The following is a 72,089-nucleotide window of genomic DNA, read 5'->3' on the forward strand; positions in this document are numbered from 1 at the left end:
CCTTTCCAGACCTCCCGGACATTGTTGGACTGGAGGTTGCGACTCAGCTTGTCAGAGTAGACTCTCCTTGCCACCTTCAACTCTCTTTTCAAGGTGTTTCTGGCCTCCCTGAAACTCTCCGGTGTTCCAGATTTATGGGCTTCCTCTTTTTCTCTCCGGAGCCTGCGTAGCCTTCCGTTGAACCAGGGCTTGTTGTTCGGGAAGACCTTGACGGTTGTCGCTGGGATGCATGTCTCCTCGCAGAATCTAATGTAGGAGGTGACATTCTCTGACCATTCCTCCAGGCAGGGAGCTTCCAGGACTGACCAATCGGTGCTGTCGAAGCAGGCCTGAAGTTGCCCCTTCGCCTCCTCTGTCCACTTCTGATAGATAGAAAAACAGTGACTGTCCAGCTGATCAAATTTGGTCTGTTCACAATGAAGCAATGACCTTATTATCTTCTTGTATGTAGGTAGGCATAGGTAGGTGTCGCAGTAGTTAGCTAGGCATAGGTAGGAGTCCCAGTATAGGTAGGTAGGCATATGTAGGAGTCCCAGTATAGGTAAGTAGGCATAGGTAGGTGTCCCAGTAGTTAGCTAGGCATAGGTAGGAGACCCAGTATAGGTAGGTAGGCATAGGTAGGTGTCCCAGTAGTTAACTAGGCATAGGTAGGAGACCCAGTATAGGTAGGTAGGCATAGGTAGGTGTCCCAGTAGTTAGCTAGGCATAGGTAGGTGTCCCAGTAGTTAGCTAGGCATAGGTAGGAGTCCCAGTATAGGTAGGTAGGCATAGGTAGGTGCCTCAGTAGTTAGCTAGACATAGGTAGGAGACCCAGTAGTTAGCTAGGCATAGGTAGGAGACCCAGTAGTTAGCTAGGCATAGGTAGGTCCCCTAGTATAGGTAGGTAGGTAGGTGTCCCCGTATAGGTAAGTAGGTGCCACAGTAGTTAGGTAGGCATAGGTAGGTGTCCCAGTATAGATAGTTAGGCAGGGCCTGGCTGGCACAGTAATAACAATTACCAAGGTCCAGCTGCAACATATAGGGCTGTATAATTCAGTGAGCAACACACACAGTATAAAACACATCAGGAAAACATTAGAGCTCTCAAAAGAATCAGCCAGGAGCAAGCCAAGAGCCTAACTAATCTTTCCCTAGAAGAACAAGTCTGCAGCAGCTGTCCCTAGTCTATCTCTAGCAGGCACACGAGTGGGTGTAATGGCCGGCAAACCTGCCTTATACAAGGGGGGGGGGGGGCTCCAGGGCTTTGTGTAGCCTGAATGGCTACAATGTGCCTGCTGACTGTGATGCAGAGGGTCAAAGTTGACCCTCATAGTGCATTATGGGGCGAATCGAACTTCCGCAAAAGTTCGCTTGGTCCAGGCGAACGCGAATCCCCGAAGTTCGCCTGGAACCGTTCGCCGGCGAACCGTTCGCTACATCTCTATTGGCTATCAATTTTTACCGCATGGAGATTGTGAGTTACCGGCTGGTCAGAGCTGGAGGTAAATACCGAACACTTTCGCTTGATTTACTGAATGCATTAATCTTTGTGAATTGCAATTTCTTGACATTTCTTGAGGGATTAACGACACAAGTCGGTAATTTACCTCATTACTCTGTAATTTTACTTTTGGGTGCGGTAATAGGTTTAGTGAAAAGGAATTTGTGAAAGTGAGCTGTTTTCTGCATTACTGAATGCGGTAATGCTTAGTCAATTAAGGCCTCTGTCAACTATAGTGGAACGATATCTAAAATATCATCTCTGCTCTAAAGGTAGCCATACACTAGTCGATTTGCCATCAGATTTGACCAACAGATAGATCCCTCTCCGATCAAATCAGATCAGAGAGGGATCATATGGCTGCCTTTACTGCAAACAGATTGTGAATCGATTTCAGCATGAAATCGATTCACCATCTGTGAAGCTGCCGCTTACGTTGCCCCCCCCCCCCCCCCCTCCCACATACATTACCTGCTTCGGCCAGCACGTGTCCCTCGGTCTCCGCTATCTTCTCCTCCATGCTCGGCTCCAGCTTCACTGAACTTCCTGCCGGGGAACTTTAAACAGTAGAGGGCGCTCTACAGTTTAAACTTCCTGCCGGGACAGGAATTTCAGTGAAGCTGGAGGAGCCGAGCACGGAGAAGTGACCGCGGCGAGAGCGGGGACTCGCGCCGGCGGAGCAGGTAATGTATTGCAGCTAGCGTTGGTCATTTGGCATTTGAACGCCGCTATCGACGCACTCCCGACCCACCGGCGATCGAGCGAAATCTTCCGCACAGACCCATCGACGGGAATGATTGATTTCGGACGGATATAGATTGTTCTTTAAGCGTTTGCACAACGATTTCACAGCAGATTCGATCACAGTGATCGAATCTGCTTTATATCGGCGGGAAAATCTTTAGGTGTATGGGCCCCTTAAGGGGATCTTATGAACGTCTATGAAAAAAAAAACAACGATTTGCTAGTTACAGCTTAAAACTAGATACACACTATGCATTTTCCCACCCGATTAATGGGAATCGGATGATCATTTCCGACATGTTCGATCTGCTCCCGTTCTTTATCATGGGAGAATCGATCTCTTAATCAATCGGAAACAGTTCGGACATGTACACGCAAAACAACTTCCTGTCAGATTACCTGTTGATTGGGCGGGAAATTGAATTGTGTGTACCCGGCATAATAGACTGTGTTTCACTTTGCCCAGAAGCTTATCAGTCACATTTGACCCTGATTGCTTTTTGATCACTAATTTTTATTTTTTGTTTTTTATTTTTTTTATTTATTTTTTCAGGATTGAGGGCGGGTTTACATGGCCGGCTGCAAGTGGCTCATTTAGCCAATGTCAAATGCTTTTCTGCTTCAATGCAGACAAGTGTTTGGCATAATTTCCCATCAGTTCACCCCGTTATGAACCCCTGGGGGATACGGAAAATCGATCGCAGAAGCTACATGCAGCATCCTGGAAAATTCGATCCACTGTGGCGCACGCCCTAGTAACAGCAATCGACTGTAAACTCATTGAGATAAATGATCCTGGTGGTAAAAGACATGCATGGAATTTCCCTCACTGTAAGATTTTTCTGAATGACTCCGATATTATACATCTCCTGCAGTAGTAGTTTTGAGCCCTGTTGTATTCTACAGTAGGAGGGAATTGTGGTGTTTACACTGATGACATTACTTTTGGAAAAAAACAAGTAGAATAACTGTATGAGCATTAAAGAAATCATCAGCCAAATTATAAAAAGCTGATTTACTTAACTGGGGCTTTCTCCAGCCCCTTGCAGCCAGCTGTCCCAGGTTGACAGCTCCGCTCTCCACCGCCAGCCCGGAGTCTCCGCACAGTGCAGAGGTTGTCCTCACTGCGTAGTTCTGCGCCTGCGCAGTAATCCGTGGACAACGTGGCCTTGATTGACATCGGCGCTCCAGCAGGTGCAGTAGAGGACGCCTGGCAAGACACCATGTGGGGACCCCAGGACAGCAGCGGAAAACGGAGCTGTGGCGTGGGACAGTAGGCTGCAAGGGGCTGGAGAAAGCCCCAGGTAAGTAAATCGGCTTTTTTATAATTTGGCTGATGATTCCTTTAAGGAGTAGGGAAACACGTTTCTATTTAATGTTATGACTGTAATGCTGCTTTAAAAACAATTTATTTAACATACTGTAATTTATACAAGGATCTTAGGCAGCTCTGTTACCTGAGTGCCTACACTGGCATATATTTGAAAAAACCACACGCTAATTTAGGCACGGTCTTAACGGAAAAAAACGGTTAAATAGCATTTTATTGCAGTTGTAGTAAATATCTGTAAATTTACCCATATTCTACAACCTGATTAATATCGTGAAATATCGGCAACATTTGCCAATATTTCACTATGACATAACCTCTCCCTACTCTCACACAAAACCCTCCCCCCAGGCAAATAATAATCCCCCCCCTCAGGCAACTAACAACCTTCCCCTAGGCAACTAATAAACCCCCCCCCCTCGGGCAACTAATAACCTCCCCCCTCTCGGGCAACTAATAACCCCTCCTCTCGAGCAACTAATAACCTCCCCCCAGGCAACTAATAATCCTCCCACCCCTCGGGCAACTAATAACTTTCCCCCAGGCAACTAATAATCCTCCCCCCCCCCCCCCTCGGGTAACTAATAATCTCCCCCTCGGGCAACTAATAACCTCCCCCAGGCAACTAATAATCCTCCCCCCCTCGGGCAACTAATAACCTCCCCCCAGGCAACTTATAACCCTACCCCGGGCAACTAATAACCTCCCCCCAGGCAACTTATAACCCTACCCCGGGCAACTAATAACCTCCACCCCAGGCAACTAATAACCTCCCACTGGAGAACTAATAACCTCCCCCCAGGCAACTTATAACCCTACCCTGGGCAACTAATAACCTCCCCCCAGGCAACTTATAATCCCACCCCGCTCGGACAACTAATAACCTCCCCCTGGGGAACTAATAACCTCCCCCCAGGCAACTAATAACCTCCCTGTGGGGAACTAATAACCTCCCCCCAGGCAACTTATACCCCTACCCCGGGCAACTAATAACCTCCTTCCCAGGCAACTAATCACCCCTTTCTGGGGAACTAATAACCTCCCCCTAGGCAACTTATAACCCTACCCCAGGCAACTAATAACCTCCCCCGAGGCAACTTCTGACCCTCCCCCGGGCAACTAATAACCTCCCCCCAGGCAACTAATAACCTCCCCCCAGGCAACTAATAATCCTCCCCCCTCAGGCAACTAATAATCCCCCCCCCCTCAGGCAACTAATAACCTTCCCCTGGAGAACTAATAACCTCCCCCAGGCAACTTATAACCCTACCCCAGGCAACTAATAATCCCCACCCTCGGGCAACTAATAACCTCCCCCCAGGCAACTTCTGACCCTCTCCCCGGGCAACTAATAACCTCTCCCTGGGGAACTAATAACCTCCCCCCAGGCAACTAATAACCTCCCCCGGGGAACTAATAACCTCCCCCGGGGAACTAATAACCTCCCCCCAGGCAACTAATAACCTCTCCCTGGGGAACAAATAACCTCCCCCAGGCAACTAATAACCTCCCCCGGGGAACTAATAACCGCCCCCCAGGCAACTAATAACCTCCCCCTGGGGAACTCATAACCTTCCCCCAGGCAACTTATAACCCTACCCCAGGCAACAAATAACCTCCCCCCGGCCAACTAATAACTCCACCCCCCGAAAAACGTTAACCCCCCCCCAGGCAATGAATAACTCTCCCCTCCACAACTAATAACCCGCACCATCCCCAACAATTTATAACCCCCCGTAGAACAAAATGGGAGCCCATAAATTGCTTCGCTACACTGGACTAGGATATGTTTTGTGCCTGCAGTCCGGCTAAATTCGTCAAAATAGGCATCATCTTACAGTAGGAAGAAGCCTTGGAAAGAGTTTTTCCTTCCCCCTAGTTTTTGTTTACGGACTGAAAGATCAAGATGGGTTGAGCAGAGAGCAGCTGATAATAAAAGACTATCACACAAATATTAATAATGTTTACTGACTGGAAATTGCTATAAAGCTTGGAGTGAAACATATTCGCGCTGGCTGCCGCAGTGAGCACCTCCTATCACTCACTGTGACACGCAGCAGAAAGGGACTGCGAATTACACTAATAAAACTTTATTAATACCATAAACAAGGTGTTTGCTGATACATTTGGACATTCTTTATGGCAAGCAAATGCGCAATCTTAATACGGGGACTGCTGCTTTCATTAGCTAGTCAATGGCGTAAGATGTGGAAAGATATACAGTTCAGGTTTAATGATTGTCAGGTGGAGGGTAATACAGCTGCTCAGAGCAAGAAATTAAGCTTGCATGTAGAGGGAGGGTAAATAAAATGCAGGTATAGAGTTTGCCATAACGACTTCCTGTGGCAATGCATTCCACATCTTAATCACTCTTACTGTAAAGAACCCTTTCATAAATAAATGGCTAAAACGTTTTTCCTCCATGCGCAGATAATGTCCTCTAGTCCTTTGAGAAGGCCTAGGGACAAAAAGCTCATCTGCCAAGGTATTATATTGCCCTCTGATGTATTTATACACGTTAACTAGATCCCCTCTAAGGCCTCTTTTCTCTAGACTAAATAAACCCAGTTTATCTAACCTTTTTGGTAAGCGAGACCTTCCATCCCACGTATCACTTTCAAAAACTTCCTAAGGGCTCTTTCACACCAGACAACGCGTGCAGGAGCCGTTCTCCTGCACATGTAGAATAGCCTGCGGCGTATCGTCGGGATGCTGCGGTGCGACGCAATCAGTGGCGGTAGCTATTAATTGAACCCGATGGGAAAACGCTGGCTCCTGAAGATTAAAAGCTCCCGGGTGCGTCGGAACCGCAACGCATCGAAAGGCAGCATCGGGTGTGAAATGTAAAATCGAAGTCTATGGCCTTTCATTTCGCCTTGGTTGACGCAAACATTCGACTTTGCGTTGAAACGCAGCAAATGGGCTCTGGTGTGAAAGAGCCCTCAGCATTATAATTGAAGAGGTACTGGCAAAGAGCATAGCGCAACTCCAAATGTCACAGTCATTGCAGCTGCTTATAATCATAATATGGGGAAGACCTTTGTCATTTTAACAATCTGGGCCATTGGAACTTGTTGAGCCATTGTGACTGTTGGGTCAATTGAGTAAAAATGCACTACATTAGTTCCAAACAGTGGCGTAACTGCAATTCTACCCAGATCCCCCCCCCTCCCCCCGAACCTTATGGATGGCTCTCTTTTTTTTTTTAAACTAACTATGTAACTCTAAACCTGAACTAGGGATTTATTTATTTAACCTCCTTGCCGGTTATCCCGAACTCAGTTCGGGGTAACCTGCGCAGGAGGATTTCTCAGGCCCCGCTGGGCCGATTTGCATAATATTTTTTTCCTACACGCAGCTAGCACTTTGCTAGCTGCGTGTAGTACACGATCGCCGCCGCTCGTCGCCGATTCGCCGCTGCGCCACCCCCCCCGTCCCAGACCCCTGCGCAGCCTGGCCAATTAGTGCCAGGCAGCGCTGAGGGGCGGGACGGGATTCCCTCTGACGTCACGATGTCCATGACGTCGGTGACGTCATCCCACCCGGTCGCCATGGCGACCGGGGAAGCCCTGCAGGAAATCCCGTTCTGAACGGGATTTCCTGCTTACTCTGATCGCCGAAGGCGATCGGAGTGGGCGGGGGGATGCCGCCGCTCAGCGGCTATCATGTAGCAAGCCTTGGGCTCGCTACATGATTTAAAAAAAAAAAATAAGTGCTGCACTGCCTCCTTGCCGGCGAGAATTAGACCGGCAAGGAGGTTAATGGATACATACGAGTAAAACTTACCAATGGGTAAAAATAAAACTTACCGATGACTCTTTATAGCTGACTTTGGTATCAGAAGCTCATTCCTGATGTTTTCATACTGTCAGTCAGTCCTCATCTTGCTGCTCTCGCCTCTAGGCAAAGAAGAAGCTGTAAATCTGAAAATTGTTTTTAAATATGACTTTCCCATGTGTCAGAGCGGGATGGCGTTCCTAGAAAACTAATCACTGATCATTGTTCCGGTTACATTGTCAGGTGATAAATATGTCAGGGACGCCGCTGTCTGTACACATCATCTGCACTGTGAGTGGAAATGAACGGGCCGGGGGAGGGGGGAGACCGTGTTTACTGAAACTTTTTCAGAAGCCTGTCATGGAACATATGGGAGAGCGAAGCATAAAATCCTGCGGAAAAAAACTTCAGTCTAGCTCAGTGCTGAAAACGGATGGAGTCATGTTGTCTTCTGATGGAACTCTTAAAGCAGCAGCGTCAGCCATACTATCCCAGGAAAAAATACACAGACAGTATATAAGTAGATAAAAAAAAATTGTTCTACTTAGATAACATACGGTGGGTTGCAAAAGTATTCGGCCCCCTTGAAGTTTTCCACATTTTGTCATATTACTGCCACAAACATGAATCAATCTTATTGGAATTCCACATGAAAGACCGATACAAAGTGGTGTACACGTGAGAAGTGGAACGAAAATCATACATGATTCCAAACATTTTTTACAAATAAATAACTGCAAAGTGGTGTGTGCGTAATAATTCGGCCCCCTTTGATCTGAGTGCAGTCAGTTGCCTATAGACATTGCCTGATGAGTGCTAATGACTAAATAGAGTGCACCTGTGTGTGTAATCTAATGTCAGTACAAATACAGCTGCTCTGTGAGGGCCTTAGAGGTTGTCTAAGAGAATATTGGGAGCAACAACACTGTGAAGTCCAAAGAACACACAAGACAGGTCAGGGATCAAGTTATTGAGACATTTATAGCAGGCATAGGCTACAAAAAGATTTCCAAAGCCTTGAACATCCCACAGAGCACTGTTCAAGCGATCATTCAGAAATGGAAGGAGTATGGCACAACTGTAAACCTACCAAGACAAGGCCATCCACCTAAATTCACAGGCCAAACAAGGAGAGCGCTGATCAGAAATGCAGTCAAGAGGCCCATGGTGACTCTGGACGAGCTGCAGAGATCTACAGCTCAGGTGGGAGACTCTGTCCATAGGACAACTATTAGTCATGCACTGTACAAAGTTGGCATTTATGGAAGAGTGGCAAGAAGAAAGGCATTGTTAACAGAAAGCATAAGAAGTCCCGTTTGCAGTTTGCCACAAGCCATGTGGGAAACACAGCCACCATGTGGAAGAAGGTGCTCTGGTCAGATGAGACCAAAATGAAACTTTTTGGCCAAAATGCAAAACGCTATGTGTGGCAGAAAACTAACACTACACATCACTCTGAACACACCATCCTCACTGTCAAATATGGTGGTGGCAGCATCATGCTCTGGGGGTGCTTCTCTTCAGCAGGGACAGGGAAGCTGGTCAGAGTTGATGGGAAGATGGATGGAGCGAAATACAGGGCCATCTTGGAAGAAAACCTCTTGGAGTCTGCAAAAGACTTGAGACTGGGGCGGAAGTTCACCTTCCAGCAGGACAACGACCCTAAACATAAAGCCAGGGCAACAATGGAATGGTTTAAAACAAAACATATCTATGTGTTAGAATGGCCTTGTCAAAGTCCAGATCTAAATCCAATCTAGAATCTGTGGCAAGATCTGAAAACTGCTGTTCACAAACGCTGTCCATCTAATCTGACTGAGCTGGAGCTGTTTTGCAAAGAAGAATGGGCAAGGATTTCAGTCTCTAGATGTGCAAAGCTGGTAGAGACATACCCTAAAAGACTGGCAGCTGTAATTGCAGCAAAAGGTGGTTCTACAAAGTATTGACTCAGGGGGCCGAATAATTACGCACACCCCACTTTGCAGTTATTTATTTGTAAAAAATGTTTGGAATCCTGTACGGTTTTCGTTCCACTTCTCACGTGTACACCACTTTGTATTGGTCTTTCACGTGGAATTCCAATAAAATTGATGCATGTTTGTGGCAGTAATGTGACAAAATGTGGAAAACTTCAAGGGGGCTGAATACTTTTGCAGCCCACTGTATGTATTGTACTGTCCGTGTTTTGATTTCCAAGAATGTTATACAGTAAATAAACAGAAAAACTGTACCAGGCATTTTCCATCTTTACTCCCTCTGACTGAAGCTAATTCTGATGTCATTTCCTCCCTTACACTTTGTTTCTCTTAGAAACTGCACTGTCACATCTAGCTTGCCTTGTAAACACATGTGAGCACAGCATGTATCGTATTTCAGAAGCTTCTGCAGAGGGGTGGGGTGTATTTCCCTTCTCAGCCTTCTTCAACACTGAACTGTCGTCAGCCAATCACTGAGGAACAGGAATGTGGGAGGGAAGATAACAAGCTTCCCTCTCCTTGGCAATGTACCAGAATAGAGCCAGGCTGACTAAGATAAGATTCATAACAGCAGACACATTTATGATTAAATTGGAATGCTTGCCATGTAGACTGCATGTAGACTACATAATAAACACAGAGCAGTGGGTAAATGGAATTTGATTTTATTTCTGACAATGCCACTTTAAACAAAGGGAAGGGTGCCCCCCCCCCCCCCCCAAAGCTCTGGACCCTCCCTGTGATCGCCGGGGCTGCTCCCCTTTATTTACGCCCCTGGCTAGCTCTCTTGCTGTCATGCTGATCCTGTGATGTCACATTCGAATTGAGTCCATAACATGGAATAAGCATGATGGTTGGATTTTCTTAGTTCATTAGCCTCATTCGTGTTTGGAGACTGATGCACAGTCGCTTCTTCCACATGGAAGGTTACCAGCTCAGACTCCCATTTCCCGGCCACTGAGTGTCTTCTGGCTGAATTGCAGCATGTGTAACCCTAAGTGTGTCTGAAGGAAACCACCTTGTGTTGCATATGATTGCAGCCGTGCTCAGATGTTCCTCTATGAGACGGTCACCTTCCAACCGCTTGTACTGAGAGATTTCCAGCCACGCCAGTACGCCGGACAGTTGACAGTTGGTGGCTTCACTGCCTGCAGCTATTTGTGTGAAATGGGCCGGCCACCAAGTGTCTATTGGCTCAACTGGCTCAATTGCAGCGTTTGTAACCCTAAGTGTGTCAGAAGAAAACCACCTCGTGTTGCATACTCAGATGTGGCTCTATGACATGGTCACCTCCCAACCGCTTGTACTGAGAGCTTTCCAGCCACCAGGGGGTAAGCCGGAGCAGCTAACAGTTGGTGCCTTCACCGCCTGCAGCTATGTGTGTGAAATGGGCCTATGAAGAGTTAAAATACTTCAGTTAGCTATGCAAAATGGCTGCATTGGGGACCAGGAGAGGTTAATAACTTCACTGCATACAGTATTGCAGCCATTATCTTCTTCTGTCCCATAAGTGCAGCCAGTAACTCCTCCAGGCCCCTAAGTGCAGCAATTATTCACTCGCCTTCCTGCAGCCCAGTATTTCCCCTCTGCCCCTTTCCTTGTTAATTGTTGTGGCCAGGACTTTCAGACCTGCGTTTTCTTGGCATTTCCTTTATCAAGAAAGTCTGATATGGGTGGAGCCAATGTGTGATTTGTACACATGGTAGAGGACAAGAGAGTCCACAGCATGTAGTGTGTGGCTTCTGCTCCGTAAGCTGCAGCCAGTGGTGTGCGGCCTCCTCCTTCATGATTACCGTTATTTAGATGTAGCAGTCTGCTGGAGACAAAGCATCGGCCTGTCAGGCATGTGCTGTGATGTGGAAGCAGATAATGATTTTTTTTTTGTCTATAACAAGAAACACGTTTTGAACATCCCAATCCAGGTTTATTAGCATTCTTGTGCACTCCAGCCTTCCTGTGTCCCGAATTTAGTAAATCAACCTCACTCTGGCAATTAAAGTTGATTGGGGTAATATCTTTAATGACTCACTGTACATAACCATTAAAGCTATTACCCAAATCAACTTTTGTTGGTTTGATGTCAGCAGATCTCCCCCATGACTAATTCCGGAATATACCTCACTGGCTTTAGCAAGTAACAAACTCGGTCTCAGTAACATTCAACATGCAGATGAGGCACAAATCTGTCTATCAGCTTCAGATCTTAAGACTGGCCATACACTTGTCGATTTTCCCTGACGATATCCGGCAGATTCAGTCACTGTGATCGAATCTGCTAATAACCAATGCCACAAATGATACCAGATCCTTTTTTCTGCCAAAATTGATCAAATCGGTTGATTGCACTAGATGGAAAATGTCGATAGGCAGCAGGACGGGAGTGTGGCTGGAGCGGTGTTCGATTTGGGGACACGGACACAGAGTGTTGGCAGCAGAGCTGACACTCATTTGTCTGCCGGGAGGTCTCCTCCCATGTCCGGTGTATTTTCTCTGTGCTGCGGTGCTCCTCCCTGTGTCTTCCCTCCATGCTACAGGGCTTTTACATGGCTTCTCTCCCAGGGTGCAGGCGTCATGTGACAAGTGCTAGAGGCCAAACACTAGAGGCCTGGTGGCATATACAACGGACCTCTAGTGTTCGGCCTCTAGCATTTGTTACATGACATCGGCACCTCAGGAGAGAAGACACAGGGCCAGATTTATCAAGAGTGTCTGAGACAAAATATTGGTAGGTTTTTAGAAATCCGTGCAAAACTGTCTCAGGCATCTTAAGAAATCATTAGGTAGTTCAGATTCCTTCAAAAACTGCTGTAAAATAGGAGGAGCTAGGAAGGTCTCTCAGACAGTGCAGTATGTGAAGGGAATTGCTGTTGCTAAGGTAACCAACACATCTGCTGTATTGATAGCAGCAGGCTCTAAGGAGGAATTCAGCAGGGGGGAGGAGCACATCACAAATCATGTATAGCCTGCACTCTGCAATCATGTCTAGCCTGCAGTTCTACATCTGTAGAACTGCTATCAAGCACTTCTTAATCTGCGCCAGTTTAGGGATGGATTTGCACTTTTCTTAACTGTAGTGCAGCTTTAGAAATTCATGCTAAATTTCCACTATTCCGTAGGATTTAAGAAGGTTCTTATTATCATGCAGAACTGTTCTCCCTGCTGGTTAGAACAGATTAAGAAGAAAAAACTGGTGGTAATACATTGATAAATCTCCCCCACAGAGAGGAGCACCGCAGCACAGAGAGAAGACACCGGACTTGGGAGGAGGCGTGCCAGTGGACAGGTGAGTGTTACCTCCACTGATAACATCTCGAGGGAGCTGCTACCAGGAAACCTGGGGGCCTGGCAGGTGAGGGCTTCACAGATATTTAAATCTATTGAACATATGTGTACAGAGTGTGGGCAGCTAATAGACCCCTCTGCAGTGGTGGGCCGTAATTTCTCATATACAAAATTTTGCATTGAAATTCGCAATTACGCATCGTAAACGTATTGCGAAATTTCAGAGAAAATCTTAATTAATTTCGTATGTAATTGTAATATTTAATAACTTTGTGTACATTTTCACAAAATGTCGCATAATTTTGTGCCAACTTTAGCGTTTAACCACTTGAGGACCACAGTGGTAAACCCACCTAAAGACCAGGCTGTATTCTTCATAATTGGCCACTGCAGCTTTAAGGCCAAGCTGCAGGGCCGCACAACACAGCACACAAGTGATTTCCCCCCCCCCTTTTCTCCCCACCAACAGAGCTCTCTGTTGGTGGGGTCTGATCACACACCTTGTTCTTTTTCGAAATTCCCTCCCTCCCCCCAGCCGGCCAATCACGCGATCGGCTGTAATAGGCTTCTGCCTATGAGAGCCGATCACTCTCTTGTCCCCTAGGGGGACAGCCGTGTCACACGACGGTCCCCAGTGCAGCGCTGCTGCTGATCACAGCGCTGCACTATGTAAATAGACGGCGATCACGCCGTCTAACAGTCACCCGAGTGGCAATAGCCGCTCGGAGAGTGAAGAGGGGGCGGAGCACACCCTGCGCGCGGTCTCCTTCAGTAGCCGGCTCCAGGACCTGACGCCAATTGACGTTAGGCAGTCCTGGGGCTGCCGCCACGGCCACGCCCATCGGCATGGAGCGGTCAGGTAGTTAATAGCAAAGCCCCCATACATGCTATTGCTACTGAAATTGCTACATACATTAAAGGAATACTGTAGGGGGGTTGGGGGAAAATGAGTTGAACTTACCCGGGGCTTCTAATGGTCCCCCGCAGGCATCCTGTGCCCGCGCAGCCACTCACCGATGCTCCGGCCCCGCCTCCGGTTCACTTCTGGAATTTCAGACTTTAAAGTCAGAAAACCCCTGCGCCTGCGTTGCCGTGTCCTCGTTCCCGCTGATGTCACCAGGAGTGTATAGCACAAGCCCAGTATGGTTTGTGCCTGCGCAGTACGCTCCTGGTGACATCAGGGGAAGCGAGGACACGGCAACGCAGGCGCAGGGGTTTTCTGACTTTAAAGTCAGAAATTACAGAAGTGAACCGGAGGCGGGGCTGGAGCATCGGTGAGCGGCTGCGCGGGCACAGGATGCCTGCGGGGGACCATTAGAAGCCCCGGGTAAGTTCAACTCATTTTCCCCCGACCCCCCTACAGTATCCCTTTAAGCAGAAAACTGGGTACGTCAAAAAAAATAATTTTTCAAAAAGACTGTAGTTGTTGAGAAACTCGATTTTAAAATGCAAAGAAAATGGTTTTTAAACTCATTTTTCTGAGTTTAAAAAACATTTTTTCTTTGCATTTTTAAATCGTTTTTCTCAAAAACTACAAGGTCTTTTTTTTTTGGAGAATTCTTTTTCTGACTTTTTCCCCGTATTCTCCTCAACATCTGTAGCAATTTTGGTGTAAATAGCATGTATGGGGGATTTGCCATTCACTGCCAAATTCGGCACGAAGTTACGTGAAAATTTGATGCAAAATTACGAATGACTATAAGAAATCAATTGAATTTACAAATCGTAAATATGTATAACTCTAATTGTGAAAATGTATGTGAAATTAAGCTTAATCATAAGTAGCTGATTACGATCATCCCTGCCCCTCTGTGATCATAAATCATAGAGGGATCTATCAGATGGTCGATCTATTAGGTCAGTGTTTCTCAAACCTATCCTCGTCACTCCCCAACGGGGCATGTTTTGCAGGCAACCTCCTCTATGCACAGGTGGGGTAATTAGTGTCTCAGGCAGGTGGATTCCATGTAGCTGAGTCACTAATGACCCCACCTGTGCATAGAGGAGGTTACCTGCTAAACATGCACTGTTGGGGAGTCACAAGGACAGGTTTGAGAAACACTGTATTAGTGTATGGCCCCTTTACCAACCTGCAATCCCAAGTCCCCAAATGTTTGTCTTCCATATCTTCCTTTACGAATCATCACGCCCTAAAACGTAACACAAGTAAACACCAGACTGATTACTTTCCCATCGTCTCAATCACTTCTCTGCCTGTAATATCAATACATGGCAATCTCAGTAACCTCTGCTCATATAGCCTGCTGCTTGGGGTAATATATTAATCTGCTCTCTGATTTATTCCACACATTCAAGGAACGCTATCACAAAAAATTTTAACGACATGTAATCACATACATATTAGAAGTATGTTTCTGAGAAAAATGAGCCATAAATTACTTTTTTCTTATGTTGCTGTCACTTACAGTAGGTAGTAGAAATCTGACAGAAACAACAGATTTTGGACTAGCCTATCTCATTAACACCTCCATAACTTCAGTTCCCAAAGCACGGTGCTTGTAGTAATATTGGAGTCTTCTCTCTCTTTTATTCCTCACATTCACTCCCTAACCAGCTCCTGTCATCTCCAACTCAAAAACATATCTGGCATCCGACCTTTTCTCACTCAGGATACAACTAAAATGTTAATACAAGCTCTTATAATATGTCTCCTGGACTATTGTAACACACTATTTTGTGTAATACCATCAAACTGGCACCGCTCCAATCTGTACTGAACTCGGCTGCTCGTCTCATTCATCTCTCTTCTCGCTCTTCCTCTGCTGCCCCTCTCTGTCAAGCTCTTCACTGGCTACCAATTAACCAGAGAATCCAGTTCAAACTCCTTACCCAATCCTGCAAAGCTCTCCACAATATCTCTCCCCTGTACATCTCCTCACTAGTTTCCAGATAGTTTCCCAACCGTAATCTCAGATCTGCACATGACCTTCTATTTTCCTCCTCTAGTTACCCCCTCGCATATAGGTATAAAAGATTCTGCATGCACTTCACGCCTCCTCTGGAATGCCCTTCCACAACACATCTGTCACTCTCCAACCTTTGATATCTTTAAACACTCCCTCAAAATGTATTTCTTCCAACAAGCATACGCTCTACCTTAGGCCATTCACCATTTGACCTCTGGCCAAGTTGTACTCGAACTAGAGAACCTAAAAACACTCTGCCTCCAGGTATGCATATTATATATTACCCCACTTCTTCAATCGTGGCAGAGTAGAAGCTTGTCAGAAGCTTCTGGGCCATACCAAACTTCTACAGTTGGCGGAGGAAGAATAGCCTCTGTTGGGCTTTTCTCTGGGTAGAGGCGGTGTTGGCCTTCCAATTCAGGTGAATGGAGATGGTTGTGCCCAGGAGGCGGACACAGGGAACCCTTTCAACTTCTGTGTTGTCAATGTTTATTGGCGTTAGGGTGCTAAAGTCAATGGCCATCTCGACTGTTTTTGCATTTAGTATATTGATGTATTCCGTTGTCTATTATTATGAACCCCATGTTTGTTTCTTACTTTGTACAGCGACACAGAATTTGTTGGCACTTTATAAATCAATAATAAGGAAAACTTTGACCCTCCTGGGGACACTCCCACCACACACACAGTGATCTATTTAAAGAGACTCTGTAACAAAATGTTCAGCCTTATTTCTTCTATCCTATCAGTTCCTATACCTGTTCTAATGTGCTCTGGCTTACTGCAGCCTTTCCTAGTTGCACAGTGGCTGTGTTATCTCTGTTATATAATCTAATCTTCTTTCCTCTGTCGGCTTTGTCAGGCTCAGGCACTCAGGCTGGAATGTGCAGGTCTGCTTGTGATAGGATAGAAGCTATACACACCCTCTCCAGGCCCCCTCCAAGCTCTGTACGACTCACACACTGAGCTACTCTCAGCCTATCACATGCTGTTAGCAGCAATGTCTTTTGTTTGTAAACACTGCCTAAAACTGGCAATTACAAGCCAGGATTGCAGCAGGGAGTGGCAGAAACAGCACAGAGGGGCCCAGGAGAACATAATGAATAGAATGGTATGCTTTTTATTGTAAGAATTTTAGAGTACAGATTCTCTTTGAAAGGAAATAAATATGGCAGTCTCTATAACCATTTTTCCTCAGGTTCCCTTTAATAACATAATAGCGATGATTTATAGCTTATATACAAGCGAAACCAAGGGACGTGAGCAAGAGGGATGAGAGGGCCGGAGTAGCGGCCAAAGATGACATTTTGAAACAGATTCCCTGCACAATGTACAAATTATAACACAAATATGCTGAATCCTAGATACATAACTTTGATCTATAGTGCCTAAATCATGCTGGAGATTATTCCTCCATGAAAGCATCTCATTAGTGCAGCAGCTTTGCAATGTTTACATTTAATTAACTCCTCATCACTGGCACCGCGACCAGTGTGCTTATTCCGTTGACACGGCAGCATCTGGATGCCAAAGTAATTTTCCCGGGCCTGTGTATGCGGTGACAGGAACCATCCTCTGAGTGAGCAGCTGCAGACTTTATATCACGCGTGGCACCTGCAAAGCACACGGCACCAGCGCTAAGGAGACGTCAGCCGCCTTGGCGACAGATGTAACAGTCATGACGGGGCGCAGGATGGGGCCGCGGTGACAGTTCCCACAGCTAGACAGTCCGTAAATAAGAAGTGGTCACATGTGCTGGAGATGTGTTAATGGGATGAGAAGTGGAGGAGGAAGCTTTGCTGTGATATCTCTGTGTAGCATGGCTGTCTGTTCTTTTTATGTCATCTGCAGGACTTTTTACGAGATGCATGATAGCTGTACTAGTGTAGTAATTCAAACATAAAATTAGAAACTTCTTGCCTTCCTACACCTAACACTAACCACCCCCCATCTCTATTCCTAAAGGCGCGTACACATGCCATATTTCCGCAAACAACGGGTCTGCCCTTCCCGCTGGGCGGACGTTCTGCCGGCAGTAGCACGCGTGTTTATGCGCTGTTGGAAGACTGATAAGGCTGTTTCTGAACGATTCGCTCAGCGGATCGTTCAGAAACAGCCTTATCAGTCTGCCGACAGCGAATAACTCACGTGTGCTACTGTCGGCAAAACGTCCGCCCAGCGGGAAGGTCCGGCGGACCCATCGTTTCCAGAAATATGGCGTGTACACGCCTTAACACTAACCTCCACCCACCTAATCCTAACACTATCACACACACACACATCTACACCCAACCTCCCCACTACCTACACTTAACACTAACCTCCCTCCTACCTACACCTAACACTAGCCTCCCTCTACCAATACCTAACACTAACCTCCCTCCTTCCTACACCTAACACTAACCTCCCTCCTACCTACACCTAACACTAGCCTCCCTCTACCAACACCTAACACTAACCTCCCTCCCTCCTACACCTAACACTAACCTCTCCCCTACTTACACCTAACACTAATCTCTCCCCTACCTACACCTAACACTAACCTCCCTCCTACCTACACCTAACACTAACCTCTCCGCTACTTACACCTAACACTAACCTCTCCCCTACCTACAGCGAACACTAACCCCCCTCCTACCAACACCTAACACTTATCTCCCCACTACCTACACCTAACACTAACTTTCCCCTACCTACACCAAACACTAACCTCCCTCCTAGCTACATGTAACACTAACCTGCCTCCTACTTACACCTAACACTAACCTCCCTCCTACCGACACCTAACACTAACCTCCCCCCATCTACACCTAACACTAACCTCTCCAGTACCTACACATAACACTAACCTCCCCTGTACCTACATCTAACAGTTACCTCCCCCTCATTACACCTAACACTAACCTACCCCACCTACACCTAATACTAACCTCCATCCTACCTAACACTAACCTCCTTCCTACCTGCACCTAACACTAACCTCCCTCCTACCTACACCTAACATTAACCTCCCGAGTTCCGCATACTTAAACCCAACAATAAACTCCCGCCTACCTACACCTAACACTATCCTACCCCACCTACACCTAATACTAACCTCCCTCCTACCTACACCTAACACTAAACTCCCCCTACCTACACCTAACATTAACCTACCCCAACTACACCTAATACTAACCTCCCTCCTACCTACACTTAACACTAACCCCCCCCCCCCCTACCTGCACCGAACACTAACCTACGCCCTACCTACACCTAACTCTAACCTCCAACGTACTTACTCCTAACACTAACCTACCCCCTATTTACACCTAACACTAATGTCTACCCCGACCTACACCTAACACTTCTCCCCCTCATTACACCTAACACTAACCTACCCCACCTACACCTAATACTAACCTCCATCCTACCTAACACTAACCTCCTTCCTACCTACACCTAACACTAACCTACCCCCACCTACTCCAAACACTAACCTCCCCTCTATCTACACCTAACAATAACTCTCCCCCCCCCTTCCCTCATCTACACCTAACACTAATCTCCCCTTTAACTACCAATGTTCTATTTGTTATCCATACAACACATACAATTCATTGGGCTTGATTCACTAAGACAAATAGCATGCCTTATCAGAGTTAAGGCACCTTATCATAGTTAACATGCCTTATCAGAGTAGCATAGCGAGTGCTACAAACTTATGCCTGCTAATTGGCAATGAAGAAAGCTCCGCTCGTCCTACCCTGAGCCACTGCGGGTCCAATGACTTTAAAGGACATTATCCCCGCACTTTGATTGGGCCAGTAGGCTGCCTGTCAAGTTTCCTGTCAAGTGACAGGCAGCCTATTGGGCCAATCAAAGTGTGGGGATAATGTCCTTTAAAGCGAATGGACCCGCAGGAGCTCAGGGCAGGACTAGTGGAGCTCTTATCACTGCCAATCAGCAGGCATACGTTTGTAGCACTCGCTATGCAACTCTGATAAGGTGTGTTAACACCGATAAGGCATGTTAGCTCTGATAAGCTGTGTTAACTCTGATAAGGCATGCTATTTGTCTTAGTGAATCAAGCCTATTTTCTCATAAGTTTATTTTGCTTCAGATTTGCTTTAAAACCTAATATTGACTTCTCTCTAGTCTAAACCTTATGCTAGTCCTCCTATTCTGCACACCTTGCCCTAACTTATAACTTTAATCGATACTCACCTTCTGCTGTCCCTAGAGTGCAATGTTTGCACTATACAATAGACAAAATGCCGTGCCTATATTTAGCACCTGGCTCTGGTAACTTGGCGCTTTTGACTAGACATAGCTGAAACACTGTGCCAAATCTCTGCAGTTAATTATGCTCAGCTATTGCAGCCTGTCTTTATTGTAGAGCATAATGAAAGTACCTGCTTTGCACCCGGCTTTCATTTATACATTAGATTTAGCGGCCCTTGTCTGCCTGTTTGCCGAACTCTTTCCCTTGAGACTTGAGCCGCAGGCCGCGGAACGGGGAACATATTAAACTTAGCGAGTCACTTGTAGACTTAGATTACATTACAAGATGCCATTTACAGTGTGATGTACATGATGTAAAACAGTCAAACCCTCCCTGTTTCCATTTGGTTTGTGTTTTTCGCCTGTCAGAATTGGTGCTGAATAAAGAAGAAAATTCTGATTCCAGTCGGCTGGGAGTGACGTGACTCCTCAGAGTAATGGCAGATGGTAATTTATCATCAGTGGATTGTACTGTGTCAATGGGGTAACTACGCACAATTAAAGTCGGTCGTTATTGGTGTTTGTTTGACATGTGTGGTAAGAGCTGCTGTCACAGAAGTTCACTTCCTGAAAGGACAACTAAGGTGAGAGGGATATGGAGGCTGCCTTATATATTTACTTTTAAGCAATACCCGTTGCCTGGCAGTCCTGCTGATCCACTGCCTCTTATCAAGCCGTTTGTCTGCTTAATTGATGATGACATAATTACGGACTTGCCCACATCCAGGGCCGCCAGCAGAAATGTTTGGGCCCCATCCTACTAATATAATAAATGGGAAAGTTCGGATGTTTGTTACTCGATCACGCAAAAATGGCTGAACGGATTTGAATGAAATTCGGCACACACACAGTACATTACCTGGAATAAAGTATAGGATACTTTGTATTCCCATAACTAAAAAGGGGGCGGAGACAAATACAAATTTCACTGGAAACTGTAAACTGCAGACATTCTTACACTGTTAATGGTAGGGTTCTCAAACTTTGCACAAAAACCGCCAATCAGACTTGTTTAATCTCAATGCAAATTATTGAGGCCAAAGACCAAAAAGCTCACAAACTTGGTCACATGTGTGTTAGGGTTAGAAAAAGTAGGCGGAGCCAACACCAGCCAAATACATACCCGAGCAATGCCGGGACATCAGTGGGTGGAAAAAATACAAGTTTCACTGAGAAAATGTAAACTGCAGCCATTCTTACACTGTTAATGGTAGGGTTCTCAAACTTTGCACAGTTGGTCACTGGGTGACTGGGATTAATATTCAAAAAAGTGGGTGGAGCCTACAAAAGCCAATCACAATCCACCTATTGATTTTTAAGGGGAATATTTAATTGATGCCATTCTTGCACTGTTAATGGCACAAGCCTCTTGCACTGTTAGTCATCTGTACCTGGTACAGTTGGCCTTTGGGAGATTGGGGTTCAAATTCAGAAAAGGGGTGGAGCCACATCCAATCAGATTTATTTTATTTCAATGCAAATTATTGATGCCAAAGACCGCAAAGCTCACAAACTTGGTCATTAAGTAATTGTGTGTTAGGGTTAGGAAAAGTGGGCGGAGCCATTCTCTGCCAAATACATACCCGGGCAACGCCGGGCCACCAGCTAGTAATGAATAAACCTAGTGGGCCCCCTTCACTCCCCTCTGTCCTTACATGGTAAATCACAGTCTTTGATGGCCTGAACACACTAACATTCGTAGGTCTGCTTTTCACATGCTCGCTTGGCTGGGAGCACTCTGCGTATGCTCAGTTCGATAAGACTGTAACTCACTTGCTCCCAGTGCATGCGCAGTGCCCCACAACCCAGCTGGATTGTGTGGACTTTACAGGAGCACAACGGATTGGACCAGAAGGGTAGTGAGGGACCTGACAGACTGCAGGGAGCTAGAAGAAGCCCCAGGTAAGTAAAGATCCTTTTCTCCCATTCGTCTCAATCAATCCTTTGCTCCCATTTTGTCTCAGGTTGACTTAAACCACTCAGGTCTATCTGGACAGATATATCCGTCCAGATAGCGTGCGCTCCCAACGCCTTCCGCTGCCGCTGAGTTCAATGAATGGGAATACAGATCCCATATATATACACACTCAATTACATTTAAAATTACCTGTTTACCTCCCCACTCCGAAAAAAAAAACCTAATAAAACTTGTAATAAAAAAAAAAAAAAAATTACAATAAAAAAAAAACAACAACATAAATAGTTACCTAAGGATCTGAACTTTTTTTAATATGCATGTGAAGAGAGTATATTACTATAATTTTTTTTAATTATAAGCTTGTAAATAGTGATGGACGCAAACTGAAAAAATGCGCCTTTATTTCCAAATAAAATATTGGCGCAATACATTGTGATAGGGACATAATTTAAATGGGACAAATGGGCAAATAATATATGTAGGTTTTAATTATGATAGCATGTATTATCTTAAAGCTATAATGGCTGAAAACGGAGAAATAATGATTTTTTTCAATTTTTTCTTAATATTCCCATTAAAATGCATTTAGAAAAAAATAATTCTTAGTAAAATGTACCACCCAAAAAAAAAGCCTAATTGGTGGCAGAAAAACAAGATATAGATTAATTAATTGTGATAAGTAGTGATAAAGTTATTGGCGAATGAATGGGAGGTGAAAGTTGCTTGGATGCATAAAGTGAAACAACACTGTAGGCTGAAGTGGTTAATCACTAACTGACTAAGGTAACTCTAGGGTGATCCACCTGGCACATCTCCCCACATTAATGTGCAGCCAGAAGGACAGACATGGACAGACACAGACTACAGCTTTGGCCCATGTGTGGCACTGTTGCTGGGCCCTAGATTCACTTGGGCCCCATACAACAGCCCCCCCCCCCCTTCCGTGATGCCTCGCACAAAAAAGCTCTCAGAAGACCTACTACGATTAAGAATTGTTGACTTGCATAAAGCTGGAAAGTGTTATAAAACTATCTCCAAAAGCCTTGCTGTTCATCAGTCCACAGTAAGACAAATTGTCTATAAATGGAGAAAGTTCAGCACTGCTGCTACTCTCCCTAGGAGTGGCTATCCTGTAAAGATGACTGCAAAAGCACAGCGCAGAATGCTCATTGAGGTTAAAAAGAATCATAGAGTGTCAGCTAAACACTTACAAAAGTCTCTGGCATATGCTAATATCCCTGTTAGTGAATCTATGATATGTAAAACACTAAACAAGAATGGAGTTCATGAGAGGATACCACAGAGGAACCAACAGCTGTCCAAAAAAAAAAAAAAACTATTCCTGCACGTTTAAAGTTTGCAAAAGAGCACCTGGATGTTCCACAGCAGTACTGGCAAAATATTCAGTGGACAGATGATGATGAGAGATCAACCAATGTTGAGTTGTTTGGAAGAAACACACAACACAATGGCCTCAATTCACTAAGCTTATCTCCTGTCTTTAATAATCTTTCTAGCAGGGGCGTAACTAGGAGTCCCCGGGCCCCCCTGCAGAGATTCTGACGTCTCCCCCCCCCCCCCTCAGGGCCCGCTCAGGGCCGTTTTAGGGGGCTGGAGGGGACGCAGCATGAGGGGAAAGTCATGGGCACACTCAGCGGGGAGGGGGGGGGCGGTCACTCATGCTGTGTCCCCTCCAGCCCCCCAAAACGGCCCAGGCCCCCCAACAGGAGCAGGGGCTGCAGGCCCCATTGTTACGCCCATGCTTTCTAGAGTCATCATCATGGTGATGAGGCATGTAGTATTCAGGAAACATTTTACCTCAGGCAAACCTAAAGTTAGCTCTTCTGTCTTTAAGTCAACTCTTCTATCCTTAAAATAACTCCAGAATTCTAAAGTTAAAGACAGGCTGTTAATTAACTGCGTGTGAAAATAACTACAGAGGAGGTAACTTAACTACAGAGGAGGTAACTTAACTACAGAGGAGGAAACTTAAGGAATGGAGAGATAAGATAACTTTCTCACTGTGTGGAGGTAAGTTTTCTCTTGCCTTATTATCTCCAGCATGATTTTAGTGAATTGAGGCCTATGTGTGGAGAAAACGAGGTACAGCACACCATCATCAAAATCCCATCCCAACTGTTAAGTATGGTGGTGGAGGCATCATGGTTTGGGGCTGCTTTGCTGCGTCAGGGCCTAGACGGATTGCTATCATTGAAGGAGAAATTAATTCCCAGGTTTATCAAGACATTTTGCAGGAGAACTTAGGCCATCTGTCCACCACCTGAAGTTCAGCAGAAAACAGGTGTTGCAACAGAACAATGACCCAAAGCATAGACGTAAATCAACAACAGAATGGCTTAAACAGAAGAAAATACGCATTCTGGAGTGGCCCAGTCAGAGTCCTGACCTCAACCCGATTGAGATGCAATGACGTGACCTCAAAAAAGCGATTTACACTAGACATCCCAAGAATAATGCTGAACTGAAACTCCTGACCGTCGTGCATGTCTGATTTGCAACTACAGGAAACGTTTGGTATGTTGTTGCTGCAAAAGGAGGTCCAACCAGTTATTAAATCTAAGGGCTCACATACTTTTTCCACCTGCACTGTGAATGTTTACAGAGTGTGTTCAATAAAAACATGGAAATATTTAATTATTTGTGTGTATTAGTTTAAGCAGACTGTGATTGTCTATTGCTATTAGGCTCGGATTTACATCACAGGAGTCTATAGGCACAGATGTCCTGGCACCCTAGACTCCGCCCTCCATGAACCTACAAACATCCTGCCGAACTGCACTGCAAGTGTACTGGCTGGCTCAGATGTCACCGCTCCCTGACTTTCCTTGCCCGTCATAGCCTAGGTAGCTACAGGTGGCCCTTAGTATTAGGTGGCCAGAGCTATCCTCAGTGTTGAGTAGCTAGAGGTACCCTCGAGTATTAGCTAGAAGTGCCCCTGAATGGAGGGAAATCTGGTCACTGGAATGCCGGAGCAGGGTGATTAACCTCTCAGTTACACTCAACTCGGGGTTCTGCACAGGGAAGGAGGGAGGCACTAGGGTGGAGAGTGAGCCGCCTTTCCATCATCCGGTGCCTGCAGGCATGTGCCTATAGTGCCTTATGGTAAATCTGGCCCCCTGATTGCTATGACTTAGATGAAGATCAGATCATATTTTATGACCTATTTGTGCAGAAATCCGTATAATTCCAAAGGGTTCACATACTTTTTATTGCTAGTGTATATATTCCCTCTCTCTCTCTCTCTCTCTCTCTCTCTCTCTCTCTCTCTCTCTATATATATATATATATATATAGTATATATCATCTATAATAAAAGCCGTGTACCTGCGTCCTCTCCAGTCCCTGTGTCCGTGCGTTTGCGCTACTGCGCTAAGGTGCATGTGTGGCACACGGGCGGTTGTTGGAGAGCAGGAGGGCGGGTGCAGGGGGAGCGCGGCTTGCATGCCAGGCAAGGTGATGGTGAGGGGGGTCACAGCTGAGCCCTAGCGTCCATTTTAAACGGGTGGGCTTAAGGTTATATATATATATATATATATATATATATATATATATATATATTCCTGAAACATAGAAAGTTAGAATTGAGAGTGGGTGTACCTTCTTTCCCTCATGACTGTATCTCAATCACTCTCACAGGTGTATAATATATGGGTTTTGCAGGATAATGCTCCAATTTTGCAGTACTAGGTATCTAACCTTTAAGTCTATAGTTTTTTCTTCCTACGATATGTGCCCTGCTACATCCTTTGGATTGCTTTATTGCCACTGGTGGTTTTTGTACACCGTGTTATCGATCTGCTCTTATAGTTATTACTGTTGTAACTTTTGTAGCATTTAAGGCTGCTTGGAGTATCCTGTGATTACGGTATACCTTTTACCTGTTGAAGTTGATTTGAAAATGAAGGCGGTATTTAAAGAACTCACGAGACAACAGGACCCTAATTCACAAAACCTGAAAAAGCTTTTTAGAATGCGTGAGCCGGTAATCTTCGAACACTTAAGGATAGACTGGAAAGGCCACACGTTACAATTATATTGTGTTAAAGGTGTAATTCCCAGAGGAACATGAAAAGGCATAATCCCTGCAGGGCGCCTTTCAAATATATATATTTTTTGTACTCAAATAGAAGACAGAATGCTCTGAGCAGACTTCCAAATACAGAGGATGACAACAGAAAAAGAGGTCATTCAGCTGAGTAAGTGTTATAGGGGAAGGTAGCATATTAAAGGGGCACTTTTGAGAACAAATGTTTTTTTTTTTTTTTGGTTTATTGAAGGATGCCTGTAACCTAAATGTGGATTCTACACTGACTGCAGAAGTATGTGCCTGAAGGGTGACATGTCTGTCTGCAGGGTCAGTGTTTTTTTGCAGCCACCGCTGGTCCCTGTATATGACACAAAAAGAGGCAGAGCTCTGTTGCCATCCATCTCCGCCCTTTGAGCCGAAATAGGTGTAAATTATACCGTTTTTTAACAGGCGCGAAATGAAACCGGAAAAATTGGTAAATGTTACTGATATTTTACTACAACTAAACCTAACCCTTCTTCCTGATGCCAAACCCAAAGCCCCCTCTACACCATTCAATTCCAGGTACGATCGATCGAATTTGATTGGATTAAATTCGATTAAATGTATTAAATCCGACATTGCTGATCACGGTTTGATCGGAATTCAATCGATCCTGTGATTGATTTGCATTGAAAACTAGCCAAAATCGGACATGTCGGATTTAATCCATCTATTCAAATTCAATCCAATCGAATTCGATCGATCACGCCTGGAAATAAATGGTGTAGAGGGGGCATAAGGACTGAAGTGATAAGATACCTCTCTGACTGTGAAAACGTATCGCTACACCTTAATTAGGCAAGTTTCTTCAGTGAAATAACACTGAACATACCGATCGATGTATGGTGATAAGTTTTCTGTTTCCTTATTATCACCAGCATGATCTTAGTGAATTGAGGTCAATGTTAGATACTTACGTCATGTTTACAACACATACCGTAATCATGTCATATTATAGAAAGACGGTAGATTGCTGTTCATACATGGCTTAAAGAGTAACTGTCAGGCTGCAGAAGCTAATTTAAACCTCTAGTCTCCTGTGTTAAACAGTTTAGAAGGAAGCCAAAAAGACATTACTGAAGATAAAGATCTCTCTTACCTTTGATGTGTGCTTATCAGAAAAGCTTAGAGCTAAGCAGGACGCAAGCCGCATAACATACTGCAAAGCATTCTGGGGCCCTCCCCTCGGCTGCTAAGGAGAAGACGGGATCAAGTTTCAGCAGCTTCTAAAACTCAGTCCAGCCACAGCACAGATAAATCTCGGGGCAGCGTACACTGCAGGAGTCCGCTATTGTTCCTAGCCACATGGCTCATTAATATTCACTGCAAACTAGTGTTATTCAGTATGAGCTGTTCTGTGATCAGAAGCAGGCAGGACATGACGACACATTTGGCTTCACAAACATGGAACCTGCCATGAGCTGTCAGGAGCATCATTCTCTGCATATACTATATACAAATTCTGTGAAATCCAAACGTGGACAGTGAAATGTATATGTAATGTAAGTACAGCCAATCTTTAGCTACTGATATATGTGTTTATTTTCTCTGAGACCCTATAGCTAACAGCTCCTCTTTAAAAACTGCAGCTCACAGTCTGACCCTGGTGATCAACTTCCATTAAATTCCATAATTTTCATCAAACCAGTCTGAAACGAATTCACTTCTGTGTAATCATCTGAGTGACAATGTTAACTCAGCCTCAAGCATCCTGTTGATTGAAAGAGTGTTTGGAAGTGGCAATATATCTAGGACAATCAGGTAGCAGCAGGTAGAATGACAAGTGCATAGTTTTTGTAGCAAGGAATAAGGATGACTTGTTCTGCACTGATCCCCTTTGTCACCTCTTCTATTAGGAAGTATCTATTGTGTCTTTGACTTTTGGTACCTCAAATGCTCATGTATGACTACCTTTAAAGGGGACCAAAAGTGAAAGGGATATGGAGGCTGAAATACATTTAATTTAAAAAATACCAGTTGCCTTCCAGTCCTGCAGATCCTCTGACTTTAATACTTTTTAGCCATAGACCCTGAACAAGCATTCACGCCGGCCACCTCGCTTCATCACGGCGGCCGGTGTGACAGTACTGCGCATGTGCGGTTTAATCGTGTGACGTCAGCAGTGACATATATACGGAAAAAGGAGCCTGACACTCGGCCCAGTGTAGCGGAGGAGCCGCCGGCCAGCCATATATGGACAGGCCTTGGGAGAGGAGCCAGGAGGCCGCCGTGGGACGTCCCGACCTACGCTGGGCTGCAGAAAGCCTCTGGTGAGTAGTAATTTCTTATTTATTTTGAGTTCGGTGTCCCTTTAAGGTGATCTGAAAGTCTGCACTTCTGCTTTGCTCTAAAACATTCCTTACAGCTTTAAAGCTACTATCTCAGAAAAAAATTGTAGCAGAACATCACTGAAATGGTCAAAGACAGAACTTTATCCTGCCATGGAAAGGCTATTCAGCTTCAAATCCACATCCAGACTGGAGATAACAATCTTTGTTTACATTTCATTGTTGATACATTTGTGTGCAACAAGTAAAAAACACTCTCTGAGAAGCTGTCTCTGCTTCAGGCACACACACAGTTCAGAACAGCTCATTAGAAGATTTTAATATACAGGATCTTCTCAAAAAATTAGCATATTGTGATAAAGTTCATTATTTTCTGTAATGTACTGATAAACATTAGACTTTCATATATTTTAGATTCAAATACACACAACTGAAGTAGTTCAAGCCTTTTATTGTTTTTCTTATTGATGATTTTGGCATACAGCTCATGAAAACCTAAATTTCCTATCTCAAAAAATTAGCATATTTAATCCGACCAATAAAAGAAAAGTGTTTTTAAAACAAAAAAGTCAACCTTCAAATAATTATGTTCAGTTATGCACTCAATACTTGGTCGGGAATCCTTTTGCAGAAATGACTGCTTCAATGCGGCGTGGCATGGAGGCAATCAGCCTGTGGCACTGCTTAGGTGTTATGGAGGCCCAGGATGCTTCGATAGTGGCCTTAAGCTCATCCAGAGTGTTGGGTCTTGCGTCTCTCAACTTTCTCTTCACAATATCCCACAGATTCTCTATGGGGTTCAGGTCAGGAGATTTGGCAGGCCAATTGAGCACAGTAATACAATGGTCAGTAAACCATTTACCAGTGGTTTTGGCACTGTGAGCAGGCGCCAGGTCATGCTGAAAATGTTTCAGCAGATGGAAGCATGAACCCACTTTTGAACCAGAAACAGCGGCAGAAGCGCCTGACCTGGGCTACAGAGAAGCAGCACTGGACTGTTGCTCAGTGGTCCAAGGTACTTTTTTCGGATGAAAGCAACTTTTGCATGTCATTTGGAAATCAAGGTGCCAGAGTCTGGAGGGACACTAGAGAGAGGGAAATGCCAAAATGCCTGAAGTGCATTGTCAAGTACACACCGTCAGTGATGGTCTGGGGTGCCATGTCAGCTGCTGGTGTTGGTCCACTGTGTTTTATCAAGGGCAGGGTCAATGCAGCTAGCTATCAGGAGATTTTGGAGCACTTCATGCTTCCATCTGCTGAAAAGCTTTATGAAGATGAAGATTTCATTTTTCAGCACGACCTGGCACCTGCTCACAGTGCCAAAACCACTTGTAAATGGTTTACTGACCATGGTATTACTGTGCTCAATTGGCCTGCCAAATCTCCTGACCTGAATCCCATAGAGAATGTGTGGGATATTGTAAAGAGAAAGTTGAGAGACGCAAGACCCAACACTCTGGATGAGCTTAAGGCCACTATCGAAGCATCCTGGGCCTCCATAACACCCGAGCAGTGCCACAGGCTGATTGCCTCCATGCCACGCCGCATTGAAGCAGTCATTTCTGCAAAAGGATTCCCGACCAAGTATTGAGTGCATAACTGAACATAATTATTTGAAGGTTGACTTTTTTTTGTTTTAAAAACACTTTTCTTTTATTGGTCGGATGAAATATGCTAATTTTTTGAGATAGGAAATTTGGGTTTTCATGAGCTGTATGCCAAAATCATCAATAATAAAAACAATAAAAGGCTTGAACTACTTCAGTTGTGTGTATTTGAATCCAAAATATATGAAAGTCTAATGTTTATCAGTACATTACAGAAAATAATGAACTTTATCACAATATGCTACTTTTTTGAGAACATCCTGCATAATAAAAAGCAGTTGGAATAAAATGCAATGGCAGCTTGCAGGGTAAGATAAACTACACTTTGGAAACTCGTAATTTGTAGACAGACAATATTACTTGTGCACAAAAGCAAATATCATAACTGTATGAGTAATAAAAAGTAGGAAAACACATTTTATTGAATGTTATGACCGAGTTTCAGACCCCTTTAAGACCTATCTCCAGACACAGTGCTTAGTAATCAGAGTTCTTAAACATTATCTTTTTGTGTTTTTGTGCACCTAAAAATCTTGTCTTGAAAACGTGATCACATGACTTGATCACATTCCCCAGAGGAGAAGGTACAGTGTGAATCTGTTCCAGAAGATTGCCACCTATAGCACAGACAGGCAGAGAACAAAAAAGTCAGGCACTAACTGGTGTATTATGTAATTATGTTTAATGGGTAGAAGATAGAGTATGATGGGTACTGACCGTTTTCTGGTTACAAATTTCAGCTTACCAGTTTGTGTGTTTTGAAGGTAAAGAATTTTTCAGGCTGAACCCCCAGCCTTTAGTATAGGTTAGCTGGGTATATGTGCCTTTAGTACAGTATAGGTTAGCTGGGTATATGTGCCTTTAGTATAGGTTAGCTGTATATGTGCCTCAGTAGAGGTAAGCTGTGCCTTTAGTATCGGGCGGGCACGCTTACCTCCCTCCAGCGGTGGCGTCCTGGCTTCACTCCCTCAGCCGCGGCTGCTTGGAGGGCAGATATGCAGTTTGGCGGCTAAGGGAGGCTCCGGCGGGCAGCGTGAGTGGAGGCAGAAGTTTTGCTTCAGGCGCCGCCCCCAACCATGACACTGCGTCATGGCAGAGCCGCTCCTGGCCTTTCAGCCGCGCCTCTCTCCTTCCCTAATTGGCCACGCTATCAGCGACCAGCAGCAGAATCTGATAGGACGCGGCCAATCAGCCGCGTTCTACAGCTGCTGGCCGCCAAATTCAATAGGATGCGGCCATGGGGCCGCGATCTACCAATCAGGTGGTCGCGATCTACCGTTAGATCGAGATCGACCTATTGGGCAACCCTGGTGTAGATACTATTTGACTCAAATTAGAGGAGGTGCTTGTGTGTCAAATGATACCGCTTAGACTTCTTCAATAATCACCCTGCATCTACATATAGTAGTTATCGTAAATTACCAAGCTGGACATACATTGTATTAAAAACAATATCAAGGTTGACACGTCAGGATTGATGTTTCTGCCACTGATTCTAGCTTTAAGATTGCTCAAGTGGGTCGCCTGGCTGATAGCCTATGCAAAACTCACTGGCACTTTAGCATCACGGGATCACTAGTGGGCCCCGCCACCATAGTCGCACACCCAGGCCTCATTCACACCTCTTGTCTTAGAGTGGCAACTCTCTTGTTGTAATTAGGTTGCGTAGTTATTAATTTGCTGCTATAGGATCCCTTCTAGCTAATTTGCAAAAGGTATAAGATTGAGGTGCTATAGTACTCCACTTGTACAACTACCTCCTTCAATGATATATTCCTTAGGGGGTTCACTTATTAATTCCTGCAAGCATGCGGTTATTTTTAACCGCGTTACTTTTAATTACACTAGTGCTTTTCAAAGCGAAAGCAATCTCCGGCGATTCAACCATTGGCGGTAAATGTCCGCAAGATGCCCCAGTGTGAATGGGCCCATAATGCTTACAGTGAAACAGACAAAACTTTTAATGAATGTCTGTTTTCTGCCCACTACTCACCAGTTCGATTTTCTTATTAGGAAAAAATCGTTTTAATTAATGTCCTGAGTTACTTCACATGACATCCTTAAAATAAATTCATTCAAATGCTCAGGTACTCCATGCTGGATGTAACAGACTCTGATAAGGAGTCTGGGACTTTTAACGAATCACTCAGTGTAGGCAGTTGTGGAAAACAAACAACGATAGTTTCTTATCAACACAGCTAATTACTCAAGCAGGATGAGGAAATACCTGGGCTGTATGTACTGGGGGGAAAAAAGTGAAACGGCAGAGTGCAGATTCTGAGCTAGAAAAGTAACGCAACTTGGGCTTAAGGTCAGTTTTCGAAAAATGGAAAGGTCATTTTTAATAACATTATATTGCAATACCATCAGTGCAGCTCTGTGGTTATAGCTAATTTTATAGACTTTATAAATTAATAAACATCATTATAGTTATTTTTTAGCAAGAGTGGGATTTCACTTGAAAGTGTTAACTTTAATTTTTTACACTGATGAATCTAAACATTTTTAATGCACTTATTTTTTATAATTGCATTTCTGTAAAAAAAAAAATATATAAATACATAACTCTACATAAATAGGGCTTTAAAACATTTTCATTCAATGTCATTCAAACTATTTCATTCAATGTCATGTTAAAAAAGTGATTCTCTACAGCTGTATAGAGTTGCTCATATTATTATTGAATTTATACAATATATCACCAACATCTTTTGTGGTGGTTCACGAATAAACATTTTTCAAACAAGTTACATGAACAAACCAATGCAATCTGCACAAATGTTCAGTTGTGTAGCACACCTTGTACTTAGCATGTGCACATAGCTATAACCTTCCCCCAAAACATACAGATAAGTTAATCTGTATCAGTTAACCATTTCAGCCCGCGGGTATTTTTTCACCTCATGGACAAGAGGAATTTTCACAGTTTAGCGCTCCTCCCTTTCATTCCACAATAACTTTATCACTACTTATCACAACGAAATGATCTATACCTTGTTTTTTCTGCCACCAATTAGGCTTTCTTTGGGTGCTATATTATGCTAAGAATTATTTTATTCTAAAGCATTATAATGGGAATATTAAGAAAAAAAACCATTATTTCTCAGTTTTCATCCATGATAATTTTTAAATAATTCATTCTACCATAATTAAAATCCACACATTTTATTTGCCCACACGTCCTTTTTATTGCAACGCTAAAATTATATCCCTAGTATAATGTATGGTGACAATATTTTATTTGGAAATAAAGGTGCATTTTTTCAGTTTTACACCCATTACTAATTTTTAGCCCATAATTTAATAATAATTTGCCCTCTTGACATACATATTCATACCTCCCAACTTTTTGAGATGAGAAACCGGGACACTTAAGCCATGCCCCCGACCACGCCCCCAACCACACCCCCTGACACACCCCTAGTCAAATTTTATATATATATATATATATATATATATATATATATATATATATATATATATATATATGGTGGGGAGAAGGGTGAGGGTGCCCATGGGTGTGGAGGTAAAAAGAAGGATCGAGGCGCCAGCCGCGGCTGTGGTGTGCGGGTCAAGCTTGTCCCCCCTCCCTCCGAATGTGCCCCCCTGTATGGCGAGATACGAGCGCAGCAGAGCGGCAGTCTTACCATTCCTCTTTGCATATGGGCATCTCGTCTTCTCCGCTTCCTGTGACGTCACAGGAAGTAGTTGGAAGCAAGAGATGCCGGTACGCGAGGAAGATGGTAAGACTGCCGCTCTGCTGCGCTCGTATCTCGCCATACAGGGGGACACTGGGGGGCACATTCGGAGGGAGGGGGGACAAGCTTGACCCGCATCCCGCACAGCACAGTCGCAGCTGGCGCCTCAATCCTTCTTTTTCCTCCGCTGCCTCCTCTGCTGCCTGCCGGGACACAAGGGGGGCTATCCCGGGACAGCGGGACCCCTCCCCCAACCCGTGACGGTCCCGGCGAAAACGGGACGGTTGGGGCCCCTGCATATTAAAAATGTTTTATTCCCGAAATTCAGTAGGTGTAGTTTTACTATTTGGCCACCGCTGAGCACTTCCTAATAGCATACAACAAGTACGCTATAGGAAGCAATGTGTTGCTACATTGTAACTAAGGAAGTGACGCAGGCATCAATGGATGCCTGCGATCACGGTGGCCTGCGGGGAGATTAATGAATGGGAACTTTGTTCCCATTCATAAATCTAACGATCGGCGGCGGAAAGCGGTGCGGTAGGAAGCACGGCGGCTCTACTTAAGAATGAACACTGTTTTTTTTAACTAAAACAATGTTCATTCTCATCGGGCATGTTCGGACTGGCTCAGGGGACTTGTGTCCCCTGCAGCCAACCCCCCCTGTTGCCGGGAACATGACTGCTAGTCATGTTCCTGCAGTTTGGGGTGCTGTGCGTAGTGTTGAGGCGAAATTTTGCGTTACTATAATTACGCATGCGAAATTTGCTATTACGATGCGAAATTATGGTAGCGTAATTGCCATTAAAATCGTAATTGAAAATACCGTAAGCGTAATTTTCAACGCGTAATTTCGCGTTTCGTTCACAACGTAATTTCGCGTTAAACCATAACGTAATTTCACATTAAACCATAACGTAATTTCGCATTTATTCGTAATTTCGCGAATTTCGTAATTACTTGTTAGCAGGGTTGCTTGCGAATTTTCACCAAAGGCATTTTCGTCTGCATGGCGAATTTTGATGCGAAATATCACTACATGGCGAATTTTATATGCGAAATAGCATTCCGTAACGCAAAAACGACGCGAAAATTAACGCTTACAGTAATATGAACTATCGCGAAATTACGTTATGTAACTACGCTTACAAACGGTTGCATGCAAGGCAAACGTAATTTCGTGATACCCACTGTAATGCGAAAATTGTGCGAAAATTACGCTTACGCGGAATTTCGCGAAATCCTTCTTCATTACGATTATGTACTTACGGCCATAATCGTAATTACACTAATTACGCGAAATCGTAATTAAGTCATTACGCTCATCTCTAGCTGTGCGCGGGCACAGCACCCCAAACTGCAGGGACATGACTAGCATGCTCCTGCGGCTGTAGCAGCTGCTGCTGCGGACATGAGGCTCACGTCCCAGTGGCAGAAATGGTTAAAAAGGACCACTGTTGCCACTATTTAAAATATATGTGAACACATACAAATAAGAAGTATGTTTCTTCCTGAGTAAAATGATCCATAAATTACTGTTCTCCTATGTTGCTGTCACTTACAGTAAGTATTAAAAATCTGACAGAACCAACAGGTTTTGGTCTAGTCCAGGGGTCGGCAACCCGCGGCTCCAGAGCTGCATGCGTCTTTTTCATCTTCGCCGCGGCTCCTAGGCGGCTCCGGTGTCAGTGGCTGCGGCGCGAGTGACGTGTGCATTTGTCGCTGGCCGGCAGCCTATCAGAGAGGCCGCCGGACCAGTGCAGTGCAGGGCTTCGGGCGGCCATTTTCCCGTAGCCCTGCAGGCAGGACGTGACGTAGGAAGAGGATCGTGGGAGTTGCGCGCCACAAGGTCGGGACAGGAGGAGATCGTGACAGGAGGTCTTCTGACTAGGTGAGTAAATGGGTTTTTTTTTCAGATATGCTGAAGGATTGTGCATATGGGGGTAAGATCTGCTGAAGGATTGTGCATATGGGGGTCATATCTGCTAACTATTTGTGCATATGGGGGTCATATCTGCTAACGATTTGTGCATATGGGGGTCATATCTGCTAACGATTTGTGCATATGGGGGTCATATCTGCTGAAGGATTGTGCATATGGGGGTCATATCTGCTAACGATTTGTGCATATGGGGGTCATATCTGCTAACGATTTGTGCATATGGGGGTCATATCTGCTGAAGGATTGTGCATATGGGGGTCATATCTGCTAACGATTTGTGCATATGGGGGTCATATCTGCTGAAGGATTGTGCATATGGGGGTCATATCTGCTAACGATTTGTGCATATGGGGGTCATATCTGCTGAAGGATTGTGCATATGGGGGTCATATCTGCTAACGATTTGTGCATATGGGGGTCATATCTGCTAACGCTTTGTGCATATGGGGGTCATATCTACTGAAGGATTGTGCATATGGGGGTCATATCTGCTAACGATTTGTGCATATGGGGGTCATATCTGCTGAAGGATTGTGCATATGGGGGTCATATCTGCTAACGATTTGTGCATATGGGGGTCATATCTGCTGAAGGATTGTGCATATGGGGGTCATATCTGCGAAGGATTTGTGCATATGGGGGTCATATCTGCTAACGATTTGTGCATATGGGGGTCATATCTGCTGAAGGATTGTGCATATGGGGGTCATATCTGCTAACGATTTGTGCATATGGGGGTCATATCTGCTAACGCTTTGTGCATATGGGGGTCATATCTACTGAAGGATTGTGCATATGGGGGTCATATCTGCTAACGATTTGTGCATATGGGGGTCATATCTGCTGAAGGATTGTGCATATGGGGGTCATATCTGCTAACGATTTGTGCATATGGGGGTCATATCTGCTAACGATTTGTGCATATGGGGGTCATATCTGCTAACGATTTGTGCATATGGGGGTCATATGTGCTAACGATTTGTGCATATGGGGGTCATATCTGCTAACGATTTGTGCATATGGGGGTCATATCTGCTAACGATTTGTGTATATGGGGGTCATATCTGCTAACGATTTGTGCATATGGTTTTGCGGCTCCCAGTTTTTTTCTCTTTTCGGAAAGGGGTCCAAGTGGCTCTTTATGTCTTAAAGGTTGCAGACCCATGATCTAGTCCATCTCTACATGGCCTTTATTCTTCATAAAGACATTCCCTGAAAAAGATTTATACAAAGATGCTGGCCAGCCTGCCTGCTCACTGCACACTTTTATGGCAGTTGGGTGGAGAAACTTCCAATCACTAAGTGCTTTTAAAAACAGTGCTGGGCCGAAATTACGCATTAGCGTAATTACGCATCGTAATTCACTACAAATGCACCGTAAGCGTTATGTGTAAGGTTACGGTATTACGCGTAATTAATTATGCGTAGACCGTAGGTTACGTTATTACGCGTAACAAATTACGCGTAAGACAGTAAACTCCCATTGAAATTACACAGTCTGCCGTAATCGCGTAATATTACGCTCCCGTATAATATAAAAAAGCCGCCGACTTTAAGGGTTAATAGCAAAGCCCCCTTAAGTGCTAAGAGCCTCAAATTTGGAGAATATATTAAGGAGATCAGTAGGAATAAGAGGAAATTTTTTTTTTCAAAAAGACCTTATAGTTTTTGAGAAAATCGATGTTAAAGTTTCAAAGGAAAAATATATACATTTAAAAACCCGCCGACTTTAACGGTTAATAGCAAAGCCTGCTTAAAATGTAGGAACACCAAATTCACAGGGTATATTAAGGGGATCAGTGGGAATAAGAGGAAAATTTTTTTTTTCAAAAAGACCTTATAGTTTTTGAGAAAATCGATTTTTAAGTTTCAAGGGCAAAAATGTCTTTTAAATGCGGAAAATGTCAGTTTTTTTTGCACAGGTAACAATAGTGTTTTATTTTCATAGATTCCCCCAAGTGGGAAGAGTTTTACTTACTTCGTTCTGAGTGTGGGAAATATTAAAAAATCCTTCTGATTTGAAGGAACCCCATTGGTGTGCTAAGGACCAATGGGGCTCCTTGGAGCCCAAATACAAAGATGCTTTAGAGAGCTCTGAGCTATATAGCTCAGAGCTCTGTCAGGTGTGTAGGACGCTAAGTCCCGCCGGCTCTCGCTGCCCTCCCCGCCTCTCCCACATGTCACCTATATACATGCTGGCACCCATGGGTGCCAGCATGTATATGGGTGACAGGTGTGGGCGGAGTGGACGGCGGGAGCCGGCGGGGACTTAGCGTGTATGCGGTGGCCGGCGGGTGAGCGGCGAGTGACGTCGGGTGCGATGGAGTTACAAAGTAACAAAGTTGTTACATTGTAACAACTTTGTTACATTGTAACTGATTAGTATATTTCCGAGGATATTGCGTGGGAACTGGCTTTTAAAGGGACAGGTAAGTATTAATGGTTAATTAAGAATATTAAAGGACTTTTTTCGTGGTTATGTTTTTTGTTCAATTAAAATACTTTTTCTATGTGTTTGTGTGTTTATTTACTTTTAACTCTTAAAGGAAATGGGTAAGGGGTACAAGTACCTCTATACTCATTTCTCCTGGGAGGGGGAGGTGGGCATCTGGGGGACCCCTTTTTAAAGGGGACTCCCAGATGCCACCATGAACCCCCCCCCCCCCCCCCAGGAAATTGCGGCCTCCACCTCCACCGCCCATAGGAGGTGGAGAAGAGCCCCTTGTCCTTGGATTGGACAAGGGCTCGGAGAGGGAGGGGAAAGCTTGGCTGCCCCTCCCCTTCCGAGACCCCCCAATCCATGGACCATGCGGGCTGGTATAGTCAGGGTGCGGAGCCCCACGTGGCCGGTGCTCCGCTTTCTGGCTATCCCAGTCTGCATGGGGGACAAGGGGTTAAAGAGGTCTGGGAGGGGGGACCCCACGTCGTTTTTTTTTTATATTTCCCACACTCAGAACGAAGTAAGTAAAACTCTTCCCACTTGGGGGAATCTATGAAAATAAAACACTATTGTTACCTGTGCAAAATAAAACTGACATTTTCCGCATTTAAAAGACATTTTTGCCCTTGAAACTTAAAAATCGATTTTCTCAAAAACTATAAGGTCTTTTTGAAAAAAAATTTTTCCTCTTATCCCCACTGATCTCCTTAATATACCCTGTGAATTTGGTGTTCCTAAATTTTAAGCAGGCTTTGCTATTAACCGTTAAAGTCGGCGGGTTTTTAAATGTATATATTTTTCCTTTGAAACTTTAACATCGATTTTCTCAAAAACTATAAGGTCTTTTTGAAAAAAAAAATTTCCTCTTATTCCTCCTGATCTCCTTAATATATTCTCCAAATTTGAGGCTCTAAGCAATTAAGGGGGCTTTGCTATTAACCCTTAAAGTCGGCGGCTACCTAACATTGATCCATGCGTCAACTTTTCCGCTTGGCAGCATGACCTTACGCATTAATTGCTAGTAGGAATTTACGCGTAAGTCAATAACGTAACAACCTGAATTACGGTATTTTTACGCGTAATTGCGTAAGGGCTATGCGTAATTACAGGCATGTACCGTAAATGAATGTCTACGCCGTAAGCGTAATTCCGTAATGCGTAATAGCGTAAAATTACGCGTAATGATCCGTAAGCGTAGTTTTTTCCATTACGCCCAGCACTGTTTGAAAATAAAGAAAACCCTGAGAACACCGCATGAGGAGATGGGCTAGTCCAAACTGTGTCCGTTCTGTCAGAATTCTACTACCTACTGTAAATGGCAGCAACATAGGTGAAGAGTAATTTATGGCTCGGAAGAAATGTGCTTCTTATATGTACATTTTTATATATATATTTTAAAAGTCATGATTTTGGCGACAGTGATCCTTTAAAACAGTTCATTTGTGCACAAAAGAAAATATGATAACTGTACAGGTAATAAAAAGTAGGAAAGCACACGTTTATTGAATGTCATGTCAGAGTTTTATCCCACTTTAAAGAGAACCCGAGGTGGGTTTATGAAATCATATTAGGACACAGAGGCATGTTCTGTATACAATGCTCAGCCTCTGTGTCCTTTCAGCGTTCCTTCATCCCCCCCCTCCCCCCACGGCTCTGCTGTCCCCCATTAAAAAAGGTGCCGGGCTAGCAGCACGTAGATTGTCGCTAGCCTGCTATTTACCTTAGCCTGTCAGTCACCACCGCTCCCCCGCCTCCTCTATAGCACAGCTCCCCGCCTGTGTCCCCTCCCTCCCCGCCTCTGTAAGCTTCCTCCAATCGGCTTAAGGCGGGGAGGAAAGGGACACAGGCAGGAGGCGGGGGAGCGGCAGTGACTGACAGGTTAAGGTAAATAGCAGGCTAGCGACCATCTGTGTGTTGCTAGCCTGGCACTTTTTTAATGGGGGACAGCAGAGCCGGGGGGGGGGGGGGGGGCAGCTGGAGGCAAACTATAAGGATACAGAGGCTGGTGATAGTATACAGAGCGTGCCTCTGTGTCCTACTATGATTTCATAAACCCACCTCGGGTTCTCCTTAAGTAAGAAGACAACATACTCTGTAAAGCACTGAGGAAGATGTCGGCACTATGGAAATACTAATAGTAAATTGCAATAATGTGGGGGAGAAGTAGGAGGTGGAGATGGGTACAGAGGGCTACTAAATTCTGGTGTCTGACAAGGGACATCACTACTTCATTTTGATATCTGGGGGCACATGACAACATAACCCTTTTCCTGGGTAGAGTTGGGCCGAACCTCCGATTTTAGGTTCGCGAACCGGGTTCGCGAACTTCCGCGGAAGGTTCGGTTCGCGTTAAAGTTCGCGAACCGCAATAGACTTCAATGGGGATGCGAACTTTGAAAAAAAAAATAATTATGCTGGCCACAAAAGTGATGGAAAAGATGTTTCAAGGGGTCTAACACCTGGAGGGGGGCATGGCGGAGTGGGATATACGCCAAAAGTCCCCAGGAAAAATCTGGATTTGACGCAAAGCAGCGTTTTAAGGACAGAAATCATATTGAATGCTAAATGACAGGCCTAAAGTGCTTTAAAACATCTTGCATGTGTATACATCAATCAGGTAGTGTAATTAAGGTACTGCTTCACACTGACACACCAAACTGTTCACTGAACAGAACAGGTATGCAGTGGCGGGTTCACTAAACAGGTATACAGTGGCGGGTCCACTGAACAGAACAGGTATGCAGTGGCAGGTCCACTAAACAGAACAGGTATGCAGTGGTGGGTTCACAGAACAGGTATGCAGTGGTGGGTTCACAGAACAGGTATGCAGTGGCAGGATCACTGAACAGGTATGCAGTGGTGGGTGGGTTCACAGAACAGGTATGCAGTGGCAGGATCACTGAACAGGTATGCAGTGGTGGGTGGGTTCACAGAACAGGTATGCAGTGGCAGGATCACTGAATAGGTATGCAGTGGTAGGTGGGTTCACAGAACAGGTATGCAGTGGTGGGTTCACAGAACAGGTATGCAGTGGCAGGATCACTGAACAGGTATGCAGTGGTGGGTGGGTTCACAGAACAGGAATGCAGTGGCAGGATCACTGAACAGGTATGCAGTGGTGGGTGGGTTCACAGAACAGGTATGCAGTGGCAGGATCACTGAACAGGTATGCAGCCAGGAAAAGCTAAGCCTAACTAATCTTTCCCTATGAGAGACAGACAGCAGCTCGCCCTACTCTCTCTAATGCAGGCACACGAGTGGCCGTAATGGCCGCCGCTGCCTGCCTTATATAAGGGGGTGGGGCTCCAGGGGCTAGTGTAGCCTAATTGGCTACACTGGGCCTGCTGACTGTGATGTAGAGGGTCAAAGTTGACCCTCATAGTGCATTGTGGGGCGAACCGAACTTCCGGAAACGTTCGCCTGCGGGAGGCGAACGCGAACCACCGAAGTTCGCCGGGAACCGTTCGCCGGCGAACCGTTCGGCCCATCTCTATTCCTGGGGAAACCTGACTACTGCTACTGATGTCAGTGGGGCATATGGCTACCTAATTACTTTATCTCAGGGCACATGACTAATTATTATTTCCATTATTTGGGGACATGGTAGCTTAACCCATTTAGGTTCCGTCGTTTTCACGTGAGAAATGTTCACCTCCCATTCATTAGCCTATAACTTTATCACTACTTATCACAATGCACTGATCTATATCTTCTAAGTGTAGCACGCGCTTAGAGTGACGCATCGGGAAGGAGACGGCCAGAAAAAGCTCAGCTTCCGAGAGAAGCTGTCGCTTTTTCAGCGGAGGAGAGGAATCAATGATAGGGCTCCATAGCCCGATACATTGATTCCTTAACTACCGAATCCGCGGCCGGGAGTGCGCGTGCACGCGCACGATTGGCCGCGGGGGCGCGCGGTAGCGCGCATGGTTCCTGGACGTAGAAACTACGTCCAGGAACCAAAATAGGTTAATTATTGTATATGGGTGGATGGCTTCTTGATTTTTCATTTTTATAGGGATAGTTACAGTACTTAAAAGATCACTTTCTCAAAAAAAAATGTACATTTAAAATGTACATTTCTCCCAGAGTAAAACTGCACTATATTTTTTTTCATGTGTTGCTGTCTCTTATAGTAGGTAGTGAAAAGCTGGCAGATATGACATATTTTGGACTAGTCCATCTCCTCATGGGGGATTCTCAGTATTACCTTTAGGCTGGTTTCACACCAGGACGTTGCGTTTTAGGGGACGTTATGGTCGCATAACGTGCCCCTAACGCAACGCCTGGTGCTCTCTAAGGTGGACGTCAGAGTGAGCCGCGTTGTGCAGCTCACTCTGGCGTCCGTGATGCGCACTCTTGGACGCATGCAGCATCACGTGGTCCCGCCCGGCCAATCGCCGCACAGAGCGGCCGCTCCAGGAAGTAAACACTGCACGTCACTGAGTGCAGTGAATATTAATTAGCCATGTGCTTGGCCGCTCTCCGCTCCTCCCCAACATTACTGCGCATGTCCAAGCAGTCTAACGCGGCTCTGCCGCTTACAAAGTACTGCATGCAGTACGTTGTGTAATGGCGCAGCGTTACAATGTAACGCAACGTGGGCACTGTGAACAGCCCATTGATTTTTCATTGCTGTGCGGTGGGGTGCGTTACAGGCTGCTCTAACGTGCGCCTGTAACGTCCCACTGTGAAACCAGCCTAATTCTTTATAAAAGCACTCCCTAGAAGAGATCTAAACAAAGCTTGGCCAGCCTCCTTACATATTTGTACGCTATTTTGGCAGTTGGACTGAGCCACTGCAGTTCAGTAAAAGCTTTTTGTAAATACAAAAATATAACTAAGAATCCCCCATGAGGGGATGGATTAGTTCAAAACCCGACAGATCTGTCAAATTTTCACTACCAGCTGCAAGGGTGTCCATACATTACTCTGTATATTGCGGCCCGATTGACCTCCTGATTTGATAATTTTATTAAATTGGAAGAGAATTGGTGCCGCAACAAGGCCACTGGATCGATTTGTGGACAAAATAAGATGAATGGATTGATCCGGAATAGCAGAAAAATCTCGGTCACAAGGGCGGCTCGATCAGGAGTGATGCGTCTAATATCATGATGATGAACGGACCCCTGGTCTGGCCTTCTCTACATCAGAATCATAAGGGTAGAACATGCTGCCCTTCTGACCGAGACACCAGTAAGGGCCTGTTTCCACTACAAGCAGATTCTGCATGCAGAAAACTGACTCCAATGAATGCCTATGGGAAATCTGCATCAGAAAAAACGCGTTTAGTGGAAACAGGCCCATAGACATTCATTGGAGTCAGTTTTCTGCTTGCAGAATCTGCTTGTAGTGGAAACAGGCCAGAGAGAAGCAGTTACTAAGAGCAGGAAAGATGTGTGTTGGGAAGTAGAGATGCTCAACTACGAATCCGGGTGAATCCGGATAGTTGCTATCCGGATTTCACCCAGATACCTGTGCGGGGTGGGTGGGGGGTCAAGCTTACCTGTCTGACCTCTTCTTCGGTCCGTCCCTCGGCGCCTCCCATGATGCGTTCCACGAGCATCACTTGACTACAAACACTTCCTCCTTCAACCCGGAAGGAAGAAGGGTTTGTAGTCACATGACCGCCGCGTGGAACGCATCGTGGGAGGCGCCGAGGGCCGGACCGAAGAAGACGTCAGACAGGTAAGCTTGACCCACCCACCCCGCACAGGTATCTGGGTGAAATCCGGATAGCAACTATCCGGATTCACCCGAATTTGAGCATCCCTATTGGGAAAAATATACATGGCTATATACTGGGGGCACCTATGCCTGGCTTCCTATACTGTAGATCGTGGAGCACTCCTCAATTCCAAAGTGATTCGATGTGCCACGGTGTACCCAGCTGCACTCCAGGTCGCTCAGCAGTGATAGTCACGATAACCGGCACCATCCATAGATATATGCTCTTTTATTTTTTCAAAAATGCATTACAGCAATCAAGGCAACGTTTCAGGGCAGCCGCCCCTTTATCAAGCTATGCTGTCATTGGTAAACATTAAGTTTTGAATCAGGATGATACCATTTATTGGCTAACTTAGAGATGGATAAACAGTGAGCTTTCGACTTATAAAAAGCCTTCGTCGGACTGGTTCCTGAAAATGGTAAACATTGACAGCATAGCTTGATAAAGGGACGGCTGCCCTGAAACGTTGCCTTGATTGCTGTAATGCATTTTTGAAAAAATAAAAGAGCATATATCTATGGATGGTGCCGGTTATCGTGACTATCACTGGCTTCCTATACTGGGCACACCTATACCTGGCTACCTATACTGGGGGTACCTATACCTGGCTATCTATACTGGGCACACCTATACCTGGCTACCTATACTGGGGGCTCCTATAACTGGCTACCTATACTGGGGGCACCTATACCTGGCTACCTATACTGGGGGCTCCTATAACTGGCTACCTATACTGGGGGCTCCTATAACTGGCTACCTATACTGGGTCACCTATACCTGGTTACCTATATTGGGGGTATCTATACCTGGCTACCTATACTGGGGGCACCTTACCTGGCTACCTATACTGGGGGCACCTATACCTGACTACCTATACTGGGTCACCTATACCTGGCTACCTGTACTGGGGGCACCTATACCTGTCTACCTATACTGGGGCACCTATACCTGGCTTTCTATACTGGGGCACCTATACTTGGCTAGCTATAATAGGGGCACATTTACGTGCTTCCTATACTGGGGGCACATATACCTGGCTACCTATATGGTGGGCATCTATACCTGCCTACCTATACTGGGCGCACCTATACCTGGCTGCCTATACTTGGGGCACTTATACCTAGCCAGCGTGGAGCACCTATACCTGACTACCTATACTGGGCGCACCTATACGTGGCTACGTATACTTGGGGAACCTATACCTGGCTACCTATATTGGGGCACCTATACGAGGCAACCTATACTGGGGGCACATATATTTGACTACCTATACTGGGGGGACCTATACCTGGCTACCTATACTGGGGGCACATATATCTGGCTACCTATACTGGGGGCACCTATACCTGGCTACCTATACTGGGGGGACCTATACCTGGCTACCTATACTGGGGGCACATATATCTGGCTACCTATACTGGGGGCACCTATACCTGGCTACCTATACTGGGGGCACCTATACCTGGCTACATATTTTGGGGGCACCTATACCTGGCTACCTATACTGGAGGCACTTATACCTGACTACCTATATACTGGTGACACAGATACTTGGCTAACTATATTGGGGCACCTATACCTGGCTATCTACACTGGGGGCACCTATACATGGCTTCTCATACGGGGCCACCTATACCTGGCTACCTACCTACCTCTGCTGAGGGTGGGGGTTTTTTCGTCGCACCGTGGCTATAACGTACAAGGCAAATTGTCCGGTGCTGTGCAATCTTTCATGGGGGGAGGGGGGAGCATCCTCACAAGTTTGCCTCAGGCAGCAAAAAATCTAGAGTATAACACCTGGATGTGTAACACCATTGCACTAAGAGCAGACACCTGCGCCTGCATGGAGGGATTTGCCTATTACCGACCATCTTTCATATGTCTGGCTTAGCTGAGAAGAATCCCACAGGCAGAACTTGGTCCCAGTCCAACAGAAATACCAACAAACCTGCCTGGACGCCCGTCTACATTATTTTAATTCACTTTTCTATTAACATGATATGATTATTTATCGAAGGACTCCGGCAGGGCGCTGGTGATAAAGGGTCAGTAGCGGGGCATGCCATTTCCCTGTAAATAAAGCTGTGTTTTATGCATCAGGTTTGGCATTGTCTGGATTTGCTGTGATTTGAAATGAACGACTTAATTCAGCATATCGACTGTTCAAAAGTTCTATTCCTTGCCAAGTTCATTGTGTGTGTTTTTTTCCTATTTTCTCTTCCCCTCCCTTGCCTAGGTAAGAGCGGTAGTTCAACACTGCCACCTAGTGGATCCCTGCAGGCATTGCAATACTGCATACAAGTATAACTAATAAAATATTTCACCGTATAGAACCGTATTGAGAGAAATCTGGAGGCTGCCATTGTGCTTTAAGAAAAACTAAACAAAAAAATGCTACCTGCTTGGCTTTGATCTGATACACCGGCTTCAGTGGTTTCCAAGTTATTAACCTGGAATGACTCGCGTACATACAAAAAGGGAGCGGGGTGTAAACGATAAATGGCAATAACGTTTATAAAAAATAATGTGTTGTATTTCGTTTACAATAATGTTTTACAAATTAAATAATGTGTATGAGTTTGCAAATTGTAAAAACGATAATCTTCCCTACTTTGAAAGTGAAACTTATAACGTTTGTTAAAAAACGATAATATATGTATACTAATTATAATTGTATAATATTGTGTATAACCTTCATTTATCGTTTCTTCATGTAAATAAATCTGAATATATTGTAACAATGAAAAATAACTGTAGTAAAACATTACTAAATATAACTAACATTTTAGTACAAGTAAACCTAACCCTACTCTCACACAGAGCCCTCCCTGCACCTATCCCTAACCCCTAGACCCCCCTGGTGGTGCCTAACCCTAACCATCCCCCTGGTGGTGCCTAACCCTAAGACCCCCCTGGTGGTGCCTAACCCTAACCACCCCCCTGGTGGCGCCAAACCCTAACCACCCCCTGGTGGTGCCTAGCCCTAAGCACCCCCCTGGTGGTGCCTAACCATAACCACCCCCCTGGTGGTGCTTAACTCTAACCACCCCCTGGTGGTGCCTAACTCTAACCACTCCCTGGTGGTGCCTAACTCTAACCACTCCCTGGTGGTGCCTTACCCTAAGACTCCCCCTGGTGGTGCCTAACCCTAACCACCCCCCTAGTGGTGCCTAACTCTAACCACCCCTGGTGGTGCCTAACCCTAAGACCCCCCCTGGTGGTGCCTAACCCTAACCACCCCCCTGGTGGTGCCTAACTCTAACCACCCCCTGGTGGTGCCTAACCCTAAGACCCCTCTTAGTGATCGCTTTATTGTGTGGATAATAATATTTTACAAATAGTGACTGTAAAAAAAATTACAATTTACTTACTGATCGCTTTATTATGTGAATAATAATGTTTTACAAACAGTAAGTCATAAAATTTTAAATAACGTTTTAGTTGCATACGATAGATATGTTTAATATATTTGTAAGCGTGATTTGTCACAGGCACACTTATAAAGCGTTAATAATCTCCGGGCGCCCTTTTTTCCTGTTTGGCGCCCATTAAACGATATTTATTATGGGAGTGAATGGCGGTGCCCTTTTGTCTACTAGCTGGCGGTGCCCTTTTTTCCTGTTCCCGGAATGACCCCCCTACAATTAATCATAGACCCTGAACAAGCATGCAGATCAGATGCTTCTGACTGAAGTTTGACTAGATTAGCTGCACGCTTGGAAAAACAAAGAGAAATCGAGAGCCCGATATGGTGTAGTATTGTTAAGTTGGTTGTGGTTAAAAGCAAAATATTTAGATATACTCACAAACATGGGTTACCCATAGGCAACCACTTCAAGTGCAGGTGGGGAGTATTAGAACCTGACCCCACTCAGGTTTTTAAGATGTCGCTCTCTGTAGATAGGAAACGGGGTAGCTCCCCTCCACCGAGGCTGGACTCAAGATTTCAGCAAGGCTTGGTGTACAGAGGCGCCAGAGTAGAATAAAAATGTTTAAAAAACGTCTAAAAGAGGGGGATGTTCAGGTGGACTTACCTCCCTCAAAAATATAAAACTCAATTGAGTCACAATATATCAATACAAAAATGTTTTATTGAACTCCACCTAGTGCAACGTGTTTCGCAGGTGTGGTCCTGCTTCATCAGGCAAACAGGAGTATAACTCAATGGGTCTAGATGCAGAAGTGAGCATCTAGTCACAGAGGCGCTCACTTCTGCATCTAGACCCATTGAGTTATACTCCTGTTTGCCTGATGAAGCAGGACCACACCTGCGAAACGTGTTGCACTAAGTGGAGTTCAATAAAACATTTTTGTATTGATATATTGTGACTCAATTGAGTTTTATATTTTTGAGGGAGGTAAGTCCACCTGAACATCCCCCTCTTTTAGACTGTTTTTAAACGTTTTTATTCTACTCTGGCGCCTCTGTACACCAAGCCTTGCTGAAATCTAGATTAGCTGCATGCTTGTTTCAAGCGTGTGATTCAAGCATTACTGCAGCCAAGGAAATCAGCAGAACTCCCGCGCAACTGGTACAAGGAAATAAATATGTCAGCCTCCAAGTCCCTCTCAGTTCAGGTGTGCTTTAAAGGAAGAAAACCTGATATAAAAGGAATGGGTGTAACAGGTACTATTACCCTTTACAAGACTATGGAGATCAAACCCATTGGCACGCATACTTAAAGGAAACCTGAGACGATTAGGTAAAAAATGTATACATACCCAGGGCTTCCTACAGCTCCCTTCATGCTGATCGCTCCCTCCCTGCCCTTCCATGCTTCCCTGGATCTTCTGCTAGCTGCACAGTCGTGCTCCCGTCGTTGGAAGCCAGCCACAAGAGCGCAACAGGAGAGTGCCCACGGTCGTATTGCACCTGCGCCTACTGGAGCCGACTGGTGGACTTACCAGGCTGCCTAACAGAGCATCAAGGTGGCCTGGGAAAACAGAGCCTGAAGGGGACTGGAGGAAGCCCCAAGTATGTGTATTTTCCCCCTTTTATCTCAGGTACAATTTAAAGGGAACCTAAACTGAAAAAGATATGGATGTTTCCTTTTAAACAATACCAGTTGCCTGGCAGTCCTGCCCAGAATGCATTTGGACAATAAGGACTAATACTGAAGAAATGAAGCAACCAGGGGCATGAATAGGATCCCAGGAGATCAAGGGCACCAATGGAGGGGGACACTGTGCTGCAGAAAGTATAGTCATGACACTTTGACATGACAACTTGTGGGCATGGCCAATATATATATGAATTCGACAGCAATTTATCTATAAGCCAGTGTCATGCCTTCCATGTCTTTCCAGCCCAATTTTGGACAAAGCCTTCTGTCCTCAAAAAAAATAGCACACAAAGCCATTTGGGACATAATGACATAGTTTGTGTATTCATTTCAACCATAACTGCTTGTATAATTAAGCAAGCATATTCTCCAAATAATGTATATAGGCACCATGTACTCCTCCCCCACCCAACAATCTAACCACACAGGATAATCCCCCAAACAATGTGATTAAAGGAATACTTAAAGGGATACTGTAGGGGGGTCAGGGGAAAATGAGTTGAACTTACCCGGGGCTTCTAACGGTCCCCCGCAGACATCCTGTGTTGGCGCAGCCACTCACCGATGCTCCGGCCCCGCCTCCACTTCGCTTCTGGAATTTCTGACTTTAAAGTCTGAAAACCACTGCGCCTGTGTTGCCGTGTCCTCGATCCCGCTGATGTCATCAAGAGCGCACAGCGCAGGCCCAGTATGGTCTGTGTCTGCGCAGTAAACTCCCGGTGACATCAGCGGGAGCGAGGACACGGGCGTGCAGGCGCAGTGGTTTTCTGACTTTAAAGTCAGAAATTCCAGAAGTGAACTGGAGGCGGGGCCGGAGCATCGGTGAGTGGCTGCGCCAACACAGGATGTCTGCGGGGGACCATTAGAAGCCCCGGGTAAGTTCAGCTCATTTTCCCCCGACCCCCCTACAGTATCCCTTTAACTCTGCTAAAAACAAAATGACTTTTACTCACCCGGGGCTCCCCTCAGCCCCTGCAGCTGAACGGTGCCCTCGCTGTGTCCCTCCGATGCACCTGGACTCGCCGGCGGCCACTTCCGGTTTGGCCGTCACCGGCCGACAGGCTGGGGACGCGGCTGATTATCCGCGTTCCCGGCTGCAGTAGCATTATAGAGGGTGCTATTGCGGCCGGGAACGCGGATAATCAGCCGCGTTCCCAGCCTGTCGGCCGGTGACGGTCAAGCTGGAAGTGGCCGCCGGCGAGTCCAGGTGCATCGGAGGGACACGGCGAGGGCACCGTTCAGCTGCAGGGGGCTGAGGGGAGCCCCGGGTGAGTAAAAGTAATTTTTTTTAGCAGACTTAAGTATTCCTTTAAGCAACACATACCCCATAATTATGCAGCATGTACTCCCCCAACAACATAACTAGACAGTCTATCCCCAAACAATATAATTATGCAGAGTGTCTCCTCCAAACAAAATAATAAGGTGACAGATCCACGCAAGCAACATAATTAGGTAACATTTTCTCCCCAAACAACATTTTTAGATATAGACAGAGTGTCCTTTTAAACAACATAAATGGGCAGCATATCGCCCACAAAAATAATTAGGTGACATGTCCCCCCAAACTTGTAAATAGAACGTGTACCCCAAAAAATAATCAGGCAGTGTGTTCTCTAAACATAAATAGGGAGAGTGCTCTCTTAAACAAAATAAATAGGAAGAATATATCCCTCCACACAGCATAATTAGGCAGCATGTTCTCTCCAAACTTATAAATGGATATGGCTTGATTCACTAAGACAAATAGCATGCCTTATCCAAGTTAACACACCTTAACAGAGATAACACACCTTATCAGAGTATCACAGCGAGCGCTACGAACTTACAGTGGTTTGCAAAAGTATTCGGCCCCCTTGGAGTTTTCCACATTTTGTCACATTACTGCAACAAACATGAATCAATTTTATTGGAATTTCACGTGAAAGACCAACACAAAGTGGTGTACACATGAGAAGTGGAACGAAATTCATACATGATTCCAAACATTTTTTACAAATCAATAACTGCAAAGTGGGGTGTGCGTAATTATTCGGCCCCCTGTGTATTGCCCTGTATTTGTCTCCATCCATCTTCCCATCAACTCTAACCAGCTTCCATGTCCCTGCTGAAGAGAAGCACCCGCAGAGCATGATGCTGCCACCACCATATTTGACAGTGGGGATGGTGTGTTCAGAGTGATGTGAAGTGTTAGTTTTCCGCCACACATAGCATTTTGGCCAAAAAGTTCCATTTTGGTCTCATCTGACCAGAGCACCTTCTTCCACATGGTTGCTGTGTCCCCCACATGGCTTGTGGCAAACTGCAAACAGGACTTCTTGTGCTTTTCTGTTATCAATGGCTTTCTTCTTGCCACTCTTCCGTAAAGGCCAACTTTGTGCAGTGCATGACTAATAGTTGTCTTATGGACAGATTCCCCCACTTGAGCTGTAGATCTCTGCAGCTCGTCCAGAGTCACCATGGGCCTCTTGACTGCATCTCTGACCAGCGCTCTCCTTGTTCGGCCTGTGAGTTTAGGTGGACGGCCTTGTCTTGGTAGATTTACAGTTGCACTATACTCCATCCATTTCTGAATGATCGCTTGAACAGTGCTCCGTGGGATGTTCAAGGCTTTGGAAATCTTTTTGTAGCCTAAGCCTGCTTTAAATTTCTCAGTAACTTTATACCTGACCTGTCTTGTGTGTTCTTTGGACTTCAAGGTGTTGTTGCTCCCAATACTCTCTTAGACAACCTCTGAGGCCCTCACAGAGCAGCTGTATTTGTACTGACATTAGATTACACACAGGTGCACTCTATTTGGGCATTAGCACTCATCAGGCAATGTCTATGGGCAACTGCCTGCACTCAGACCAAAGGGGGCCGAATAATTACGCACACACCACTTTGCAGTTATTTATTTGTAAAAAATGTTTGGAATAATGTATGATTTTCGTTCCACTTCTCACGTGTACACCACTTTGTGTTGGTCTTTCATGTGGAATTACAATAAAATTGATGCATGTTTGTGGCAGTAATGTGACAAAATGTGGAAAACTTCAAGGGGGCTGAGTACTTTTGCAAACCACTGTATGCCAGCTAACTGGCAATGACGAGAGCTCCACTCGTCCTGCCCTAAACCCCAGCAGGCTCGCTATGCTACTCTGATAAGGTGTGTTAACTTTGATAAGGCGTGCTAACTCTGATAAGGTATGCTATTTATCTTAGTGAATCAAGCCCATAGTGTGTGTTCCCAACCATAATAAGGCAGTGTGTCCCTCAAACAAAATTAACCACTTTATGAAAAGCTGACTTATAAAAACGTTCTGCTAGAGCCTCTTAATGGCTCCAGGATGCCTTTATAAGTCAGACAGTGCTGCTGCCGCTGTGCGCGTGCACGTCCCAGCTCGTGCAAGTGCATTCCTGTGTGCGTGCACGTGAAAATAGTGAGAGAAAAAAACACCAAAGAAAAAATACACCTTTATTTCCAAATTATATATTGTCACCATACTTTGTACTAGGGACATAATTAAAATCTTGTGATAACCAGGACAAATAGGCAGATCAAATGTGTGGGTTGTATGCACAGTAGCAGTATTTATATTAAAACTATAGGGGGATGAAATTGAAGAAATAGTGTATTTTTTCATTTTTTCCTTGTTTTTCCATTTAAAATGCATTGAAAATAAAGTAATTACTAAAAAAAAATCAACCCCCAAAAGCCCAATTGGTGGTGAAAAAAACAAGATATAGATCACTTCATTGTGAGTAGTGATTAAGCTATTGGCAAATGAAAGGGATGAGCATGGAAAGGTGAAAATCGCTCTTGTCCGTTTGGGTAAAAACCGCCTTTGGGTGAAGCGGTTAAACAGTGTGTCCCAGAAACATGGTCAGGTAAGTGGTCCCTCAAATGTAATAAAGCAGTATGCACTAAGACATAATTAAAAAGTGCAGCCCCAAACCTAGTTCATTCAGCAGTGTACCCCCAAACAAAAATCATTGGTGGTCAGCGCTGCCTGGCGTGGTCTGATTAAATACAAATTATTTATACATACACACATATATATATATATATATATATATATATATATACACAGTGGGATGCGATAGTTTGGGCAACCTTGTAAATCGTCATGATTTTCCTCTATGAATCATTAGTTGTTACAATAAAAAATGTCAGTTAACCACTTCCGGATACCGGGTGGTTTGGCAGATCTGTGCTGCAGGGGCTCTTCAGCCCGCAGCACAGATCAGAAATCAGGCAGGGCGATCAGACCTCCCCCCTTTTTTCCCCACTAGGGGGATGTCCTGCTGGGGGGGTCTCCTCAAAGCCCCCCTCCGCAGCACTAGTCCTCCCTCTGCCTCCTTCCCTCCCTCTCCCGTCCCCTGTGTGCGGCGCAGGACGGAAAGCCGTCCTGCGCCGGATAGGATAGGCTTCAGCCTATCAGGTGCCGGCGGTCCCCGGCCTAACAGAGGCCGGGGATCGCCGATCTCTGCCACGGCGCTGCTGCGCAGCAGCGCCGTTTACATGTAAACACCGGGGAAGATCTTCCCCGTGTGTTTACATTTACCCTGCGAGCTGCGATCGGCGGCTCGCAGGGTGCTCACGGAGACACCCTCCGTGAACTGACATGGAACGGCCGCTCATACGAGCGGCCGTTTCCATGGAAACCACTTCAGGATTCAGGGGCGTAGTTAAGCGTACGCAGAATCCTGAAGTGGTTAAGTATATCATACAGGAGACACACCCAGTGATGTTTGAGAACTGAAATTATGTTTATTGGATTTAAAGAAAGTGTGCAATAATTGTTTAAATAAAATTATGCAGGTGCATAAATGTGGGCACTGTTGTCATTTTATTGATTCCAAAACCTTTAGAAATAATTATTGGAACTCAAATTGGCTTGGTAAGCTCAGTCACCCCTGACCTACATACACAGGTGAATCCAATTATGAGAAAGAGTATTTAAGGGGGTCAATTGTAAGTTTACCTCCTCTTTTATGTTTCTCTGAAGAGTAGCAACATGGGGGTCTCAAAACATCTCTCAAATGACCTGAAGACAAAGATTGTTCACTATCATGGTTTAAGGGAAGGATACAGAAAGCTGTCTCAGAGATTTTAGCAGTCTTTTTCCACAGTTAGGAACATATTGAGGAAATGGAAGACCACAGGCTCAATTCAAGTTGAGGCTTGATGTGGCAGACCAAATTTCTTTTTCGGATAGACAGAAGCGACAAATAGTGAGAACAGTCAGAGTCAACCCACAGACCAGCACCAAAGACCTATAACATCATCTTGCTGCAGATGGAGTCACTGTGCATCGTTCAACCATTTGGCGCACTTTACACAAGGTTATGCTGTATGTGAGAGTGATGCAGAGGAAGCCTTTTCTCCACCCACAGCACAAACAAAGCCGATTGAGGTATTCTAAAGCATATTTGAACAAGCCAGCTTCATCTTGGAATAAGGTGCTGTGGACTGATGAAACTAAAATTGAGTTATATGGACATAACAAGGGGCTTTATGCAAAAAGAACACAGCGTTCCAAGAAATACACCTGCTACCTACAGTAAAATATGGTGGTGGTTACATCATGCTGTGGGGCTGTGTGGCCAGTGCAGGGACTGCGAATATTGTCAAAGTTGAGGGACACATGGATTCCACTCAGTATCAAAGTAAGTACAATGTTCTGGAATGACCATCTCATTCCCCAGACCTGAATATAATTGAAAATCTGTGGTGTGAGTTAAAGAGAGCTGTCCATGCTCGGAAGCCATCCAACCTGAATGAACTAGAGATGTTTTGTAAAGAGGAATGGTCCAAATTACCTTCAACCAGAATCCAGACTCTCATTGGAACCTACAGGAAGCATTTAGAGTCAGTAACTTCTGCAAAAGGGGGATCTATTAAATATTGATTTCAATTATTTTTTTTGCCCAATTTTATTTAAACAATTATTGCACACTTTCTGTAAATCTAATAAACTTCCATTTCACTTCTCAAATATCACTGTGTGTCTCCTATATGATATATTTAACTGACATTTTTTATCGTAGCAATTAACGATTTATACAGGAAAATCATGACGATTAACAAGTATGCCCAAACGTTCACGTCCCACTATATATATATATATATATACAGTGCTCAGGCCTGGATTAACATCACAGGAGCCTATAGGCACAGATGTCCTGGCACTCTAGACTTCGCTCTCCATGAAACTGCAAATCCCCACCAAACTGCACCGCAAGTGTGCTGGCTGGCCCATCTGTCACTTCTCCCTTATTTACCTTGCCCATCATAGGTAGCTACAGGTATCCCCTAGCATTAGGTAGCCAGAGGTACCCTCAGTATTAGGTAGCTAGTGATGCCTCTGACTGAAGGGAGATCTGATCAGTGGAATGCAGAGAGCTGGGTGAGAAACCTCTTATTTATGCTCTGCTCAGGACTTTGCATAGGGAAGAAGGGAGGGAAGCAATCGAGGAGGGGAGTGAGCCACCTTTCCATCACCAGGTGCCTTTAGGCACTTGCCTACAGTGCCTTACGGTAAATCCAGTCCTGACAATGCTGCCCATAATTATTTATACTCTTGGCAAATTTTGACTTACAGGACCTTTGTCGCTAAAATCTTAATGTTAACATATACAAATAAGAACTACATTTCTTCCAGAATTAAATGAACCATAAATTACTTTTGTCCTATGTTGCTGTCACTTACAGTAAGTAGTAGAAATCTGACATTACCGACAGATTTTGGACTAGCCTATCTTCTCATAGGGTGTTCTTAGGGTTTTCTTTATTTTTAAAAGCACTTAGTAAATGGTAATTGCTGCCAAAAAAGTGTACAGTGAGCAGGGAGGCTGTCCAGCACCATTGTATAAATCTTTTTCAGGGAATGTCTTTATAAAGAATAAAGGCCATGCTGAGAATCCCCCATGAAGAGATGGACTAACCCAAAACCTGTCGTTAATTTCAGATTGTGACAGCAACATACGAGAAAAGCCATTTATGGATCATTTTACTCTGGAAGAAATGTACTTCTTATTTGTGTTTGCATCTTCGAAACCCAGCAGTGATAAGTGTCCGTTGGATTGTCTGTCTTGAGACATTGCCACCAGCAGAGCCAAGATTCACCAGGATGGCCTTGGTGGTGATCCTTGGATTCTTTGTCACCTCTCTCACTATCCTCCTGGCTGGCACAGGTGTCACTATTGGCTTCCGACCACGTCCTCTGAGATTTTCCACAGTGCTGAACATCTTGTATTTTTTATAAATACTTTGCACTGTAGCCACTGGAACTTGAAAACATTTAGAAATGGCCTTGTAGCCCTTTCCTGACTTGTGAGCAGCCACAATGTGCAGCCGCAGGTCTTCACTGAGCTCTGTTGTCTTAGCCATGACTGTCCACAAACCAACTGCAGAGAGCTGCTGTTTTTCACCTGTTGAGTTGATTAAAACAGCTGTTCCCAATTAATCAGGGTAATTAGGATGCTTTAGAACAGCTTGGGCTATTTGGAATGTTATAGAACTTTGGATTTTCCCACAGACTGTGACAGTTTGTGAAGGGTATGAATAATTTTGGACTGGACACTTGTTGCTCAAATTTCAATAAAAACTGAGAATTTTTTTTTTCTCACAATAAGGCCTGTTGTACATTATCTTTTGAGAGACATTCATGTCCCCCCTCAAAAATTACTTGCAGGTTGTATAAAAGTAACTAAGTCAACATTTGCCAGGGGTATAAACACACACACACATATATATATTGTATATTGGTATGCAGCCTTCTGCACCAGAGCACTGTGGGAGACTAGGTGTTGTTTCTGCTCATTTGGCAGTGATGCACCTTACCAGCTATAAAGATGTCAGCAACTGTAGTACATTTAAAAATGTAATCAAGGTAAAGAAAAATGTTACAATGGCCAAACACTGGCTAAATCAGTGGTGTAGTGGATGTGTGTATCAAAAAAGGGCGCCTGGAAAAAGGGGCGCGGGGTATAGCCGAAATTTTAAGTTTAAATGCAAAGCCATATTTTTCTTTTAAGGGGTTGTAAACGAAAATTTAGTGCTAAATAGGTTAAATAAACGAAAATGAAATGGCAAAATTCCGTCTATAACAACAAACGAATTCTGAAAAGGAACGTCAAATATCGTCTATAACAAAAACGATATTTACACTTGTATTAAGCATAGCAATGCAATGGTAGGTTTTACAGATATTTTACTGTAATTATACCAAACTGTAGGCTCACACAGATCTCTCCCTATCCCTAACCCCTAGACCCCCTCTTTGTTTAAATATACATAATTTAATAAATTGTATATATTACATATATTGTGCTGTAACTATACCTAACCTTACTCTCACACAGAGCCCTCCCTGTACCTATCCCTAACCCCTAGACCCCCTGGTGTTGCCTAACCCTAAGACCCCCCCCCAGTTGGTGCCTAACCCTAAGACCCCCATGGTGGTGCCTAACCCTAACACCCCCTGGTGGTGCCTAACCCTAACCACCCCCTGGTGGTGCCTAACCCTAACCACCCCCCTGGTGGTGCCTAACCCTAAGCACCCCCTGATTGCGTATATTATACTGTAACTATACCTAACCCTCCCTGTACCTATCCCTAACCCCTAGACCCCCCTGGTAATGCCTAAACCTAACCATCCCCACCGCACAAACACCCTTAAAGAGAATCTGTATTGTTAATATCGCACAAAAGTAAACATACCAGTGCGTTAGGGGACATCTCCTATTACCCTCTGACACAATTTCGCCGCTGCTCGCCGCATTAAAAGTGGTTAAAAACAGTTTTAAAAAGTTTGTTTATAAACAAACAAAATGGCCACCAAAACAGGAAGTAGGTTGATGTACAGTATGTCCACACATAGAAAATACATTCATACACAAGCAGGCTGTATACACCCTTCCTTTTGAATCTCAAGAGATCATTTGTGTGTTTCTTTCCCCCTGCAGCTATCTTCCACTGAAGTGTCAGGCTGTTTCTTCCTGCAGAGTACAGACAGCTCTGCCTGTATGTAATTCCTCAGTATGTGAAAGCCCAGCCAGCTCAAAGGACGATTTATCCAGCTTGTAAAAGATAAGAGAGAAGCTGCCCTAATCTAAATAATACACAAGCAGTGTGCAGAGAGGGGCCTGGAGGGGGGAGATGCATCACAGAACCACAACACTGAAGAACTTGGCAGCCTTCCAGACACAGGCTGACAAGTCTGACAAGAGAGAGATAAGTTGATTTATTACAGAGATGGTGATAGTAAAACGTGCTGCAGTAAGCCAGAACACATTAGAATAGCTTTTGGAACTTGTAGGATGATAAAAAACAGGATGCAATTTTTGTTACGGAGTCTCTTTAACACATATAAACAATAATATACTTAATCCTTAAAATACTTCTCTACAAATAACATGAATAAAATAATTTATATATTTGTAATAGAATAAATAGCTTTAAAATAGCCTTAAAGAGACTCCGTAACAAAAATTACAACGTTTTTTCTACCATCCTACAAGTTCCTAAACCTATTCTAATGTGTTCTGGCTTACTGCAGCACTTTGTACTATCACTGTCTCTGTAATAAGCGGCGAAATTGTGACAGAGGGGAATAGGAGATGTCCCCTAACACACTGGTATGTTTACTTTTGTGCGATTTTAACAATACAGATTCTCTTTAAAATCATGTATACATTAATATAATAAATAGAGAAAAGTATATATAAATATATACAATACAATAGATAGCCTTACAAGCATTAGAAATCTTAAAATAACAGTAACATTAAAAGCGATATTTTAGTAACTATAATCAACGCATTATAAGTGTAAAAACAAAGTTAATACCAAAAGCGATGCATTTCTAATACAATAAGGTTGAAAACGGTATTTACGCATTATACATATGAAAACTAATTTTTAAATGATCAAAGAAGTGTAAACGAAAATTTAGTTGTTATACTTTTGTAAGCGAAATTTTTAAACTAAATAATAAGTAAAAACCGATATAAGCGAAATTTAAAATTTGAAAAATAAGTATAACACAAACTCAAAACGAACTTGTAAACAATATTTGTTATAAACCTTATTCTGTAAATGAAAACTTTTGTTAACACGATCCCTGTAACCGCTATTTCTCGAGCGCCCTTTTTTCCTGTCTGGCGCCAAATAGCCGATATTTTGCATTGCAGTCTATGGCGGCGCCCTTTTTGTCCACTATCCCTGTGCGCCCTTTTTTACTAGCACCTGGGCAGCACTTTTGCCTTGCAACACTGGGTCCCCGGTTCGAATTTCAGCCAGGTGACTATCTGCACGGAGTTTGTATGTTCTTCCTGTGTCCGTGTGGGTTTCCTCTGGGCTTTCCTCCCACATCCCAAAAACATACAGATAATTTAATTGGTGCCCCCCTAAACACTTGGCCTAGGCTATAATACATACTGTACACTATACAGACATATGACTATGGTAGGGATTAGTTTGTGTACCCCTTTGAGGAGCAGTTAGGAGACAGGATAATATTTACTCTGTACAGTGTTGGGGAAGATGTTGGCGCTATTTACGTACTAAATAATAATATTCAGTACAGGTCCTCTTTGAAAAGAAAAGGATATCGCATCATCCATATCTTTCTCACTACAAGGTCACTTATGGAAGCTCCAGCTGCCATAAATCATTTAATAACACTGAATGCAATCCCGATTTTGTGCACATACATTCATTTATGCACATTACTAGGCAATAGGCATTAAATGAACATAGAACTTTTCAAATGGTTCTTTAATGTTAGTAAATCATGACATAAAGAGAAGTCAGCAGTATTCTAAAAGTATGAGATAAAACAGGCATTAAATGGCGCTAAAGAAGTTAAGTGATCAACCCCATTTTGAAGTTTGAAATATTAGTAATAACTCAACTAAAATTTGATTTTTTTCTTCTTATAGATCTTGCAAAACAGGTCACATACTGCCCTCTGCAGGAAATCCTGCAAACCACAATGTATTTTGCTAATAGTGTATACTATATACTGTATATTTTTTTTGTTTAACACAAGAAATAACATGCCTGCCTGTAAAGGCAGCTTTTGTAGGTTTCCACATACAGTGGGATGCGAAAGTTTGGGCAACCTTGTTAATCATTATGATTTTCCTGTGTAAATCATTGGTTGTTACGATAAACAATGTCAGTTAACCATTTCAGCCCGTGGGGATTTTTCACCTTATGCATCAGAGCAATTTTCACCTCCCATTCATTCGCTAATAACTTTATCACTACTTATCACAATGTATTGATCTATATCTTGTTTTTTCCACCACTAATTAGGCTATTTTTTGGGTGGAACATTTTGCTAAGAATTATTTTTTTTATATAATGCATTTTAACAGGAATATTAAGACAAAAAATTGAAAAAAAATCATTATTTCTCAGTTTTCAGCCATTATAGCTGTAAAATAATACGTTACCATAATTAAAACCCACGTATTTTATTTGCACGTTTGTCTCGGTTATTACACCATTTAAATTTTGTCCCTATCACAATGTATGGCGCCAATATTTTATTTGGAAATAAAGGTGCATTTTTTTAGTTTTGCGTCCATCACTATTTACAAGCTTATAATTTAAAAACTGTTTATAGTATATACCCCCTTCACATGCATATTTAAACATTTTAGACCCTTAGGTAACTAAGGAGGACTGGGAAATATTTTTTTTAGAAAAACTGCGGTCTCTGATTAGAGACCGTCGGTTTTTCTGCTGGCAACTTAGATCAGTGAACAGGAACCATGTTCCCATTCACTGATCCCAGGGCTACCGGCAGGAGACCACGGGGACACGGGGGCGCGCCTGCAATTGCAAGCAGGAGCGCGCCTCTGCAGCAGAGCAGCCGCCTGGACGCGAGGATAACATCTGGGCGGCTGAAATCGTTAAATATATTGTATAAGAGACACACAGTGATATTTGAGAAGTGAAATTAAGTTTATTGGATTTACAGAAAGTGTGCAATAATTTTTTAAATAAAATTATTTTATCATTTTATTTTACTGATTTCAAAACCTTTAGAAATAATTATTGGAACTCAAATTGGCTTGGTAAGCTCAGTGACCCCTGACCTACATACACAGGTGAATCCAATTATGAGAAAGAGTATTTAAGGGGGTCAATTGTACGTTTCCCGTCTCTTTTAATTTTCTCTGAAGAGTAGCAACATGGGGGTCTAAAAAAACCTCTCAAATGACCTGAAGACAAAGATTGTTCACCATCATGGTTTAGGGGAAGGATAAGGAAAACTGTCTCAGAGATTTAAGCTGTATGTTTTTACAGTTAACCTGCTGAGCGGTCTGGACGAGCTCAGCTCGTCCAACACCGCCAGAGGCTGCCGCTCAGGCCCTGCTGGGCCGATTTCCACCAAATAAAAAGCAGCACACGCAGCCGGCACTTTGCCAGCCGCGTGTGCTGCCTGATCGCCGCTGCAGCGCGGCGATCCGCCGCGTGCAGCGGCGAAAGAGGGTCCCCCCAGCCGCCCGAGCCCAGCGTAGCCGGAACAAACAGTTCCGGCCAGCGCTAAGGGCTGGATCGGAGGCGGCTGACGTCAGGACGTCGGCTGACGTCCATGACGTCACTCCGCTCGTCGCCATGGCGACGAGGGAAGCGAAACACGGAGGGCCGCTCATTGCGGCCTTCCGTGTTATTTCTTGCCGCCGGAGGCGATCGGAAGATCGCCTCCGGAGCGCCCTCTAGTGGGCTTTCATGCAGCCAACTTTCAGTTGGCTGCATGAAATAGTTTTTTTTTTATTTAAAAAAAACCCTCCCGTAGCCACCCTGGCGATTTAATCAGAACGCCATAGTGGTTAAGAACATATTGAGGTAATGGAAGACCACAGGCTTAGTTGAAGTTATGGCTCGAAGTGGCAGACCAAGAAAAATCTCGGATAAACAGAAGCAACGAATGGTGAGAATAGTCAGAGTCAACCCACAGACCAGCACCAAAGACCTACAACATCATCTTGCTGCAGATGGAGTCACTGTGCATCATTCAACCATTCAGCGCACTTTACACAAGGAGATGCTGTATGTGAGAGTGATGCAGAGGAAGCCTTTTCTCCGCCCACAGCATAAACAGAGCCGCTTGCAGTATGCTAAAGCACATTTGGACAAGCCAGCTTCATTTTGAAAGAAGGTGCTGTGGACTGATGAAACTAACATTTTGTTATTTGGCCATAACAAGGGGCATTATACATGGAGGAAAAACAACACAGCATTCCAAGAAAAACACCTGCTAAATACAGTAAAATATGGTGGTGGTTTCATCATGCTGTGGGACGCATGTATTCCACTCAGTATCAGCACATTCTGGAGACCAATGTCTAGGAATCAGTGACAAAGCTGAAGCTGTGCCGGGGCTGGATCTTTCAACAAGACAACAACCATAAACATTTCTCAAAATCCACTAAGGCATTCATGCAGAGGAACAAGTACAATGTTCTGGAATGGCCATCTCAGTCCCCAGACCGGAATATATTTGAAAATCTGTGGTGTGAGTTAGAGAGCTGTCCATGCTCGGAAGCCATCAAACCTGAATGAACTACAGAGTTTTGTAAAGAGGAATGGTCCAAAATACCTTCAACCAGAATCCAGACTCTTATTGGAACCTACAGGAAGCGTTTAGAGGCTGTAATTTCTGCAAAACGAGGAACTTCTAAATAATGTTTTCATTCTTTTTTTGTGGTGCCCAAATTTATGCACCTGCCTAATTTTGTTTAATCAATTATTGCACACTTTCTGTAAATCCAATAAACTTAATTTCACTTCTCAAATATAACTGTGTGTGTTTACTATAGTACTGTAGCTTAATTAATAATTGGGAGTAACTTTTGCTTTTCAATGCATCAGCAAGTGAGCACAGACAGATCTAAGCTAGATCAGAATGCACAGTGCTCAATATGCAGAGATTTGCACACTAAAATCATGCAACAGCTTGCACAGGAATCATAGGTCTCATCAGTTAATACAGGTATAGTAATTATAGTATGCTCCTCTGTCCACATTTCTGTGCAGCCTGGATGAAGTAGCATTGCAGACATGCACAAGCAAGTCACAGGTGAGAGGCAATTTCCTCAGTAATCGGGCAGCAGCTTACACAAGAAGCATAGCTCTCACCAGTAGATGCAGCTTCTGGTTTTCAGCCCATGCATCCAGAGCCGGGCCGCCCATGAGGCGGGGTGAGGCAGGTTCCTCAGGCAGTGAAAGTGGAGGGGCGGTGCCAAGCTGGAGGGGGTAGCAGCCAGGAAGGGGGAGCAGCGGGCACAGCGGTGGGGAGGGGGGTGAGACCCCCCTCCCTCAACTGGGGCTCCCCCATCCGCGCTCCCCCTGCAGCTATTTTCAGTAAATGTAATTAAGCCGGCAGCGAGCGGAAAAGCAATTACCTTACTTACTTCCATTCCACGCGCCGCGTCACTTCCTGCAATGCCGCCCACTGAACGTGGGGGGGAGGGGCATACTCACAAGTTTGCCTCAGACGCCAAACAGTCTAGAAGCAGCCCTGCATGCCCTGGCCAGTTGTTTTGAGGTAATCGATGCGGACCCAGTACACTTGGCTGGTAACACCCCCCCACCACCACCACCACCACCAACCACAGCTCGTGTGTCGCCGAATAACGTATGATGCTGGCGTCCACCCACTTTCCACTACAGCCGGCTACAGAATACCGCAGAGGCCAAAAAACAGGTTCACTATAACTGAAGTTCTAGCAGATCCTCGTTTACTATACCAGGCGTTGCTCCCATATACTTATAATCGCGCTTGTTTACTATACTCGAAGTTCTTCTATATCCAAGTTCACTATAAAAAGATTATACTATAACATTACTGCCCATCCATTTATAAGGAACTGAACTTCCCTTTGAAGAATACTTCCCATTGTGATGTGCTGTGATGTGCTTATCACCACTGCATACTACTCATGTTGCAGGACTTTCTCTCCTGTCTGCTTCATGAGTATGTTTCTTTCTTCTGGTCATGCACTGAAGTCATACCCCTAATGTGAGTAGTAAATTGCCACTGAAGAGATTTGATGGAAACGGGGAGATCAGCTCAAATTTAGCGAACTGCTGAAGCTTCTCTTAAAGAGAAACTCCGACCAAGAATTGAACTTTATCCCAATCAGTAGCTGATACCCCCTTTTACATGAGAAATCTATTCCTTTTCACAAACAGACCATCAGGGGGCGCTGTATGACTGATATTGTGGTGAAACCCCTCCCACAAGAAGCTATGAGTACCGAGGTACTTCTGGCAGTTTCCTGTCTGTGAACCTTGTTACATTGTGGGAAATAGCTGTTTACAGCTGTTTCCAACTGCCAAAACAGCAAGCAGCAGCTACATCACCTGCCAGCAGTAAAAATGTCACCATGTAATAAATGTCAGAATGTAAATTAGGGATTTAAAAGATTTTACAATGGGAAAACACTGACTAAATCATTTATACATAATTATTGTAAAAATGAAGCACTTTTTTATTACATTATTTTTACTGGAGTTCCTCTTTGAAGAGGAACTGTCAGAAAAATCTTAAAATTTAAAACACATACAAATAGGAAGTACATTTTTCCCACAGTAAAATGAGCCATAAATTACTTTTCAATCAGAAGATGCAGAATTGACTGGCACTCAATGCTGCTGGAATTTTGCGGTTGGATTAGGTTACCGAGCAAAACTGTGCTCACACTATAACAGATATATATCCAGGATTGAAGAAAAAAAGTAGGTCCGGCACCAGTCTGCTGCTTCAGTAGAAATTTTAATCCAACAGGTACAGTAAGGTTAACAAGAAGATACAAAAAGACGGCCTGACAGCCGTTTCGCGGGTCACCCCGCTTCGTCAGAGGCCAGTACTGGCCTCTTTTTGTATCTTCCCTTGTTAACCTTACTGTACCTGTTGGATTAAAATTTCTACTGAAGCAGCAGACTGGTGCCGGACCTACTTTTTTTCTTCAATCCTGGATAAATTACTTTTCTCCTATGCTGCTGTCACTTACAGTAAGTAGTAGAAATCTGACATTACCGACAGTTTTTGGACTAGCCCATCTTCTCATAGGGGGGTTCTCAGGGTTTTCTTTATTTTTAAAAGCACTTAGTGAATGACAGTTGCTCCGTCCAACTGCCAAAATAGTGTGCAGCGAGCAGGGAGGCTGGCCAGCATCTTTGTATAAATCATTTTCAGGGAACGTCTTTATAAAGAATAAAGGCCATGCTGAGAATCCCCCATGAGGAGATGGACTAGCCCAAAACCTGTCGGTAATATCAGATTTCTACTACCTACTGTAAGTAACAGCAACATAGAAGTAATCTATGGCTCATTTTACTCTGGAAGAAAAATACTTCTAATTTGTATGTGTTTTAAATTTTAAGATAGTCGCAACAGTTCCTCTTTAACCACTTCGCAGCCTGGGTACAATATATTATTCCCCTTTTAACTTAATTTCCCCGCCCGGGGCGTAGATATATGCACCCCCGCCGCTCCCGTGCTTGTGCGCGCCGCCACCCGCTCGCCTGGAGATCAATGAACGGGAAGAACAGTTTCTGTTCGTTGATCCAAGCCACCCTAGCAGTGAAATGGCTGCTTCCATTAGAAGCATTGTATTAAAAAAAAAAATGTTTCCCATCCTCACTGCACTTCCTGTAAGCGTACTTACTACGCTTACAGGATCATTCACAAAAAATTACTGTGGCCATCTTGTGGCCAAATAGTAAAACTACAGTCTAAAGCATTTTTTATATACAAATACATATTTTAACATTTTAAATTAACTCATTATCTCCCACACTCCCCAATTGTTACCAATTTTTTTTTTTTTGGGGGGGAAGGGGGAATTATCACAGTGACCACTGCTTGCAAAAGGGAAAGAACAGCTCTGGTTCTAAAGAACCATCAGGTCCTGAAAGGGTTAATCTGACACGTTGTTGAATCATCTTTTGATTTAATTATAAACCTTCCATCAATTAAAGAGACTCTAATTCACCCCAAATATAGTGCAGCTATCCTACATTTACCCATTTGCCTGCTACAGCCGAAGTCGTGGAGAGCTTGCAAAGTATCAAAAAGATTTCATATTTGAAAGATATCAGTCAAGCGACTGGTACAAAAAAAGACGTCCACGGCTTTGAATATACCATGGAATACCATGAAATCAGTCATGAAAAAGTGGAGAAAATACAGGACAACAATGACATTGGCAAGAACTGGATATCCACCCAAAATTGGGAGGGAGGCTGCCAAAAAGCTTACAGCAATAAAACAGCTGCAGGAATTTCTGTCAAATTCTGGTTTGCACTATATATGACAACATTCTCTCTTATTCTCCATATATCTGGGCAATGAGGTAAGGTTGCAAGACAGAAGACTATTCTAACAACAAAAAATAAAAACAAACATAGACCCGGACAGAATTTACAATAAATACATTTAGGCTACTTACACACTAAGACGTTGCGTTTTAGGGGACGTTATGGTCGCATAACGTGCCCCTAACGCAACACCTGGTGCTCTTGGATGTGGACGTCAGAGTGAGCCGCGTTGTGCAGCTCACTCTGGCGTCCGTGATGTTGTGATGCGTACTCTTGGACTCTTGAAGCATCACGTGGTCCAGCCGGCCAATCACCGCACAGAGCGGCGCTCCAGGAAGTGAACACTGCATGTCACACCGTGCAGTGAATATTAATTAGCCATGTGCCTGGCCGAGGTGAAGGAGGGAAGACCTCCTCCTCCAACACTACTGAGCATGTGCGCACAGTCTAACGAGGTTTAGCCACGCAAAACGCACAGCATGCAGCACTCTCAACGGACGTGCTGCGTTACAATGTAACGCAACGTGGGCACTGTGAACAGCCCATTGAATTTTCATTACTGTGCGGTGGGCTGCGTTACAGGCTGCACTAACGTGCGCCTGTAATGACTTAATGTGAAAGCAGCCTTAGTCTCCCAAAAGCATGAGAAAAAAATTGATCAGATAAGACCAAAGTTAAGCTCTTTGACCGCAAAGTTACATTTGGCACACAAATAACATTTTAAATCCCAAAAGAAGATCTTGCCAACACTGAAGCATGATGGTGGCAGTATCATGCTTTGAGGTTGTTTTTCTTCAGCTGTGACTGGGGCTTTAGTCAAGGTGGGGGGAAGGGGATATGAACAGTTCCAAATAACAGTCAAATTTGGCTCAAAACCTTCAGGCGGCTGCTAGAAACCTGAAGATGAATTTCACCTTTCAACATGACAATGATCCCAAGTATAAATTCAAATCAACAGAAGAGTGGCTTCGTGGGAAGAAGAAATAAGTTTGGGGATGGCTCAGCCAGAGCCCAGACCTAAATCCAGTAAAAAAAAAATCTGTTGGGTGACCTGAACAGGGCTGTGCACAAGAGATGCCCTTGCAATCTAACAGACTTGGAGCACTTTCACAAAGAGTGGGCAAATATTACCCAATCAAGATGTGCCATTCTGATAGGCTCCTACCCAACAAGAGCTAGATCCTGGCAACGGGGAACTCGGACCACCTACCCAAGAAGATTGAATGTTGCAATAAAAAGGTGTGTCGACAAAATGTTATTTAAGTATGTGCACAGTTATGCAACCAGCTTATTGCAAGGTTTTTTCATATTTTTCTCCTAACAGCAGTTATGGGCATCTGTCTCATACCGCTATACTGCTCCAGTTCTTAACCAACCCCTCTACTACTCCCCTTGCATTCGAAAAAAAAAATCCACAGAATCACTGAATTCAGTAAAAATGCACCTAAACCTGGTGATAGAAAAAGCCACACAAATCTTGAATGATCTAGTAATGAAGGGTATAGTTCCTCTCACATTTGTTCACTAGAGCAGTGGTGGTCACATAAATACCTCCCAACTTTTTGAGATGAAAAATAGGGAACATAAGCCACGACCCTGCCACACCCCTAATCATGCCCCCGACACACCTCTAGTCATACATACTATAAAGATTTTGATAGGAAAAATATGTTGTTTTATAATTCAAACCACACTGGTCCTTTCTATCCTGGTTCATTTTCCTTCATAGTAACATTTTAAAATTAATGTTATATCAATTAAAAGGATGGGAATAAAGTTTAGAGTTCATCAAACACATTTTTAGTAGAGAAATATATATATACATAGAAAGAGGGACAAATGAGGAGTAAAGAGGGACAGAGGGACGGGGCTCCCAAAGAGGGACTGTCCCTCCAAAAGAGGGTGAGTTGGGAGCTATGTGACATCATCAACATTATTTTTGTTCACACACTTAGCTGTGCTTCTGTAAGCAACAATACTTTAAAAGGAACCCAAGGTGAAGGTGTATGGAGGCTGCCATATTTATTTCCTTTTAAAGTGTAACTGTCGGGCATAAAATAAAAAATCAATTCTTTATTTTTATCTGGTATACAAGTAATAAGGATGCTAACCAGGCAATCCAAAAGTTAAAATCACTATTACTTTTCTTGTTGATAAATGATCATTCCCCGGTTTACCTGACTCTTATTTGGTACACACAAAATTTGGTACACAAAAAGGAAGTTGCAGGGCATTCTGGGTTGTCCTTTTCTGCTTTTGTACTTCCCCTCAGACTTAACTAATGCAGCCTGATTGGCTGAAGCCTCTTTCCCTCCTGTTTTCCCCTCCCACACCTCTGTTCCTCTCTGATTGGCCAACATTTCTCATGCCGAGACAATGCACTTTCTATAGTGAAGGGTGGGCAAATCAGGCAGAGGAGAGTAATGGAGGAAATTACATCAGGATTGGCTTAAAAATAGCCACACTTAAAATGGGAAATGCTAAGAAGGATTTTCTCTTTTTTACTGTAGAAAAAACACTAAAATCAAAATGTGGACAGTGCAATACACGTGTTATGAAAGTAGAGCAAGTATTTATCTGCTTATATATGTTTGTTTTTTCTGAGATAGTAGGGCTGACAGCTCCTCTTTAAACAATACCAGTTGCCTGGCTAAAAGTAATAGAGGCAGTGGAACCCCACGACAGCCAGGCAATCTGCATTGTTCAAAAGGAAATGAATATGTCAGCCTCTACATCCCTCTCCCCTCGGGTTCACTTTAAACCCTCGGCAGTATTAACAACCTGCTTTTATTGCTGCCCTGTATGGTTTTACAACAAGAGGCAGTGGGGCAGAGAGACATTTGTCACTCTGTCTCTCCATAATTTAATTGCCGTGAGGCCACCTCTGATGGCCAGCAGAGATTTAAAGAGGAACTCAAGTGCAAAAAATGTAATACAAAAAATTGCTTAATTTTTACAATAATTATGTATAAATGATTTACTCAGTGTTTGCCCATCGTAAAATCTTTCCCTGATTTACTTTCTGACATTTATCACATGGTGACATGTTTACTGCTGGCAGATGATGTCAGTAGAAGGGGGTGCTGCTTGCTTTTTTTGGCAGTTGGAAACAGCTGTAAACAGCTGTTATTTACCACAATGCAACAAGGCTCCCACAGCGTGATGTCAGAACCATGGTGCTGACATCACGCTGTAGGAGGGGTTTCACCATACCAGCCATACAGAACCTCCTGATGATCCATTTTAAAAGGAATAGATTTCTCATGGGAAAGGGGGTACCAGCTATTGATTGGGATGAAGTTCAATTCTTGGTTAAGGTTTTTCTTTAAAGCCATGCTGTGTGACTGTTATGAGAAGCCACCCAAAGTTACAGCTAGGAGAGGTGGGTGCTGCACTGAGTGCCTGTTGGCAGACTGGGGCCCGTGCTGAGTGCCATGAGATATGAGGAGACCTCCTGCAGCTCTCACCTGGTCCATGTCCTATTTTCACCCATGCCCACTTGTCTACTGGTTACACACACTGTCAGGTAGTACCGCTTGTGCCTCACCCAATGTATCAGTAATGGTACCAAAGTTACCTCAATACCTGGATGGAAAGTCAGAGAACACCTAGAGCTGAATAAGCAAAGCTATCAGGGTGTAGATCTGGAGGCACATGACTACCGGTATCTGATGAGCATATGGCTACCTAATTCCTGTATTCTGGGCCACACCGTTACCTGAAGAGGAGAACACGAGCCAAAGCTTGGGTTCAGAAACACATGCTTACCTTAGGCCCGGTTCACATTAGCGGTTGCTATCCGGAATCGCCGTGCCGGAGCCGTGCCGGAGCCGGACCGCATGCGGACCGGACGAAACGGACGCACGGCATAGCAATGAAAGTCTATGCGACCGTTCACATGCGTCCGTTTCGTCCGGACCGGAGCCGGACCGGATCCGGACTCCGGCGTCCGTTCCAACATGCGCTATTTTTTGGTCCGGCTGGTCCGGCTGACGTATCCGGACCGGAGCCGGAATGTTGCATCCGGCCAATGGAAACCAATGAGAACCGGAGAGCGCACAACACACTGGCTATAAAAACCGGATGTTATACCACACTTCCTATGCTGACTCTATGGTATGGTGGCCATTTTGGATGGGGACCACATGGCACCAGCGTTCACAGAGTGGAGCAGCAGTGACTTCATGCTGGAGCTGTTTGGCAGCAACATGTCTGACGATATGTCTGATAACGAGGGGGTGAGGCCCTACACATCAGAAGACCTCATCCTACAGGTGCAGCAGGTACCAGCCCTGTGGGACAAGGGGGATGCGGACCACAGCAACATCAAAAAATGCAGAGGCCTGTGGAAAAAAATTGCCAAGCTGTATGTGGAGGACTTTGAGCACTTGAGCAAGAGACAGCAAGGCACAGAGGGTATGTTGACTAGAAGTTTTTGGGGGGGCTTGTGGTTAGCTTGTGATGTATTCCACTTTTGCTATGGATTTGTGTCACCCACGTGTTGCCCACCCACCCGTGGCCCACCCACCTGTACCCCACCTGTGATGTATCCCACCCACCTGTACCCCACCTGTGATGTATCCCACCCACCTGCGATGTATCCCACCCACCTGTGATGTATCCCACCCACCTGTGATGTATCCCACCCACCTGTACCCCACCTGTGATGTATCCCACCCACCTGTACCCCACCTGTGATGTATCCCACCCACCTGTGATGTATCCCACCCACCTGTACCCCACCTGTGATGTATCCCACCCACCTGTACCCCACCTGTGATGTATCCCACCCACCTGTGATGTATCCCACCCACCTGTGATGTATCCCACCCACCTGTACCCCACCTGTGATGTATCCCACCCACCTGTACCCCACCAGTGATGTATCCCACCCACCTGTGATGTATCCCACCCACCTGTGATGTATCCCACCCACCTGTACCCCACCTGTGATGTATCCCACCCACCTGTACCCCACCTGTGATGTATCCCACCCACCTGCGATGTATCCCACCCACCTGTGATGTATCCCACCCACCTGTACCCCACCTGTGATGTATCCCACCCACCTGTGATGTATCCCACCCACCTGTACCCCACCTGTGATGTATCCCACCCACCTGTGATGTATCCCACCCACCTGTACCCCACCTGTGATGTATCCCACCCACCTGTGATGTATCCCACCCACCTGTGATGTATCCCACCCACCTGTACCCCACCTGTGATGTATCCCACCCACCTGTGATGTATCCCACCCACCTGTACCCCACCTGTGATGTATCCCACCCACCTGTGATGTATCCCACCCACCTGTGATGTATCCCACCCACCTGTGATGTCTCCCACCCACCTGCGATGTACCCCACCTGTGCACATAAAACATACACAATGACCAATTATTAAACATCAATTTATTGTAAAAAATTAAGACATTTAAAATCACTTAAAAACTTGAAACTCCAAAATAAACATATTTCAACCAAACATATTAAAAACCAAACATTCACCCTCGTCCTGGTGGTGTGGTAAAATAAAGTCTCAGTTGGTCCCTGTTCCGCAGTGACACTACCCTTGGCCTGGTTGCATACCTCCGCAGGGGCATTAGTGGAAGCACATTCGGGGGTTCCGGAGTCTCTCTTTCCTCCTGCCGCACAAAGTTGTGGAGGATGCATGCTGCCTTCACCACGACAACTGCGTTGCCCGGTTTCAGCAGCATGGGCGTGTGGAACACCCTCCACTTTGACACCAGGATCCCAAATGTGCACTCCACCATTCTCCTTGCACGGCTCAACCGAGCATTGAAGTGTAGCTGGCTGGCATCAAGTCCCCTGTCTGGGTACGGACGCATTACATGGTCGGACAGGGCGAAGGCCTCGTCCCCCACAAACACATAGGGGTAGGCTGGTGCCCTTGTCCCAGGCCAGGGTCTGTCACGGGGGAGACGCAGTCTGCCTTCTTCCATCAGCCGGCAAAGGGTCGTACGCTGGAAAATTCCAGAGTCATTGGAACTACCGTACGACCCCACGTCCACGTACACAAACTTGTAGTCCGCATCTGCCACTGCCATTAGAACAATGCTGAAGTATTTTTTATAGTTGAAATAATGGCTGCCACTCCCCATGGGTTTCTGAATCCGGATGTGTTTCCCATCCAGTGCGCCAACACAATTAGGAAACTTGCACTCGGTCCAGAAGCCCTGGG

The sequence above is a fragment of the Hyperolius riggenbachi genome, chromosome 1 (genome assembly GCF_040937935.1).
Source record: "Hyperolius riggenbachi isolate aHypRig1 chromosome 1, aHypRig1.pri, whole genome shotgun sequence".
Taxonomy (NCBI): Eukaryota; Metazoa; Chordata; class Amphibia; order Anura; family Hyperoliidae; genus Hyperolius; species Hyperolius riggenbachi.